The 72,089-nt window shown below is 38.5% G+C and overlaps 2 protein-coding genes across 2 annotated transcripts in view; both read left to right on the plus strand.

Moving 5' to 3' along the window:
• The first annotated feature begins 1,909 nt into the window (after positions 1–1,909).
• TM9SF3 (transmembrane 9 superfamily member 3) lies at positions 1,910–33,067 on the plus strand. Its single transcript, XM_075216541.1, has 15 exons — positions 1,910–2,180; positions 14,590–14,785; positions 15,633–15,755; positions 17,132–17,292; positions 19,432–19,509; positions 19,846–19,977; positions 20,913–21,079; positions 23,589–23,683; positions 24,310–24,440; positions 27,400–27,539; positions 27,782–27,850; positions 28,072–28,218; positions 29,112–29,195; positions 30,340–30,416; positions 31,402–33,067. Exons 1-15 carry the CDS (start codon positions 2,109–2,111, stop codon positions 31,467–31,469), a joined length of 1,740 nt encoding a protein of 579 aa, XP_075072642.1. The 5' UTR covers positions 1,910–2,108; the 3' UTR covers positions 31,470–33,067.
• Positions 33,068–65,517: 32,450 nt separating this feature from the next.
• TLL2 (tolloid like 2) overlaps positions 65,518–72,089 on the plus strand; it is a 141,275-nt gene continuing 134,703 nt past the window's right edge. The window contains exon 1 of the mRNA XM_075216543.1: positions 65,518–65,972. Coding sequence (XP_075072644.1) covers positions 65,807–65,972 — 166 coding nt within the window. The 5' untranslated portion in view covers positions 65,518–65,806. The remainder of the gene's footprint in view (positions 65,973–72,089) is intronic.

Consider the following 72,089-nt stretch of genomic DNA (forward strand, 5'->3'; position numbering starts at 1 on the left):
ATAAGTAGATTAAAGCTTGCATTCAATCAAGAAGACAAAAAAGACTGTGCAACTCAATGAATTCAGATATATATTTAAAAATATACATAATAGATGTCTAAATAAAATATAATTAATATACCACAAATACTAACACATTAATAAGATAACAATATCTGAAATGCACCTATGTGGTGAAACTAGTTACAATGTGTAGAAAGAACTTCAAAAAGCGCCTCAATATAACTTTTGCAAAATCGCAACTATCACTGAAGTCATGCATTGTTGTAACCACTTAATATAGTAACATACCCAATTAGCAATTCAACGGCAAAGAGATATGCTAAAATGTTATGTATTGGGATACAGCACAGTCCACTTTAAAGCCGCAAATGAGAAAAACAGCTGCATGGAGCAAGTTAGTAAATTTAAAATTTCTACTAAAATACTATCTGGTTTAATTTCAATTATGGATTAAATTACTGAATAAATTAGAGGACATCTGGACAGTATTTATTACCTGCCAATTTTGTAGGTTTGAAGCTTTTTATTACATTGGTCAAATAGCACCTGGAACCGCCTTTCATGTATTAATGCAACAAGAGGTTCAGGAACTGACCTATAAATGCCACCCCTCCTCCCATTTAAATAATCCTAGCCCACAAAATTAAATTTAGCTTTTGTATGTTGGTGGTATAGTAGGCGCACTCATGTGTCATATCCTTACTCCCTAAGGAATGCACCTAATCTGCCCAACTCCTCCAAGCAATTAGTATCAACTTTTGCACCTTTGATTATGTCGCCATCTTGTCCCACGAGTCAATGTGCTTCCTCGCACAAGCGTAGGTGCATGATTTGACATACATTATTTAAGCATAACATCTTGCTTGATTTTTCTTGGTGCCTATTACAACTACTATATTGACAAAGCTTATTCCTGGTTATCAGTTGCATTAGGGTTGTTTAAAAACTAAAGATCTGTCGTGCTGATAAATGGAACCACACCTGGTAAACTGAACAGTAATTTTAGGTAATCCCCTATATTTGTGGTAATTAACATAAATCCTTTTAGCTTGTGTGAGCTTGTATTCTGCTATGTATTATTTAAAACTAAAGTTTTTTTAGTTATAGTTCAACTATCACATTTATCGAAGGACTTTATGAAAATTGCTGGTTTGTAATGCTGGGTACACACTACAGAAATTTCAACCAACTTTTTATGCCGAGTGATTTTACATGCGATCGATGGTCCCATCGCTCGGTCCATGGACTGCATACACACTAGCCTTGTTTAGGACGATAAAGGGAAGAGCGGACGTCCCTTTAGCGACTTTTTACAGCCATGTTGTCGTGAGCAATGACTGTAATTTCGTACTCACTGTTGTGGATCGGTCGGAAGTTTATACACACTGCACAACGGAAACGAGATTGGAACGAAAATATTAAACGGCACGACCAACCAAATGAGGCGATAATTGTCCATTTGGGCAGACTTTCGACCATCGTGTCACTGCACACACTGAACCGACTTTTGAACGAGTGGTCGTATGTCGGCTGATTGAGCCGATTATTGGATGAAAACTGTGTAGTGTGTACCCAGCTTAATTAAGCCAGAAGAATCCTATTGGAGAGGCTACTGTAAACTAGGCCTAAGTAGCAGAACAATAAGAAACATTATAATTTTCTCATCTCATAGAAAATGACAAAAGACCCAGATTATTCAGGCAGATAGCAATGTATGCTGATAAGATGCAATAATAAGTGTAACAGATAAGATTTGTTGAAAAACAAAATACTACACCATATACATACAATGCAAGAGTCCAGTACATAACAGTACAGCTCCAGAGTGACACGTGACACTGGTGCTAGAGGGCTCTGCAGTGTAGGTGCCAGGACAGGTAACCCCGCCCCCAGCACGCGCACCGTGCACTTCCGGGATGCTGGCAGGAGGTGAGGCACTTCCGGTTGTGAGCTCCGTGGCCGGATGACGTGGCTGAGCGGCCGCTGAGGAGGCGGCGGGTGACGGAACAGGGGCAGCATCTGCAGCGGGAGGCGGACCAGGAGGACGGATCACAGAGGGAGCCCCCGACACATAATCGCCGTGTGCACCGAGCCGCCAGGACAGGATGAGGCCCCTCAGGCTGGTGTTGTTTTGTGTGTCCGTGCTGTGTGCCTGGGCGGATGAACATGAACACACGGTGAGGACCCCGGGGACAGTGTGCGATGGAGGGGTGGGTGCTGGGGGAAGCCCGTCACGGTAGTCCGGAGCCCGGGGCTGTGTAGGCCTAAGGCCAATGCATTGCTGTGTTCTTCCTTGTATAGGCCTCAGAGCCGCTGTCAGTCTCAGGCCTGGGTGTAATCACACAGTGCCGGGTGTCTGCTCCTCTCAGATCCGTGGCTTATTGTGTGTTGTACCAGCATAGGCCTCACACTGCTCCTGTGTCAGCTCTGATCGGGAAATGCGATTTGCATTTTGCCCTTCACAAAATCTATCACTACTGCAAATGGCAACACATACAGTGCAACGTAGGGACAGATAAATACGTTCCCTTGACGAGCATTTATTAAATCTTAGTTTAAACTAAGCAGAAATTAGTTAGCAGTTGATCTGTTAGGCATATAACGTCTGTTATATCTTTTTCCTGTTATGCTATCTGTATGTACCTGGCTTGGTTGCTGACAACCCTTACAAACAGGATACAATTGTTTTTTTGTCCAATATACCAACATGTCATGTTTTTTTCTTATTATGATTCATTGTAGATCCCATGGTAAGTATTACCTGTCATTTTACAATTAACACAGTAACTTGTTTTTAAGTACCGGTACTCCCCCCAACAGTATTGGCAATAGAATCTATTTACATACCCACTGACAGATACGGTACAAGTAATGGTTGAGAAGTGGTTGGCGTATTTTGTGGGACGTCACCTTGCTGTAATGTTGGTAGTGTTAACTGTTCTGCTCCCCACATTCTTTCAATCAAAATATTTTTTTTTATCATATCTAGTCTTACAGTATCCCCACATTATTGTAAAATTACCCCTGTATCTTGTGCAATACTTATATTGTACAGATTTTTTTATGTGATTACACCACATATTTATGTGATTGTATCATGAGACATAATTTCCAACTCCTCTATTAGTTTTGTGCAATTGATCTTCTTTTTCTGATTGTGTCCCCTAATTGTACAAGTGGATAGCAATGTGTTGGGCGCACCTTTCAGAAATCAGTGATTTGAACTTTGGAGTATTCCTATAGTATATACACTGTTCAGATGTTTATGGCCAACGTATAGGGCAGTGAAACATAGTTTAGAGATTTGAGTGGTGGCTGTTGGGTGATTTTTTTTTCATAGTGTAAGTGTTTGTTATAGATGGATAATTCAACTGAATGTGTTTCCTAATTTGACATATAGGTACTTGTTCAATCAATAGCTAAGATGATCATATGCTTTTATAGCAGACTTGGGTAAATCAGAATGGATGTAGGGCTGTGGGTTGTTCACACATGATGTCAGCATTTTATGGATCGCTTTTCTGTGGTATTTTGTTTTTCTTGCAGGTGAATGTATAATTGTATGCAGTATTCTTTTAACCATAGGATGGACTAATGTACAATATCTTAAAGTGAAAAGCTAAATGTCATACCAGTGCATGTATTATTTAGACTGATCATTGTTGTATCACCCTTAGAGTAAAAAGTTTCAGCCTATTTCGTCTACATGACTGCACTGTCACCTCCCTGTACACACCTGAGCTGGCGAGCTCTACACTTCCTGGTTTAGAGTAAAAGGAACTGCCACATGGACAAGTTGATTGTTAATTTTTATTGTTTGCTGTAACTGTGACTTATAAGTGGTTATATTTAGATCTGTTTAAGCTTTTTTTTTTCCTACTAAAATCTTATTAATCTTTTGCTTACTTAACTATGAATATTTGCAAGACGCAGTTACATTTTGGAATATGAAATTTAATTTTCTAATGTATTTCCAGTTTGTTTCTTTTCCTCTAACGCTAGCAACATGCCACAATGCCCTTAAAGCAGAGGTGTACTTTAAGTGTATAAACAAGTAGTTTACCTTGGGAAATGAGGGGAGTTGTGGCCAATCAGGTAACAGGACAGTACATCCCTCCATGGGCTACCTAAGCAGGTTTTATTCAATTAGTGTTTCAGAATTGTTTGTTGACTCTTAAGTACTGAATAAATGAGGCTTTGGATTAGGATGCAGTTAGTTTGAGACTAGTATTTAAAATGTAACGTTTAATTTAAAATATAGGCAACTTTGGCACCTTTTTTTTAGGAAGTGAAACTGGGGCTCTGACTTGCTTATTCCAGACTGCAGCAGTTAAAAATGTGTTATTTCTTTGAACGCTCTAACTATGTTGTATGGACAATTCATTTAATCTGCTTGTATAGTGCTTTCAAATTATTTTATGGAGTGTGTTATAGTTTCAGACAACAGGGCTGAATAACTGCACCTTTTCCCTGACTGTTTTAAGCCAAAACTGATTCAACAATATTTTCTTCCTGAAGTAGAACATGCCCTACTCTTCTGCAGGTAGCAGGTATGTAGGAGTCCTACTTTGGGACCTGCTTAATATGCAGATTTTGTAGGACAGAAGCATTAGAGTAATTCAAGTGGATTTTGAAAATGGATACCATGGTTGTCCCATTGGGGTCTCTTCAGTTTATTTGATTTTCTCTACTTAGTTCCAGTATTTCAGAGCCTGCAGTGCTTGGAAAATGTTAGATACTGTGTTAATTGTTCGGTAAAGATGGGTTATTGCGCTGGATCCATATACTATTTCAGCCTAGTGTCGTTAGGAAGGAGACATTTTCTTGAGTGGGTTGAAAAGACCAGGGAGCCTAATATTCTACATGATTTATCCACTCCACTTATACTACAAGTATATTTGAAAAAATATGATGCAAAAAAAAAAAATCACTAGGCAAACCATGTAATTAATGCTATTAGGTATAGAGATTGGGTGGCCACTTGGAACTGTTGGTCTAGCTGCTCTAGCATGTATGCATTAATTAGTTTTAAATATTTATGAATATATTTGTTTGCAGATTTCACATTATCCCAAATCTAATTCAGCTCTGACTGGTCTGGCTTTGCCACCACTGTGAAGCTATAAGATTGCTACTGTGTTAGATTTATTCAGCTATGTTGAAAATCGGTGACATACATGATGTAAGTAATTGCTGGACCATAGTTTCTATTGTGGAAATTACATTAGGAATACAGCCAATCAAATTTAACTACACACATATATAGTGACAGACTTGTTTGACTCACCAAGTAGATCAATATTTCACCTTTTTCCATTAGACAGTTGAAACCCCTCCCCCATTTACAACCTTTAATCTTTATATTTAATATCTATCTTGTCAAATAGTGGCTTTGCTAGCTCTTTAAACATATAATAGACTTGTTTAGAAAATACTAGTAATATCTTTTAGATCTTTGGACTCTGTAACCATTCACTACAGACTGGTGCAGAGCTCTTGAATGATTAAAATGCACAATTTTCAGCATTGAAAAGCACAATGATATATCAGTTTCTATATAAATAAACCCTTCTTGGTACACACGTTATGTTGCTAATCGCCATGGCAGGCGTTAGGCAGAATTAAAGTGAAATTCAATCCATTGTGTGCACCTTTAGGTCGCATTCATACCTCTCAAATGTATAAAAATGAGTGCTCTGTAGTATGGATTCTTCCAGTGCTCATGTAAGAGACTGTACAGAAGAGCCTCCAGAAATCTGACATTTCAGTAGTCACAGAAGGACACAGGAGCTTTTGTGAGATCTCGGTGTTGTCTCCTCTCATGTATTTTCTCTAAATACCATCAAATCTTGCAACCATGGACAGAAATTAGTTGTTCATTATTAGTATGATTTGTCTTTTAACAGAAAATTGTTACATATGCTTTTTTGTCTGTATTAGTCAGTACATAGTAAAGTTGGTTTTATTCAGGTTTTTCTTCAGTGACTTCACTAGCACTCTATTAATTTTTATGTTAATAGCATTGCAGCATTTAAATAACATTTAATTTCATAAGAAACGCAATACAAAATAAATAACTTTGTTTTGTCACAGAAGCCATTAATCTACCTGCATGTGTTGGTGTCATAGGCTGATTCACATGCAAACACATAGAGAACATACAAACTTCACTCATGTGGCAACAGTTGGAGTTGCACCCATACCTGTAGTGCTGCAAGACAGCAGTAACAAAACATTGTGCCCGTATACAGCCTGTTACCCTGTTCACTTGTCAGTTTAAATATTGGTCAAATTTATGGGAATCATATTTTTTTTTTAATTAATAGCTGATTGCTTAACTAGTGAAGTGTTTAGCACCTGAGAAGGCATTGCGTTGATTGTGAGCTGGAGAAAGTTCCACTTGATTGGTAGCTGCAACTTGCAACTAATTGGATGCCTATCTCTCTAGAACTAAATGCTTTCTTCTCATCAATCACTGCAAAGGACAGCCATTGGAATTTAATGCACATTTAATAATGTAGGCAAAAATGTAACCTAAATTGTGAAGCAAATAATTCATTACACATGAACAAACTCAAAAATTATTCTTGAACTTTGTTTATGTCACAATAAATATTACCTTTTTGCGCCTATGTTTTGTGCTCTGATTTGAGCATTGGGAAGCATATATTCACTCTGAAACTGGTTGTGTTACAGGTGATATTTTGCCTCTTTATATTGAAGTTTGACATTTTACAATTCTGAATGAGCAGACCATTATATAATTGCTATTCCGATGACCTAAGCAGTCAAAACATTTAAACTGGCGACCCCTGATTAATTTAACTCTGCATTATGGCAAAAAACAAAAATACTATATCCTATCACAAAACCTTAACGGCTTATACCTTTTGCTTGTAAGTGACCAGTCACTTTCTAGATAGATGGCTGTACCCAATAGGATAGGTGATCTGTAACTAGCTTGTCCTTGGCCTGTTTTTGTTTGGTTTTTAATCTAATTTGTATCAGTCCAGGGGGTTAATGTATTAAGCAGCGGATTCTGCAAGTCGTCAATATTAATATCTGTGACTTGCAGAATCCGCTGCTTAATACATTTACCCCCTGGAGTTTGTGAAGTAGTGATGCTTTTTGATGATTTTTCTTGAGCATTTTTTATTGAGTATGGAGAAGATTTCTTGTGGTTTGTTCATTTGTTCCCTACTTCTCCCTTGTGTGAAAGGAGCACACATCTTGAGTGCTCGCGGCCATCTATTGGACAACTGTTATTTAGTATATAGTAAAGTTGCCAAAAGAACAGTTGAAGCGCTGTCACATGTGTGCAGCAGACTGCTGATACTCCTGGTGTCCGACATTAGTTGCTTGGTTCGTGCTTGGCCCGTAAGTCTGCAAATTCAAATGGCCTCTATCTTGTTCCTCTCACTCTGCTGCTTTTAGGTTCTAGATACTTATGTTGGTATTTTACATGAAACATTAATCACTTCTTTTCAGAGGTGGAATTTGTTTATCACCTGTGGATTTAATTAGGTTTTATTATAAATGTAGTTTGAGCGTAAACAATATACAACTAACAAAAGATTATCGCCGCTAGCAATCTCTAACAGTACAGAGATGAAAGAATAATAATTGTACAAGGCGGTAGTCTTTGATTAAATATTGACAGTGCACAGCAGGAGTGAGATGAAATTTATGTTAGATCATTTTGAAATTTCTTTGCTAACTTGTCTCTTCTTAGACTATTCATACATTAATAAAAGTGTTAACTTTTTTTTTTCCAAGTATTCCTCCACAAGCAAATCCTTGGTGGTGCCATCCGAGGGAGCAGTACAATTTTTGAACTTAGACCTATGTTTTTTTTTAAAAAAATCGTATGCACTTAATGCCTGGAAAAGGGCAGGGCCGAGATAAGAGGAGCGATTAGTGTGCAGATTGTGACGGTCGCTCAATATGGAGATTGACAGTAACGAAGATGAGTAGTGTAGGTGGGAGTAAAGCTGGGTACACACTACAGAATTTTCCACCAACTTTTTATGCTGATTGATTTTACATGCGATCGATGGTCCGATCGCTCGCTCCATGGACTGCATACACACTAGCCTTGTTTTAGAAGATAAAGGGAAGAGCGGACATCCCTTTAGCGACTTTTTACAGCCATGTTATCGTGAACAATGATTGCAGCTTCGTACACATCGGTCGGAAGTTTATACACACTACACAACGGAAACAAGATTGGAACGAACATATTAAACGGTACGACCAACCAAATGAGGCGACAATCATCCATTTGGGCAGACTTTCGACCATCGTGTCACTGCACACACTGACCCGACTTTTGAACGAGCAGTCGTATGTCGGCTGATTGAGCCGATATTGGACGAAACCCGTGTAGTGTGTACCCAGCTTTAGGTAGTCTCTAGTCATGGGAGGATGTAAAGAACTAAAGCTGGAGAGAGTCTAATCAGGTGAGGTAAGGATTTTGATAGGTGGCTAATGGCATGGAATAATTGCTATAGGTAAGTGTGAGATGTGAATATCAGGGAGGAGTAAAGTGCATGCCAGTGGCAGATTTAAGTGGGTGTGAGAGACTAGCTAAGATGTATGACTAGGTGGCGCTGAGGGTTTTGCAGATGATGGTGAGTTATTTGAATTGTATCCTGGAGGTATGTGCAGCCAGTGTAGTGATTTGCATAGTGGGTCAGTGGAAATAGAGATCTGCAAGAGTAAGATCAGTCCTGCCACAACATTTAGGATGGATTGGAGCAAGGACAGATGGCAGAGGGAGATACCCGACAGGAAGGGGTTGTAGTAGTCGAAGCTGGAGATGAGATAAGTATTTTAGTTGGGACTTGGGTAAGAACATGGTGTTTTCTAGCAATATTTTGAAGATTGTCAGGAATCAAGGCTGAGCAAATGAGGAGTCTGAGGAAATTGTGGCATTGATAGTGAAGGATAGTTGAAGAAGTCAAGTAGTTGATTGGGAGGAGTGAAGATAAGTTCTGTTTTTGACATGTTGCACTTTAGATAGCATTCACGTAACCATGTGCAAATAGCAGAGAGACAGTTGGTCACATAATATACTAGAGAAGAGAAAGGTCAAGATGGGTGGAAGTAGATTTAGGTGTCATCAGTGTACAGTGATTTGACAATGAATTAGGATTTTTTTACTTTCTGGTAAAATGTTGATAAAGTAATGGCAAATACACATATTTAATACTTTATATAAAACTTATTTTTTTTATTTATTGCCCCATGCTAGGCTTTTTCCCCCCCGCATTGCTGGTGTTCAGCTTCGGTTTCTTGACTGGTCAACAAGCTCTAAACCCAAACTCTGCAGGTTGCCTCCGAAAAGTTTTTAAAGAAATGTTAGCTGTTGCTTCCATCCACATCATCATCATCGCACTTTTTCATGGCCATTTTCTTGAGTAGTCTGTCCTGTCAAGAAGGTGATTTAGCAAGGTTGGGCTTCCACCTAGTGGAACAATTTGACAACTGCTTAAATAAAACTATTATGTTGTATGATTACATCATAGACTATAAATCAGAACATATTTACTATATATTCACTATTTTTGAGGCACACACTTTAAAGTTTAAAAATTCCTTGACATTGTCCAAGCACTGTAGAGGTGGTACAAGACCTAATAAGAAAATTGGCTCACCAAGGGAAGAGGTGTACTGTGAAAAAAATCAGTGGGAAGAAGATAGCCTTGTGGGATTGGAGAGCAAGATGTGCCAGAGAAGGTGACACTAAAGTAGCCATTGGATAGGTAAAAAGTGAACCATGATAAAACTGTCATGATGGCGGCCAATGGAATCAAAGGCTGTGGAGAAGAAAAAGGTGATCAGTGGTGTAGATGGATGGCTTTTTTCCAATGGGATCTGGGAGTAAATGTATGAACATGCGGGTTCTTCAACACCCGCGTGTTCAGCGATTAAATTTCAATCGGCAAAGGGAAACTTCCCTTTGCAATGCAGCGCTGCTTGAAATTTAATCGCTGAACACGCTGATGTTGAAGAACCCGCATGTTCATACATTTACCCCCTGGTGTGAAATGATCACCTCTCCTATTCCCTATTGGCAATAGCAACCACCTTATCCAGTAACCTGCATTACCAAGAACAAAAATTGTGGATCTGTAGGTTTTGAAATAGTGATGCAAAATAAGTGATATCTTTCTATTGATGAGCAGCAAAGGAATCTGTAGCAGTCTATTTAAAAAACAAAGCAAAAACATACGGCTGTGTTGGGCATACTCTCTACTTTGCTTTTTGTATTCAATGACTTTTCTGTGGTTAATTTTTATGCAGTGTTCTAAAAATGGTTAGGATTGATTTTAAACTCTGAACTTTTAGGTTTGCACCATTATCTCAGTGAGTTTTCCTCTTAGTGCTGATGACAGCTGCAGAGGTATGTGTGCTCTTATATAAAGGGTTGTAATCAATGACCTGTTACTTACAAGTAGTGTCACTGTCCAATCAGAGGTGGAGGTCCACTTAGTGTTTACAGATGGACAAACCCTTTAAACTATGGTACGTGGCTTTTATTTTTTACCCTATACATCTTGATAAAGATCATTTAGACAATTATAATTCATAAAATCATCTGGGTGAAATCCAATCGAATAATTAATGCAGTTGGTAAATATCTCTGTACTGTCTTTGTTGGTAATGTTGACCTGTCAGTGTTAAGTTATCACTGTTTACTTGACAGGGTGTGTACCTTGGTGATTACTTGTATTTGTGTCTTGAAGCACAGGAAAATAGGTTTAAGAAATGATTTGCACTCATTGTCACATGATGATTAATCAGTAAAAGTTAACTGTGTTACTATGAGTTACCCATTAACTGGTTCGTTGTGTGAAGATGTCTTAAACCCTGTAACTCCTGCTTTGAAAATATATTATTTCTCCTTAATGATTATAATGACATTTTCAGTCTTTCTCATGAGTTTAGGGTATAGTTACACATAATGAGCAGCATTTATAATGTTAATAATAATTTATGGATTAAAATAGTGAAATTAAAATTTCAAATATTGCCTTGTATCTGCCAAAAGGTAAAAAAATATTTTAACCAATGTATCACATTCCAGCTTCCTGTGGTTTGTTAAAGGGTTTATGTAAGTAAGAAAACAAAATTGTCCTGCACTGATTTAAGCTGACTTACTACACTGTGAATGTAACTTGTATAGATTAAAGATCATTGACTTCCCATTGTGAATATGTACTCAAGTACTAGGTACTCTTAAAATAGAACATGCAGCAATTCAGGTCTGTCCAGAAAAGCATGTGTTAGGATGTATAACATACATTCCCGACCTCTAAAAGCCACTCGAGCCGCATATGCTAGTGTGAGCCATGGTATGTATTTATCAATAGCATGGTAGTGTCTAGTGTATCACTTTTTTTTTTTTTCCCCCATAAATGAACCTCACTTGTAGCTGCCATGTAAATCAAGGGAGTTTTGAGATAACAAATGGCAAAATGGCATTATGATTTTTTATTTTTTTTTACTGGCTGGTCAGACAGCTGTTACAACGGCAAAAACGCTAATGGTAATTTATTGTGCCCTTCACAGTGGGTGAGTACGGCTCACATTTACCTCCAGCAAAACCATTCAGTAGGTCAGAGGGCATTATTTTGCTGATTGCCTAATCTCTGTGCAAATTGCTGTGTTCAATTTTCAAAGCCATCCAAGTTCATCAAAATAATAAAACTTTGGCTGGTATGGTCATAAGTAAAGCAAAATAATTGAGAAAGCATTTTCCGTCACAAAGCAATTGTCAATAAGCAAATAAGCACATTCCCCCTTTGTTTTGTCCACTTTGAAAAAAAGTTAAGAGTTATAACAAGATGTGAGCACTAGATTTCAAAACTAGAGACCTGAGACTGTGCGTCATTTTGTAATGAACATGCATCGTGGTTTGTTTTAAAAGTGTGAATAGATATGTTTAGAAACATTCACTGTTTTTTTATTCCTGTTAAATGCAGTGCCTAAGTGGCACACAGAGCTTATGTCATGCAATATGATCCGGTGTTGTAAGTGTAACACATTACTTTTTGTAGTACTGCAAACGTCTCCAGTCATTTTCAGCGCATTTATGCACGTACATTGTATTAACGTACTAAAAGTCACGTCACCTTTCCTTTATGTCCTCATAAACGTGTTTCTGGGCTCCCTTACCAGACACCCAATCCTGTCCTCTTGGAGTACAATTGAAGAGATGGGGCTTCCATACAGTACACTTCTGTGCTCTCTGCTGTACACATCCCTGCAGATTCGTCATTCTTCCTAGTTGTTGCCATTGCTTCACTCTTGCGTAATTAGATTTACTATGAAGGGACTTTAAAATCAAATTATGCATATATGAGCAAGCGCATGAATTCGCTCTGCTTTTCCCATATCTACACTGGTTCCTTCCCCTTGTTACCCCTTCAGAAGCAGAAGAGGGAATACCACCATAAAGGTAATGTGGCTGACACCACATTATTTGTAAAGACAAGCATGAAATTTTCCTTAATCTCATTTAGCTTTGTATGTTTACTTTACAAATCCATTGTTGGCTACTGTTTTGTTGTGTAAGTGCAAATTTATCCTGCAACAATCACGGAAGTTAATATCTATATCTAACACAAAAGGGCATATCCAAATTGGTTTATTTTTATCTTAAAGAAGCTGTAGAGGATTTTTCACCCCTCTTGCTGTTTCTATTCTGATTGTTAGTATGGGCAGGGGGGCTTATGGTGGGATGGTGCCATAATGTAAGGAGGGAAACGAATGAAAGCGTGCCTTGCAAGTTACATTATGGGAGTAACAGGGTTCGCCAACAAAGACTGAGGTGAGGATTAAGTGTGTGTGAGAAATTCTCTGTGTCTCTGTCTCTCTGTGTCTCTCTTGTATATGCATATATATATTTTACACACACACACACTTTGTAAATCTTAATCTGTAAATCAATAGACTCACAAAAACTACTTTTAGGACCTGTTTTTTGTGTAATCACTTAAGTAGTTTTTCAAAGCAGAATTTATAGGACAGTCCAACGTTTCCACTCCTTTAGTGTACATTTTATATTCTGCTTGCGATGTTCTCTAGCTGACTCAGTGACACATTTTCAAATGTTGGGTGCGCCTTGAGAAAACATAGCAGTGCTTACTGCAGTACGTTTTATAGTGGCACTGTTGCCTACCCCTGTGCCAGTTCCATATTTTATGTTCATGGAAATAAATAAATACATAACCATTTACGGAATCATGAGAATATTTGCATTAATCTTCTATTTACATTTTGTTTTATATTTCAACAGAGCTACATGCTTTGGTTTGCAAATCATGTAGTTTATATCATCTATGTGCTTGAATAATTTATGATTTGCCAGTGCTCACTGTACAGATGAAAAGAATATTTTATGAACCTAGAAGAGTTTTAGGTATGTCATTTTTGCATTTTGCTACAGGTCCTACATAATTCACCCAACCCTGTGCAAAACAATACGGATATGGCTCTAGAGGCTTATTATTACTAATATAGGCTTTTAAATATACTTTCTCATGATTACCAGTTTCTTTTCTGATATTAAACGTCAAAGCTTTACTGGTGTTCTTTAATTTGCTATGGGCATTGCTCTCTATTTTGCATGGGTGTCTGTTATATGTTCAGCACTACAACTTTTGATACTTAAATGAACTTGAACAGACAATATTAGACCAATGACAAGTTATAAAAATAGTGAGTAACAAATGTTTCAGTCCTGGCTTCGCACGTCCCTTAGGAAAAGTACCATGGTAGTACTTACAAAGAAGAATAGGTTTGTGTGAGACACCTAGCCTGGCATGACACACACATGTGTGCTGATATGCTGGTTGTGAATCACAGCCCTAACATTTGTCTCTTCCTCAAAGTTTAGTTCAGTTTAACAAAGTAAAGCTGTAACATATACTGATTGTAGGCAATGTTATGCTAAATATATGCACCTTTTTGTAAAAAGCATGACTGACCCTCTACGTAACCTATGCTCATTTCTTAAATCCATGTCTGTCAATTTTTATGTATAAAAACAGATGGTCGTTTATACTCCTAATAAGTCTGTTCCCTGTGTCACTGTTAGCGACTGCTTTGTTACACGCGTTCAGTTGGATGAATGCAACAGCTTTGATGACAAGTAGGCAATATAAAGGATTTACTCTCAAGACCTGGTGATCTCAGTAGTTTTCAGAAGTAATTTTGTTTAGTAAAGGCTCAGGTGGAAATTAATCAATTACATCCAGTTCTGGATGTTATGGTTTAAACAAGACACCTGTAATATGCTGCTTGTCACTTTAGCCACCAAGATCTACCAGGCAGACTGACAGCACATCCAAAAGACATCTACCTCTATCCAGTTATGGGTTACAGTAATGGTGCTCTTGTATGTAACAATTGCTTGTTTGTGTTGAAATTAAAACAAAATGTTTGCTTGTTTTCTAATTGTGTTCTTACGTGCTTATTCTGAAATCAATGAAACATACAATTAAAATCTGTTTACCATTTGCGTGTTTATGTATGTTTGTGGATGTATAGTTTATTAAGTATTTTTCTTTTTTCTTTTAGTATAATGATAAGGAAGAAGTGGTTTTATGGATGAACACAGTAGGACCTTACCACAATAGGCAAGAGACATACAAGTATTTCTCCTTGCCATTTTGTGTTGGAACAAAGAAAAGTATTAGCCACTATCATGAAACCTTAGGAGAAGCTCTTCAAGGAGTTGAGTTAGAGTTTAGCGGCTTAGATATTAAATTTAAAGGTGAGTGTTGAAATCGGTTTTCATACATGTTAATCTTTTATGTTGCAATTTATTGTGCCTTTCTAGTACCATGAAATCTTTGTGTATAATGTATTTCACTTACTGCAAATTTGGACGAATTATTCAAACGTTAGGGGCCAGCAGTGTTATGTTTATAAACTTGAAAGTAACTTTTTCAAATTTTTGCCTTTTCCCTCCAAATAATAACATTAATAAATGTAAAGCCTATTTATTATATATATTCTATCAAAAGAAACCCTTTGTCTGTCTGAAAAATAACAAAATCAATTGGGTAATCTAAGAAATGAAAGGGCAATTGTCAGCCAAACAGGCATATCACAGAAACCTGAAAATGTCCCATTAAAAAAAAAAGTAATTTGTGCCATTTTTTATATTTCCATAAATATGCTTATGCTATATACAAGCAGCAATTTCAGGTTAAGCCGAAACAAAAATTACTGTTGTGATCTATTTTTATGGTGCTTCCCATTTAACTATGGCGCTTTGGCACCTTGGCATAGATTGACCCAGAATAAAGAAGACAATGATACAGTGTATGCCATTCAAAAATATATTCTAATAATGTTCTAAGTCGGTTGAACTTATCTATCACTCCTTTAACTATGCCAACATGTGTGATGAAGTCTCAGAATTAACATTGTAAGCAATCTTGTGTTTACCACATTACTTTGCTAATGGTGATGTCTTAAGGTATCTTTTTAGGTATGTTTTTTGTCTTTTTTGTGTTCTTAAGACAAATTCACTTGTGTAATGTCACTGATTATGACATGATTCCATAATGTGCTACTTATGATAAGGTAATGACATTTATTTTTCATTTATACAGATGATGTCATGCAGGCTTCTTACTGTGACATTGAATTGGACAAAGCAAAGAGAGATGCATTTGTTTACGCAATAAAGAATCATTACTGGTACCAGATGTACATTGATGATTTGCCAATCTGGGGTAAGACATTGATTTCTTAAACATAAAAATAGGGCTTCAAACTAATTTAATGATGCTGTCCTATCAGATCCATATTTATAAAATCAATTATATTTAAATAAGGTAATGCTACATCCATTATTACTAAAATACTTGCCTTGATTTGTATACAAATCAATTTAAGAACATTAGGGATACAACTTAATGATTTAATTGCCCTTAACTAAAACCTAATGATATATAGTTAGGTTTATTATTGCAAAAGTGTTTTTGTACTTATATTTAGCATCAGGCAAAGAAAATCACATTTTAATGTGAATTACATATTGCATGAATATTGTATTACATTATTATAGAATTATAATGTCATGGACTCCCATGCAAAAATCTTAATATACTTTTATATAGAATAATCCTGCAAAAACTTGGATACAAAATTCTAATTAAAAAAAGTTTACTTATATCAGGGTTTGTAATCTAAAGAACTAGTAGCATAAACGAATATGCGTGTGATCCCAATAAAATGTCTCTGGCAGAAACAGTGTTGCAGCCATAACATCTCCCAAGTGGCTTTTCATAGACACGCACTCGCTCATTTACACTATTCTGATGGAGATCCCACTACTCTGTGCTGTATGATGTATAGTTCTACCTGATGTAGGGTCACAGCTGTGCCTTGCACCTGTATTCAGTCTACAACTATCAGATCACCCAGTACCACCGTCTGTACTACACCACCCCATGGCTTGTCAGGGCAATCCAAACTATCAATGTGAAGTGCTATTGAAATTGATGTGGTCTATAAGGCAAGAAGGTTGACTTAAGCTTAGGCAGCTACAAGTGCCTCATCTGTCCATGTATCTTTAAAAGTATGGGGGTGGGGGTGTTAGAAGTGTTATTTAAATTGTAAATACTATAGTAGAAATAGCAAGCTGTGTTTTTAATTGTTCCTTTTTAACACGTTGCTGTATTTTTACAGTATATTGCAGAGTTTGCACACATTTTTATATGTCCTGTGTATATTGGTGCATAAAGTGAGCTCCTGCACTTTGGTTTGTATTTAACATACAAAGTCCTAGCAGTGTAGCACATTTTTATACATTTGATGAGCTCCCTGTTTTTATATAAGAATTTAAACGGCATTGAAAACTTAGCTACGTTGTTAGTATTCTGTGCTTTCTGCTTTCACACACAGCCTCCTTTTCTAAACATTGTCTTCATGAGTCACTTGAGTAATATTTCCCTAAGGTCATGTTGATGTTATTGGTCTGTAAAAACGTAATCAAACAAATTAGGAGATATATCTAAGGATTAATCTATTTTTGTGCAATTTATTTCTTTTGTTTCTCTTAAAGCTGCTATTACAGATCTTGCCTTTTTATGTATGTTAAATGCAGGTATTGTTGGTGAAGCTGATGAAAATGGAGAGGATTACTTTCTTTGGACATACAAAAAGCTTGAAATTGGATATAATGGGAACCGCATTGTGGATGTAAATCTTACGAGTGAAGGAAAAGTCAAGCTTGTCCCAAACACCAAGGTTCCAATGTCCTATTCAGTAAGTAGATAGAAGTCATGCAGCTGTGGATACTTGGTACTGAATTGTACTTTTTTATGTTTATATTGAATTAAAGCTACAGAGACTGCTTGTTTGCTTTAGCTTGGACCAGAGCTTGATGTATGACCACTGTGTTTCACATACTGCCAGTAGTTGCAACAGGTTGCTCACGGTGGTGTTCAGACATTTTAGGCTGAATTTCTGAATCATCTTTGCCATGTCTTTTTGTTTGTTTTTTTCACTTTACTTTAGGACCAAGTTTAAGCACTGAGCAGGGTGCCACTGATTGTATTCACTTTATCTCCAACTAGCAATACCTTGGGGAAAATGCAAGCTTTTAGCTTAAGCTGGGTACACACTACAGAAATTTCGACCAACTTCTTATGCAGAACGATTTTACATGCGATCGATGTTCCGATCGCTCGGTCCATGGACTGCATACACACTAGCCTTGTTTAGGACGATAAAGGGAAGAGCGGATGTTCCTTTAGCGACTTTTTACAGCCATGTTGTCGTGAGCAATGACTGTAATTTCGTACTCAGTGTTGTGGATCGGTCGGAAGTTTATACACACTACACAGCGGAAACGAGATTGGAACGAAAATATTAAACGGTACGACCAACCAAATGAGGCGATAATTGTCCATTTGGGCAGACTTTCGACCATCGTGTCACTGCACACACTGACCCGACTTTTGAACGAGCGGTCGTATGTCGGCTGATTGAGCCGATTATTGGACAAAAACAGTGTAGTGTGTACCCAGCTTAACTCAGTGTATTTATATTTGGATAAACATGGGTAAAACAATAGCATAATCAGAGCATGTACTGGAAGACTTTCACATTAGGAGAATAAGGATTAGAAAGATATGTACTTGCATGTGGCTTAGCGACAACATTGTCCATTGCCTTTTGAAATTCCCTGCCCCACTGGTGCTTACGTTTTAAATCCCTACCACATTCACAGGTAGGCCCCTATCACTGTGCCACCGTGCTTAAGCTGTGTTTTTATTTTGTTAAATATACAATGGTCAGATGGTAAGCCACCCAAGAGACCATACTTTTAAAAGTTTGACTTGGTGATTTAAAGCTGCACTCCCATATAGCTATGGGAGTGATCACTGTTCACTACTTTTAAATGGCTGCAGGAGGGAATGTGAGTATGAGAAACAATTACATGCAGTAATATCATGGAAATTGTGGCTTCTGATTGGTCCTTGTGCTCTCACACCCCTCTACAGCATTACACAGCTTTTACTCTTTTCACCCTACCTTGGATTGCTGCTTTAACGGTGTCTGGCTAATGTCAACATGTATTTTGACATGATTATTGCAATCATTATTATATGTAAATACATGAAATAGTCATGGATTGCTCAGTTGAATTTCCTCAAGGCAATCAGAAGCTGTCCTTGTTCACCAAATCCAACAGATTCCTTCTCTTTAATTATACTGGTACCAATTGCTAAAATAATTTAGACATGGACAGGATTTCAGACAACATGCATGCTTTGTGTAGTGCCATTTAAGCACCTAAAAGGCTGCCTCATACATTTTTTCAAATCCTAAAATTCAAGAAGGGGTTGAGTCACCTATTAATCTTTAAAAAATAAAAAGACCCTCTAAGTATCCTGCACCTCAAGCATTGTGTAGCTTTTTTTGTATAAACTTAGATGTCCCTACAGATCTTAACCTGCAGATCACAAATATCCTGAGCACTGAGATTGTTTATGTAAATAACTTAAATGGTGGAGAGTGTAGAGCTCTGCACAGAAGCTCTGATTTACATGTTTGGCCCTCTGTTGCGTAGCTTGACCTTGGCCATTGGAGCAAGAAAAGATTATTGAACATAAATCATGTTGTTGTGCAACATGTGCATGAGTTTATATAATGATAAATATGTCTCCTGCTGTATGTAATGTAAAGTGCTTTTTAAAATAGTAAATTAATATTTAATGCTTTTAAATATATTGAACTGGAAAAACGATGGAGTTCTCATATCAAAGGCAGTGATTTGTACTAGACTGTTTTACAAATGTGATTTCACCTGGATGTCGCCTCGGGCTCCATTCTAATGGGTTTAATGCTCATGAAATGATTATTCAGAATATTTATCATCGTGTTTCATGTCTCCTGTAGGTTAAATGGAAAAAATCTGATGTCCGGTTTGAAGATCGGTTTGATAAGTACCTTGACCCTTCATTTTTCCAACACAGAGTAGGTATCTCTGAAACAGACACATATCTTGTGTGCTTGCGCTCAGGATGGAAGATATTGACTGTTGATAGATATGTCTACTGTAAAACGTACTCTTTCCTAATAGGAAATTTAAGAATATAATGCCATTAATAATTTTATTCATTCTATTTTTCTTTTCTGTGTACGTTTTATATGTAAAAACTTAATTTGTGTTTACCCATTTCAAAAACAATGGTGCAGTTGTAGCTATGATATACTCATTACATGTTACCAGGGTATTGAATATTTTGAATTTTATAACCATATACATTAACACCTGGAATTTTTTTTTAATTTTTTTTCTGCATTTCCTAGATACACTGGTTTTCAATCTTCAATTCCTTCATGATGGTTATTTTTTTGGTGGGATTGGTGTCCATGATCTTAATGAGGACCTTAAGGAAAGATTATGCCCGGTATAGCAAGGAAGAGGAAATGGATGATATGGTATGACTTTTACATTGCTATTGACGTAAGAGTACAAATGTAAAGAAACACATAGAGAGCATTCACCAGTTACAGTATCCATAAAGCAACATTTTTATTTGTATATGTTCATCTCCCACATCAGCACTCTACTGGTACAACTACAACAGACAGGGTAACAGTGCAAAGCATAACCAATGAGTGTCCCTCGTTTATTTTCTCACTCTGGGCTGACTTGTTTTATTCTTGTGCTAATTGTACGGTGCACCCAGGGGGGGTTGTTTTCTGGCTTTGAAATAAAATATGTACTCTTTATTTAATTGTTGTAATATGTGTATTTACTCATTAATGCTGTCCCACACTTGTACTCCATATATTATCCAAATGCATTATGCCAGTTCTGCTCATTGTAAAATCAGCCATCTGCTGACTGTTCTGTCTACTGGTAATGGAGCAGATTTTGAGTGCACATGAGACTACCATTGTTTTGTTTTCTTCAGTAGGATGCTATCTGCAGTTTGGCAAGAAAAATATTGTAATTAGAGTCCACCTGTCAAGTGTAGGCAGACTTTTTTTTTTTTTTCTCTTTAGTTGGACCAATATATTTATCACCATTGTTCATGAGGCATATATATATATATATATATCCTATTTTTTATTTCTCCCACCAAGTTTAATCTTTCCTCATATGGCAGTTAGCATTACTCTACTGATTTTACAAATATGAGGGAATTAAATTGATTTTTTTTTTTTTTTTTTTTTTTTTTCCCCTCACACCAAGTAGACATGCTAAGGAAAATACATAATGTTCAGGTGCTGTAGTACCCGGAACTTAGCTGGACTTTTACGTGATCATCTATTTGAATTCTCCCATAGTGGTTACTTATCAAACACTAAATATCCTAGTCCTGGTGTAATGAAGGATGTAAATGGTGAGTTTTTGTTTCTTAATGCAGGATCGGGATCTAGGAGATGAATATGGTTGGAAACAGGTCCATGGAGACGTTTTCAGACCGTCCAGTCACCCATTGATGTTTTCATCACTCATTGGATCAGGATGTCAGATCTTTGCCGTTTCTCTTATTGTAATTATTGTAGCCATGGTTGAGGATTTATATACAGAGTAAGTATGTTTATATGCTGCCCTGTGCTTTGTATACTTGCTTTCTACTTTGATTTGCTGTAGATTTACCCCAACACTAATGTAAATGTTTCTAGAGCTATAAGAACGGGTTATATTTGAGCTAGTTTTGTGATGGAGGGGAGGGATAACTTCCTAGACCCATTGCTGTCAGTAAGCCCATTGAATGACAGTGTAGACAGTGATATTTAGATGCCTTTTACTGAAATGAACATCTAACGTTATTTCATAGTATCAGAAGTTATACATATATATTTGTTATTACTTTCTCATATAAATGTGTTGTAGGTTTTGTGGTACTTTTTAGCAGGTCACATTGGTAAGTCAGAAATTGTGCAAAAGATTAGTGTATACAGTCTATACCTAGATATGGGGAAGCAATCTGAACATATTTCTGTTCACCTGGGGTGAGGTCTTCACAAATAGGAGATGAATCTTGCAGAAGTCAGTGCAATTTTTATCACAAACAGCACATATAAAGGTCAACTGTACGCAAAAATGCTAAAAGTGTAAATCCTGAAATAAAGGCAAACTGGAAGTTGTGTACATATAAGGTAAATATAGCAGAGATAAGTAATAATGCCACTGTATGCAAGGTAAATGTTGCAGAAAGAAAGACAATGCCACTATATTGGTCTTTAGTACGGCCTCATCTAGGTTACTGTGTTCATTACTGGAGCCTATATCTCCAGAAGGATATAAATGCATTAGAGGTTGGAACAAAGAAGGGAAAGGGCAGGAGATGTTGGAAACTTTCAAATATATCAAGGTGATTAACAAGGTACAGGAGGGAAACATTCTGTACAGGAAGAGCAATATGAGAACACGAGGACATGCACTGAAACTGGAGGGAAGTAGGTTCAGAGGAAATTTGAGGAAAAATGACTTGACAGAAAGGGTAGTAGATAAGTGGAATAGCCTCCCATCAGAGGTGGCAGAGGTTAATACAGTAGAGCAATTTAAACATGCATGGGATATCTTTACAAAGAACGAAGGATCAGATTGGGTTGAAGGCTACCATAGGTTAAAAAATGGTCAGACAAACTGGGCCAAGTGGTTCTTATCTAGCGTCAAATTCTATTCTATAAAGCACAATAAACCATTTGCAGAGCGGAAACAAAACGATGTACAAAAACAGATAGTTGGTTTAAATGGTAACAAGAAACAAACCTGATACAATGTTGTTAGTTCATTATTCTATAGACTGGTATGTTCACACAGAGAAAGAGATCAAATACTAGAGACAGTGGATACATCCTGTTGAGTAAATAAATCATAATGTTAGAGGCCCTTAGGTCATTGTGTATTAAGCTGATGTATCCAGTATAGTTCACAATGTTTGAGCATTACATTACATTCTTGTTTCCCCTCTAGTATGGCTCTTACCCCTGCTTGGGTTATACCCACTGCAATGGCATGATAAATAGCTAGTTCATTTATTCATCCACATTTAGAAAAGATATAGGATGATTGACATAGATGCTACTCCTTATTATTGTTATTTATTTGATCCGTATAGCCTGGTGTATATTGTGGAAACTACCCATTATTGAAAGACCACATTGAGCAACATACATTTCCTATACCTGTAAATTGTACCCATGCACCAAAACCCAGTAGATGGGGAGGCAAGACTTCAATTTTCAGACAGCGCAAAGTGTACTGAAAACATCAACTTAATGCATGCTGGCCTGAGGGCCTTACGTTATACGTGTTTTGCTTATTATCTGACAGAATATATCTGTCTCTTAGGGGCATATTCAATTGACGGCGGGATCGCCGAAAATCCTGCGCTCCAAAAATATTACCGTATATATCTCGCTGGGCTGAGCTGCGAGCTGAAATCCAGCGAGTAAATTACTGTATTAACGGTTTTTACGCGCAGGATTACCGTATTAACGGTAATATTTTTGGAGCGCGGGATTTTCGGCGATCCCGCCGTCAATTGAATATGCCCCTTAATGTTTGCTCATCCTGTGTCTAACCGAAGTATTCTGTGGACATACCAATCTAGAGAATTAGTGAAGAACATTGTAGCAGATTTGAGTTTTTATTTGTTACAGTTTAACTCAACTGTATTGTTGCTGTGAAGATTTTTTGTATTGTTTACATATACGCCACTTCTGGTTCATTGTTTAATAATGGATCTTTGCTACATTGTTACTCCTCCTCTTTGGACTTAACAAAGCAGGGATTTCTTGGAACTGTTACCTTGTGTATGCATGGTTATAAAAATGTGATGCAACCTCATTGAATTTCTCCTTAAATTGAAGCTGTTGGAAGTATCAATCCTGCTTGCACCATATGGAACTTTTTGAATGCTGTCTACCCTCCTAATAGTCTTATTTTATATAAAAAAAAAAAATTAGATTACCTCAAATTTGCATGACCTATAATCTTGTGTATAAAAATAGAATAAACCATTTACTGTACATAACTATTATGGATCTGTGTATGTGCTCTAAGTTAGATGTTTCTCTATGTATTCCAGGAGAGGCTCCATGCTAAGCACTGCTATATTTGTCTATGCTGCAACATCACCAGTCAATGGCTACTTCGGAGGAAGTCTTTATGCCAGACAAGGAGGTAAGACCCATTTGCATGCTTGTGTATACTACTTTTGTTGCAAATAGTATTTGAATGAGTGACATTTTGCAGACAGCAAGGAATGTGTATAAATGTATGTTAAGATTAAATTAATGCAAAGGATCACAATCGGTCCACAGTTGTTAGGGTTTTCAGATCAGCCATTTAAACAGTGTTTGCACTGTATTGAGTTGCATTATGTATTTTTGCATGGTGACATTAAAGTCATTCTGCACATAATGCAGCCAGGTAGCCTATGTGCTCTGTAGTCTCACATGGTTCTCTCAGCTCAATGTAAAGTATTAATGCTTACTAAATTGCAAAAATGCATACAAATAGTATGTCATTACGGTTTTTGATTTTTTTTAATCTTCACATTATTTCAGTTATAGAAAGCTGAGCTATTGGAATGATACTGAAATGTGGGATGCAGCACATGTACGCTGTTTATTTCAAAGTCTTCCTGTTTTGAACACACAAAATGTCTTCCTGTCCGCTTTGCCGGAACTGCATTTCACCAGCAGAAACCAATTTATTTTTAACATTTTACCACCTGTAACTTTAATTAGCTGAGTTAATGGTTTCTTTTCACATAAAAATAACACCTGCTATTCAATCTTTTTTAGGCCGGCGGTGGATAAAGCAAATGTTCATTGGAGCTTTCCTAATCCCAGCAATGGTTTGTGGAACTGCATTCTTCATCAACTTCATTGCCATCTATTATCATGCTTCCAGAGCAATCCCATTTGGGACAATGGTAAGTCCACATTTCTTGAACTTGCTGTCATTGGGGTGTAAAACCAGGTTCATGCAGTGTAGACTGTTTCGTATATTTTCACAACTAGATCTATTTCTATATACTCTGTAACCTCTGTTTATTTTTTCTTTGCCTAATTGTGTCTCGTACAGGAGAAAGCATATTTTACACATAGTTGTATAGTATCTCTGTGTAGGTCATGCAGGCCATGGATGTCTCTCACCCCTTGCTGCTAGGCCATGTATTCTGACATTATCACACAAGAATAAGCCTGACAGGTCTTTGGAGATGAATAAAGGGATTATAAGAATGATGCTTCTTCATGAGTAAGATACATGGTTAGGAAAAGCATTATAAATTTATCTCAAAATATATCCCCCATTAGCCAAATACAAAGGAAATTTTAAAAATTGCCTCTAGTAATTACACTTTATACAACATTATATGCTACTTTTTGCTTGAAAAGCTTAGACATCTTTGGTAAATGGTGCAATTTTAGATTTTATTTAGTTTTGTATCTGTGGTTAAACAGCTATAAGACTACACACACAATGTTATGCTAAACATTTAATCTGCTTGGTTACAACACCCACTATGTATTCCAGTGAGACATGTGCCTGGGGTAGGAAAGTGAATGTAAAGGTGTCTGCTATAAGTGTGGTTCATTTGCTGCCATTTGTATTGCCTCCACTTTATATGTACTGGCATCACTTGGACAAGTATCATCAGTTATTTATATAGCGCCACTAATTCCGCAGCACTGTACAGAGAACTTGCTCACATGAGTCCCTGCCCCATTGGAGTTTAGTCTAAATTTCCTAACACACACACACATGTCAATTTCACACACAAATTAATTTTCAATCAACCTACTAGTATGTTTTTTGAGTGTGGGAGAAAACCCATGCAAACACGGGGAGAACATACAAACTCCATATACTGGGGTCATGTGTTAGATTCCATGGTCGGGAATTAAACTCATAACCCCAGTACTGTGAGGCAGAAGTTCTAACCACTAAGCCACCGTGCTGCCCCACAGTACACCTTTTGCTTGTCAAATTCATGGGCTTTTTTTCTTGTAACTTTTATCAGTTCAGGTTCAATGTTCTGCAATTTGAGCCAAATTAAGAAAAACGTTGTAAAATCTATATAAAATTGCGATTGGGCCTCAGCATTTTTAGACTTGCTGAGTTCTCGGGAATGTGTGTATTCTGGTGTATTGCCATTAGGTGACACCTCTGAGTAGATTATTTGTAGGTTTTAGCCATCAGATGGTGCTGTTGTATACATGATGCATTTTTGCATGTCCATAACATTTTTATCCATTCATGCATCCCCCACACATCTGTGAGCCCCTCTAGTAAAAGGCCTATTTGGTTGCTGCCATAAAAGCCTATTATTGGATAGGTATGAAATGTATGTGTTTGTTTGCTTGTGGGTTTTTTTTTTGTCTTTTTGTTTTTTACTCCTGGATAACGAACATTTTACATTTGTTATGTACTTTACAAGGCGCTCCACCCACCACAACCCCCTCCCTTATCTCCCTCATAAATGATCTCCCTTTATTCATACCTTCACTACCGAAGGACCTTTTTTTGTTTTTTTTGTACAGTACCGGCAGAAATATCTCCATACTGTCAGAAGAGTCTAAAGCTGATTTTTGACGTGCTGAACATGCATTTTACCAATATTCCATTCCTTGGTAGTAATCTGATTCACGGCTCAGGAATGCTGACAGCAGGACATTCCACCTGTATTAAAGATTACTTTTGGTTCTATGACTCTGCCTAATCCCTCTTTATTTAAGTACGCAATTTAAGGTTTAGCCTAGAGGGCCATACTTCATTTTGCATGTTAACTGGGGTCACCCAAGGATTTTTCTTTTCAAAGAAGAGCATAACTTAAGCTCTGCATTTTACACGTCTGGATGTCGTCCAAAGTAATTGTGTGCAGGAACTCTGCTTACAAATGAAGCTCGCTCTGACTAGTTGGATACAGTTTATATTCCAAACGTGGTGTTTGAACTTCAGCATCAAGTCAATTCTAGTGACTTAAATAGAATTGTTTCTTTTGTACGTTTATTTTGGTGTTGGCTGCTTTTTGTGTGGCCTTGCTGGTTTTAGTGCCACTTTAATGTGGATAGCCGTATATTCAATCCTTAAGCAATTCCATATACATGTGCCTAATAATAATTTGCTATGTGGCAATCAGACTGTTGCTTTTAAAATACAAATGTCAGCTTGCTATGGATTACAAAACTAGTTAATTAAATGAGCCCCACTATAATCATTTATTTATATAGCACCAGCAAATTCCGTAGCACTTTACAATTGGGAACAAACATAACAATAGACAATACTGGGTAATACAGACAAAGGTGAGAAGGCCCGGCTCGCAAGCTTACAATCTGTGGGATAAACAAAGTGCACTGTACAATAGGTGGGTGAGAACACAGAAAACACAGTACCTTCGCATATTACTTAGCAGCCTTTCCGCCCACATGTACAATACGATCAGACCCACCCATTTTTTAAACTGTTAATTTTGAAAGTTATGACAGACTCTTTGCTTATTTACACCTTCACCACACCAACTTTAGGGACTGTGTGTACCCAGGTTTTTTTTTTTTTTTTTTTTTGTGTAGTCCTTTTTTTCCAGCATTGTTTGATATGTAGCTGTGCAGGGCCAATTTTAGGAAGGAAATGGTGTAGTACGATCATTTCACTTTCTTGACCTGTTATGTGATGAAACATCTTTTTTTCCCCACAATACTGAGTGTGTAAGGGTAACGTCCTCAGACCTTACCTGTTTGTACATTGTTACACGGAGGGAACAGTGTAGTCTTAGTAAGGGTTTTGGTCCACGGGAAGGGTTCAGAATGCTCTCTGAAATAAATGTTTAAATCCTTAACTCTTCAGTGAATGTTTGTTTAGTAATTCATGTAACTCTGTTTTCCTAGGTTGCTGTGTGCTGCATTTGTTTCTTCGTGATCCTTCCATTAAATCTGGTGGGGACAATACTTGGTCGAAATTTGGCAGGACAGCCCAACTTCCCCTGTCGGGTTAATGCAGTTCCGCGGCCCATCCCGGAGAAAAAATGGTAAGGTTTCTTTACAGAGTACACACAGAAACACAGTATTATAAACACCACTAACTTGACAGATTGTACCAGTGAGCACAAGTGCCCTTTAGATCACAGGCTGGATTGCAGCAATAACATGTCTAGGTTTATTAAAGCCTTTGTGAAAAAATGAAAGTCTATTTAAGTGGAAAAAACAAAAATGTTTGTTCAGTGCTATGCTCAGCCCAGTGTATAAAATTTAGTGTATATGGTGTTCACAGGTTCATGGAGCCGGCTGTCATTGTGTGCCTGGGTGGAATACTGCCGTTTGGATCAATTTTTATTGAAATGTAAGTGTTTCATTTGTTTGTGTGGGGGAAAAAAAACAGGTTTCAGGGGAGGTTTATAATTTCCGCTGGGTGCAGAATATACTCTTAATAACACAAAATAACAATTGGGTTAATCTGCGTGTTCAAGAGAAGATGGATTTGATTATATTAGAATTTTGAGAAATAGCTGAAGATTTTTTGTTTTTCTTTTTATAACATTATGCCCTTTGATTTATATCCAGGTATTTCATTTTTACTTCGTTCTGGGCGTACAAGATCTACTATGTGTATGGCTTTATGATGTTGGTTCTGGTGATCCTCTGCATTGTGACTGTCTGTGTAACCATTGTATGTACATACTTCCTACTAAATGCTGAAGATTACAGGTGGTAAGTGACTTTATAAAAAATTTAATTTTCACTGCCAGAGTGTGGTTTTAAAGTGTTATTATCTGAATGGACCTAAGGGCTCATGTACCATTGTGTTTTGCTGTAAATGAATGCTGGTTTGTGCCATCTGTTTTTCCATTCAGCAACCTGCTTCATTATCCGTTACCTAATGAATGGACCAAATCGTCAGACTTGCATTCATCTACAGCAGGGGGATATCAACGGAGGGCAAAAGTGCCATTAGGTCACTGTTGCATTTCTGCCTTGCATTGCAACTGAAGTACATGGGGTTTTTTTTGTTTTGTTTTTTTGGAGTGAAAGTTACCTAATAGTGATGATAATCCCAATCTGATCTCTGTAACTATGAGACGAGATTATTTCTAGTTGCTGTTATAGCCAAAGCCAATTTATAAAGACTCGTTTAAACACCTTCCTTATAAGACATTGTACTGCTACAGTATGCATCCATAAAATTGATTTCTCAATCTTTCTTTACTTAAACATTTTTTTTTACTCCTGTAATTACACCACTAAACAATGCAAAAGACAAAATGTCTCTTGTTCACAATAACTACGTATCATAATATTTTCAGGTGAGATTTTGCCCATGAGCAAGATGTAGCCAAACCAGAGATGAATTGATGATCTAGCTGATCCTTTCTAGTGTCCAGAGAAGTTGTGCACACATTGATCTGTAGAAATCCCTGCTAACATTATGGCACATGAACACTGTAGTGCTGCCACATATCTACTTGACATATAAGTGACATGACTTTGGACACTGCTTCATGGAGTTAAAATACTTTTCTTATATAGATACATGCACATTACATTTTCAGATGTTTGCAATATACACATGGCTTTGTTTACTATTTTTCTGTTTGTTCTTTCAGGCAATGGACAAGTTTCCTCTCTGCTGCATCTACTGCAATCTATGTTTACATGTACTCATTTTACTATTACTTTTTCAAGACAAAGTAAGTGTCTCCTTACTATGCATTTTCTCTAGACTGTCTGACTTATATTTAAACTATTGAACAAACACATTCTAATTATAAATAGTGGTGTAATATGAGGTTGAATTATTCTTTAGCACTACTAATATGTGTCCATAAAGGAACGGTGTATAGGTTACAATATTTTAAGAGGTCTATATGTGTTCATTGTAATATATGCCAATCTGCCTCTACAGAGGAATCTTGTTAAAGACTTTTGTACAAGTTATGTGGGTTCATTTTTTACTAAAATGAGAAGTGTACTGGCCACTAGTAAATTGTATCTAGATGTTTTACTGTTCATTTAAAGAAGTCCTCCCAAAACGTAATTTTGTATTTTGCAGCCATGTGAGCATCCATCCAAAACTATAGTTTAACTTCTGGCCCAGAGATCCTGTGAGATGGCAGGTCCTTCCGAAGGCTGGAGCTGTTCAGCTCTGCACTCTCTAGAGCAGGCTTTTTTTTTACAACACTGAGCCTTTGGGAATATAACAGGCAAAACCTCTGTGTATTTAAAAATGCCCATCATTGTAGCAGAGAGCAGGACTTGATGATGTAACTTGTTGTTCTGTCGAGTCACAGGTTTACTGCATCATTGGTAGGTCCAGCATTTATTTTATAATCTGGCGAGCTGCTCCCAACTAATAACTGAGTGATAGGTTTCTTGGTTGGAGTTCTGCTTTGACTGAAATTATCTAAATAAGGTTAACTAAATTTTAAATATTGGGCAGAGTAGTTCTTTGAAAGTTTAAAAGATAATTGCATTTTAATTTGTTTAATGTTTTTGCTAAATTAATATTTCACATGTATGTTTAATTCTATTGGTGCGATGGCTCTAGTCTGTAAGTTCCCCTGATATTTTCATATGTCAATGGAAGAGTCCTAATTCCTGCTGGCAGTGTGACAAGTGTACTCCAATGTCTGAAAATTCTTGTCAGATGCAAGGAGATTGTTCCAGGGTTATGGCAGTTTTGAGTGGACTTTAGCCTTTACTATGTTCAAAACACTTTACGTTGGTGCACTGTTATTTTGGTGTTTTTCTTTGAGGAAAATGTTGCTTCATATAGTAAATCTGTGTTAGTCATTGGCAAATAAACATTTTTCTTCTCATGTTTCTTCACACCAGAATGTATGGATTGTTTCAAACATCATTTTACTTTGGATATATGGCAGTATTTAGCACAGCCTTGGGAATTATGTGCGGTAAGTTTTTATGACTTGTTTCATTTTGTTCTACAGACTTTATATTAAGGTACAGTTTAGGTACAACACTTTCTTTTAATAAAAAATGATTTTGATAATACAAGCAGAATGTTTTGAAGCTGACTGTAGTTGACATATTTTATAGCATATTCTGGGCTAGATTTAAAATATACTGTTCCCTTCACTGAATGCCTTATTGGTAGCATGTCAATTTTATTGCTGGTCCTAGTGGATTGATACGGTGCATGATTATGAATATGGATTCAGGCAACACAGTGGCTGCAAGCGAGGAGTACATTGTAATTAGCCCTATATTGAGCTAAGATATTTTAAATGTAGTCTCTCTTTTTAAATTCCTTGACACATTACATGTCTTTTTGGTAAAAATATAACATAATGCCTTCTGCATGTGTTCTATTATTCACCATATGCTTTAGATGACCTATTTAAAAACTTTAAAACCATGGACAGTCAATATAGCTCATCAAGTGATTACACCTGTATGCTACTGGCTGCATTACACACTGACACTGCTTTGAAATCTGCCAAGTCCACATTCACACTTTTTTTTTTTTTTTGAAGCAGATAAAAATTAATTTCAAGGGAGTTTAAGTGTAGATTTATCAGGAATGAAGTTAAGTTCAGTCTCCTGTTTTCCCACACAGTGTTCAGAGGAGCCACTGGTTTAATGAAAAAATAAATACTGCGCAATGTTGGATATTTTTGAGAATGAAGTTGCAGATGTGCTTGTTTCCACCTAAAATACCCAACAATATACAGTGTACACACTGTATATGTGTATTTGTTAGTATGTGTAATTCAGTACTTGTGAACCATCTGAAATATTTATTATATCCATTTGTGAATTTTTAGCTTTCTCTAATTAGTAATTGGAGACATTTGAACTTTAATCTATTTTTTTGAACTATGCCTGTTTTACTTCATGTGTTTTTTTGTTTTGTTTTAATTTTTTTTATTTTTCTAGGAGCAATCGGTTACATGGGAACAAGTGCCTTTGTTCGGAAAATTTACACTAATGTGAAAATTGACTGAGGGATCCAGCGGGAATGGGAACTGTGGATCAGTTACTACTTTTGTTTTTCTGGGGTTGGGAGTGAAACATGCACATTAGTGCCAGAAGAGATTGGGTTTTAACACTGGGTACTGTGTTGGTCTCCGTTCTGTGGATGGCTTAAAATGGCATCTATTTAATTGATCCTAGTTTTCTTACAGACTGCTTTTTTTCCAACCGGTCACAGCAAATGCTTGGATTATATGCAGTAAGCATTGCTACAGTACATGGCTAATCTTCCCAAAAAACTAGCTCATAAAAGATGAATAGACTAGCTCTCTTCAGTGAAGAGGACTCACAGTTTATTTAATGCATTTGTTCCATTCAATAAATACGAGTGAAACTTGGCTGCTCAAACTAGTTGATTAGTAGTCCTCTTGGTACCTTCTAAAACACACTCTAAGATTGCTGTTCCAGGAAACCTCCTTTTCTCTAATTTCTGTTGCCTCTTAAGAAATGTATGTTTATATTTTCATTGTGGGTGTTTTGATGGTTTGCTGTGTCCAATTCACCTGCACCCATTTTATTTTCTTTAAAAATAAAATAAAGAAAAGAAAAAAAAAAAACAGGTAAAATCTGCATGTAATATAGGCTTTCTATATATTTGGACCAACTTCCAACGTATTTATCTCTGAAAGAATAAAATGAAACTGCATTTTAAGAATCCATCCAAAGAGGGCTGAAAACAACTGTTCTCAGCACTGCAATTCACTGTAAAGTGCAAAAATGAATGGAATATTTGTTTTTATGATCCATTTTAACAGAAATCCTATAGTAACTCCTTTCTTTCCAATGTTGATCTTTTGTTTTCTTGTTTAGATTTTTTTATTTTATTTTTTTCTGTTGGGGTTTCAATGAAGGCTTTACTTACAATATGAAAGGGGAAATGTGTATATAACATTAAATAATGTAACTTAGGATTAGATCCCAATTGTATTTTGATGTACAGGTTTATTACAAAGTTTTTTTTGTTTTTTTTCTCTGATATTTCGATGTACAAAATCTGTGGCGTCAGGTGGCTTTTCACATCTTGCCTGCCATTGCATGATACATTATTTTTTTTTTATTTTTTTTTTTCCTTCCCTTTTGTGTGTGTATGTCAAGCTTTTTTGTTCCCTTTCTTTCTGAAGCTCTTACACACAATTTGTAATTTAGAACATTTAAATTTTTTTGTTAATCTTGTCTGGACACTTGTGTAACATCTGAAGCATCGTGATGGCTTTAGAGTGTTCAGAAAACTGAAATAAAATTTCCAGAGAAAAACCGTTCTGGATCTAATCCTTGTTTTTATTTTCAAGTTTCATTTCAGCCTTGGAAACAGCCAGATTCTATTGCAATCGTCCTCACCGCACAATGACTGCACTTTACAGTGCAGCACTGTATGTTCTAGTGAACAAAAGGTGGCATTCTTAGAACACATACTGCTTATGTTTTTTTTTATGTCGGACTTGTTTGCACTGATGTATTCAAAATAATAACAATGCTGAAACCTTTGTTTTAATCTTTTATGTATAGTTGATTGCGTACCATATAAGGATATGTGCAGATGAGGAAATAAAGTTGATATTATGCCAGTGAATTAAGTGTGCAGTTTCAGACCCTAACCCTCTTTTTGGTGTGTATAGTTTATAATGAAATGTGTATAATTGTATTTTATGTTTAATCCCCTCTACTGATTTTAAGGGACCACTAATCCTTAAATTAAATTCTTTATATTTAAAAAGCACTATTAGTATTCAGATTGTCTGGTCAAGTTCCTAAAACTTTTACAAATACCCTTTCAGATACTCCTAGCTTTGTCTTCCAAGCAACATGCGACCGTGCACAGCAAGTATGCTGCTGTTAAAGCACTGCCAGCTAGGGATCTAGAGCTCACCATGCACTGCTGTTTGCAGGATGAAATATGCAAGCATGAATATAACCGAGAAATAATGCAGCCACCGCTCTTGTGGGGTCGCATTGCTGCCACTAAGGACAGTACATGTGGCATTGCAATGGGGGTTAATAGATCACTAGCTGGCTGTATGTTAATGGCATTTTACTTAAGTGAGTCATTTCTGAATGGTTGCTCATGCTAAAGATTTTTTTTAAATAATGCTTTATTAGTGGGTGCTGCTTACTTTTTTTTTTTTTTTTTATATATATAATCTGCACCATCTCTTACTGGACAAGTATACAAGTAGTACACAGTAAAGCCAATTTCACAACTCCAAGCTCTGGCAGGTTATGACAACATTTATACATACGTATGCAAATGTTTTTTATTAACTTTTCTGCAGAGCTAGCATTCTCCACAGGGCTTTACAATTAGGAACACACAAGACTGGGTACTAACACATTACAGGTAAAAGGACCCTGCTTGCAATCTGTAGGAAAACAGGAGTTTGAAACATGATGTTAAATGCCACTGATTGCATTTGGGAAAAGTGCTGCAAGATGCCTTATATTGGATCAGCTTGTATGTGGATTTAGAAGATTATAAATATTAACATTGCACATTAATTGTGTAAGGGAAAGTGATTTAAATATAATTAGGTATTTTTGTCATATATATTGCAGTTTTTATCTTTCTGAGAATTTTCTAATTTTTTTTAAATATATTGTTACCTTTTTAATCAATGTTCTGTAAACATAGGAATTTCAATTCTGTAAAAAAGAAATAATGACTTCAGGGCACTTGTCTGACAATTTCCTGTGTGTCACAGCAGGCTAAGTCCTATTACATATGGAGACTATTATTACTGCCCAGTGGAGATGCACCTAAGCTGCTCTCTAGAATAAAATAATGATCACATTTCCAACACATGATTTCGGGATCAAACAGAAGATTACTGCAGAGGTTTTGTCTGACAATGAACTCCTAAATCAGTGCAGAATGTACAGCCCAATTGGTTTCCATAAAAGACTTACATGGGACAATACATGAGAAACCTGTGACAAGAGGAATATATCACTTATACCTGTTCCAACTGTATTTTATTTTTTTAAAATAATGTCCAAAACTGTACTTTGCTATTTAACACTTAGGGGGGTATTCAATTGTAGCTCCGGACCGCAAAAAAACGAGCGCATTAAAACTATTACCGTTTATACGGTAAACTTGCGCGTAAAAACCGTTAATACGTTCAGCGAGTAATTACTGTATTAACGGTAATAGTTTTAACGCGCTCGTTCTTCTGGCGGCCGGAGCAACAATTGAATACCCCCCTTAAACTTGCATATTATGTTTATATGTCAGTCTAGAGCATCTTCATTGCTAACATTGGAAACAATGCAGCATCAATAATATTTAAAAAAAATCAAAACTTTTCATATACTTTGTACAGCAACATATACACCTAGACATTTGAGCCCATTAAAACAATACAATTGTAACTGATTTAGAATGCCTGTACAAAAAGTGTGCGTGTATTATGATGCGTACAAATTAAAGCAGGGGTTACATTCACAGAATTTCATAGCTTTATGCAAACACCCTGTGTATGGATAGTAGGATTTCAATGATCAGCCAAAAAAATACCCTGTAGTGCTTTGACCTGCCCTATGTTCACCTTACGTTGAAAATATTTAGAGAAGTCAATAAAAAGGTAAATTACCATACAGTAGACGCGCTGACAATAACTGACATATTTCCAAATGCTTTACGCACCATAAGCGCTTCAGCTTCTGTTATGGTGCGTTAAGTATCTGAATAAGTAGCGTAAACTGACAGTTTATTTTCCTAAAAGCAAAAAAAAACCTCCATCTTTGCAGTCAACCAAGCATGCCAATACATGGTAGACGTCTGGATAAACGCCAGCATGTTTCTACCCCTTATATTTGCCAAAATATTAATATCTGCCACTGACTTTTCAGACCTACAAACTAAAGCCTGTTACATGTTCTTGGTTTTAATCTTTTCACTCTTCGCTCAGTTGACAACGGCCACTTCGTGCTTTATAGCACAGAGAAATGGGACTAGCTAGAGAGGGCCCTGGAAATGCCAACTTACAGATTTATTTATTGCAATAATAAAATGATAAACATTTTGATTTTTGTGTCCTATAAATCTAGTTTTTCTTTGTTGTAACGAAATATGTTTGATGCATCATTTTGATTGTTTTGGTTTAATTAGTATGTAACTCCCACTTCTGGAGAGGAGACTCTTCACAATCTGAGGTGATTTTTTTTTTTTTTTTTTTGCTCGTGATTTGGTTTACAGAACTGTTATAATTTGCACTGTTAGACTTTTATGAACTGTTATTTAGAGAATGTTGTGAATGTTTGTTAAAAAATATTACCGATCTTAGACTTTTACTGTTTTGTCACATACCCTTTCTGCTTGGAAGTATCCAGGTGCTCTGATTTCCTCTAATTCTAAGGCTTTTAAACTAAACATTCATTATGAAAAGGGGTTTAATTGAGCTTTTTGCTTAATAAAACAAGTGTTGGTGAATGTCTGAGATGCTTTGTTCAAAATCAAAAGTTCTTAATAAAGGCAAACAAGTATTGTACCATGTGCTGTTCTAATTTAGCTATGAGGGATAATGTTCAGTTTCAGACTTGCTTTTTTGTCACCAAAATCCCAGATCAGACACAGGATAATGAACAGGTTGAACCCGTGCTGCAACCTTTCCCAACACACTTTGGGCCTGGATATATCCCGGGTCACTGACTTTCACACTGGACCCGTGTTTGTCCTGCATTTTTAGGTTGAGCTCCTCCAATGAGCTGCTTTTAACTGAATTTGGGTCGAATAACCTGGGAACACATTTAGGACCGCAACGCATCCGGCTGCGACCAGGATCGTGGACCCGAGTCGTACTGACACATGACCTGGGTTATTCCCGGTCCTTGCCTCTGTGTAAAAAGGGTAATACTGATATTGAGATTTCAGTAAACTTAACACTTTTTTTTTTTTTTTTTGTATACTGACTTATGTTTTACAATGTCTGCTTTAACTGATTTGTAGCTACTTAGGCTATACATTGCGCTTTATCCTAACAGCAAGTTAAATAGTATAAATAGATCTACTGCAGCAAACAGTACTTCTAAAAGTGAGGTTTCTAATGATTAAAGTTTGATTAGGGATATCAGATGGACTTTAATAGAAATGTGGCCGTATGTCGGGAAGCATATTTGAATGATTCTTAACCAGAGCTATTCTGTCACTGCCCACCAAAAGGTGGAATTATTCTTGAACAATCGGGCCTCCATTTAGAGTAAGTCTTAACCATAGACCAATGTTGGACTGTCTTACTCCCCTCATATCACTATATTTGCTGACAAAGTAACGTCCTCAGTCAGTACTGTGGACAAAGGCAGAGCCAATGTTGGGCTTAGGCTGTAAGCACGGCCCTTAAGTGTTCTCTGTAAGAACTTTATTTCTTCAGGGTTACCTCTATAACACAGTGGATTGAAAGACCTAAGGGGGGTAAGGTAGGGGGCAGCCGGTGGGTTTTAGTTTGTATTCTTTTCCATCCAAAAGACTGAATTGTCCTAAAAGACAAACTAAATATTGCCAAGATTTCCCCTTATTGTAAGTGTTTTATTCCCTTCCATTGTAGTATTTTATACTAGTAATATGAAAACTAGTAACTAGGTAATAAAAGATTCTGACTTTATTTTAAACAAATCTAAATCTCAATAGTATTCCAAGAATAATAGGTGATTTATGTCATTCATTTTAATGGAGTAGATGAAACAAGCTCTGCATTAAACAAGGTTCAAACATTTTACAATGGTAGTAACAGCGGTGGAGTTGGAAACATTACAACAGGAAACTGCCTAACCTGGCATTGAGAAAAAGATAGTAAATGTTTTATTGGGCTATGTTTAAGCATACCTTGTTAAATTCCAGGGCCAATTGACTAGCCACCTGAAGACTATTAAGATGAGTCAATAAAACATGCCCTGGAATGCTTTACAATAATTATAAGATATTGTGTTTCCTCGTCTACTTTGAATTTTACTGAATTGTTCGCCTACTTGATATTTTTGTGCTGTAAATACATTTAATTTGTGTTGGTGAGTTTCAGAGCTATGGTATGGCAATATACAGTGCAGAATCCTGGAATTTACATGAATAACCTAGCTAATGGTCTTTTGTTAGAGATATGCTCATTGCTGTCCAAGATTCCCCAGGGAAAGATAGTGTATGTATATATGTGTGTATGTGTATGTATGTGTATATATATATATATTATATATACACGCACACACGACTTTAAGTTGTCTAAATCTATTGGACAATAATTCCTTGGCCATAAAACATATTGAATAGCTTCTTAAAAGCTTTTACCATCAAAAACCATTCTTCCTTGTTCAATAAATAAAACAGCATTTAAACAAACAAAAATAAATTTGTTTAACAGGAATCCATTCAACGGCATGAAGGCCAACACCTTTAGTTTGTATATTTAGAATTTACATAATTTAAAGTTTACTGGGAAAAAAATCTACTCCAAATCCATAAAAATATACATCCATTTGTTATTCTTATAAACTTTAGAAGCAGAAAAAGAAAACTTAGGAATTTAATGTAGTGGTTAAACTAGGTGTGTGAAAGTAACCAATGGTCTAAAATTACAGAAGTGTCTCCTACACCCCCTTTTTTCTCTGGTGTTTTTTTTCTTTCCCCTAAGTATTAAAGATGTTTGATTGTGGTACCAAAAGCTCTATCCATGCCTAAAAAGAAACAAACTCAAATGCAAACAACCACATCCTAAAATGTCTTAATACTGTAATTAGTTTTTTTTTATTAGAATTTTATTAAGTGTTCACCCTCCTTGTTTTAGTAATTGCCATTATTCAACAGTATTTTGGGGAAGTGTCTGTCAGCGTTGAAAATCTAGGTACTGCAATGTTCACCCATACTTGTAGGATGAAGACCACTGGTGAACAGCAGTTTGCATTTCATTCCACATTTTCCTCTTTAGACTGAGTTCTGGGCTTTGAGCCATTGTAGGACCATTTTTTTTATTTATTTATTTTTTCTGTAATTAAGCCACTGGGATATGAATCTTGCTGTATGTTTTAGGTCATCTTGCTGATAGATAGATAGTTTCCCTATTCTTAGCTCTTACAGACTGCCGCATGTTTATCTCCAAGATTTGTCATCATATTTCATCTTGCCCTACATTTTGAAAGGTTTTCCAGTTTCTGAAGCAGATAAACATCCCCTTAGCGTAATGCTCCCGCCACCATGCTTAATGGTACGGAAAGTGGTTTTGGGAGGATGCATAGTCTTAGGCTTGTGCCAAATATTGTGCCTAGCATGGAGGCAAGCAAGGTCAATTGTGGTCATATCAAACCATAAAATCTACCTCCACTTAGTATATTGGTTGTCACAAATCCAAATGCTATTTAGTGGATCCCTTGTACCTGCCAAAGGGTAGAACTCATTCAAGGGCGCAGAGTCTAAAGGGTAGGTGGTTTTTCGCCAGTGACCCCCGCAAGAGGGTATGGACTTGGCTGCTCCTATCCCGCAGGTCGCGGTTCCCTGAATGAGTGTTGGCAGAGTAAATAGTGGAGCTTGATACAGCGGAGTGGTGACGGACAGTCGGAGAGACACTGAAGGTAATGACTATAAGATCAGTCTCGCAGGAATGCAGAGTAATGATGGTATAGCGGGAGTGGCAAAACTAAGCAGTAACTAGAAGTAACAGCAGGAGAGTCCTTGGTTCAGCAATAGTACAAATGGAAGCAATGCTGAAATAGAATGGCTAAGATGTAGATGGATACTGATACAGAGGCGGTTGAATGAGAGCAATAGCGGAGTAGAACTAGCTGATCCGTAGTTGGTAACTCAGAGCAACAGCAGGTGAATTACTGGTACAGCAACAGTTCCAATAGAAGCGATGATGAAGTAGAACTAGCTGATCCGCAAGTGGTAACTCAGATGAATTACTGCTACAGCGGCAGTTCAAACAGGCAGTTATGGAATAGAACTTAGCTGATCTGTAGATGGTGATTCAGAGCAACGTGTGAGTTACTGGTACAGTGGCAGTTCAAATATAGAAGCAGTAGTGGAGTAGAACTTAGCTGATCTGTAGATGGTGATTCAGAGCACCAGATGAGTTACTGGTACAGTGGCAGTTCAAATATAGAAGCAGTAGGGGAGTAGAACGTAGTTGATCTGTAGATGGTGATTCAGAGCAACAATGAGTTACTGGTACAGTGGCAGTTCAAATATAGAAGCAGTAGTGGAGTAGAACTTAGCTGATCTGTAGATGGTGATTCAGAGCAACGTGAGTTACTGGTACATTGGCAGTTCAAATATAGAAGCAGTAGGGGAGTAGAACGTAGTTGATCTGTAGATGGTGATTCAGCAGCAGCAGGTGAGTACAGGTGCAGCAAGCAATTCTATTAGCGGCAGCGGCAGAGAGGAGTTCAGCTGATCCAGGACGTTCGTACAAGGCAACAACAGGTGAGTCAAACCGAAGGAAGCGAGAACCTTACTGAGAGTGAGTAACTCGAAGAACAGGAGGAAATGGGAGGTTTAAATAGTGCTCCAAAATGCTGGAACCAATGGGAACAGGTAGGAGGTCATAAGAGTGATTGGTAACACATGCGCAGATCAAGAGACTAGATGGTGGATGTTGATCCGATAATGAAGTTGGTACACCCTGATCACCGCTTACAGGAGGAAGGCAACAACGACGGTACCCATCCGTGGGGTCGGCGTCATGTGACATTGGTCTTCAACATGCGTTTTGTTTTTGTTTTGTTTTTTGCTAAACTGTAGGCTGAATTTCATGTAAGTTTTCATTACCAGTGGTTTTATTTTTGCTACCATCGTCTCAAGTGCTGATTTGCAAAATGACTGGGCTATAGTCCCATGGGCAGTTTTTCCTATCTCTGCCATAGAAGACTATAACTCTGTTAGCTCTTGGTTTCTTCCCTAACAAGTGCCCTTCCCGCACAGTTATGGCAGATGGCTTCTTTTAGGCAAATTTACAGTTGGCATATTCTCTCATGTTTTTATAATGGATTTGGCAGTGCTCCAGCGAAAATTATGTTTTGAAATCTTCCCCAACTGTTGCTTTTCAATAGCGCTTACTTTCTTTACTTCTTTGGAAATGCACACACTAGCTGGGAGTTACCAACAGGTGCTTGTATTTTGAAATGGATTGAAACACTTTAATTATACAAAGGTGGACTCCAATTATGTGGTCTCTGTGGAAAACTGTATACCTAGCAAAGGGAGTGAATATAGTTTAAATTTAATTAAGAAACCACTTTAGATTTTTAATTTGAAATTAGAGTATTTTGTGTTTAATCATTTGTAAGTTTTCCTGATAAAGGTGAATACAGGAAAATATGAAACATGCTAAAGAGGTGAACACTAGCCCCATATGTGTGTGGGTGGGTGTGTATATCTACACATAAACAGTACATGGCCAAAAGTATGTGAACACCCCTTCTAATTAGTGTGTTTGACCATTTCAGCCACGCACATTGCGAGCAGGTGCATTAAACCGTACAGTCTCAATAGTCAAACATTAGCAGTAGGATGGGTTGTACTGAAGAGCTCTGTGATGTTTAATTTGGCACAGTCATAGGATGACACCTTTCCAACAAGTTAGTTTGTTAAATTTCTGCCCTGCTAGAGGTGTCCTGCTCTCCTATAAGTGTTACTGTGAGGTGAAAACATGTAGGAACAACAGCTTAGCCACAAAACCGTACACCACAGAGTGTTATAGCAGCAAAGTGGCTCCATCTCTATTCATGTCCTTGGTTTTGGGATGAGATGTTCAACCAGGACATATGAATGTGATGTTTGGGTGTCCACTACTGAGAGAGTTATCCCTTTTATATGAAGCTATAGTTCAAAGAAAAAATCCTTTAGTGTCAAAATTGTTAGAGAATTGATGGATGGCATTCTCATGAAAAAGTTATCTACAAACTTGCCTCCAATGTGTGTAAAGTGAATTGATAGATTGTGTTCTGTATATTGGTTCAAGTTGGAGAACGAAGGCCATCATTTATAAATATGTGATTATCCTCAATCTAACAGTGCCTCTGGTAACCAAATTATGTGGAGTGACAGAATACTATTAGAAACTTGTTAAAATAAACTTAGATGAAATTGCATATTTAGGATTGTTACACTATGGTGTAGGTGTCCATTTGTACAAGGTCTGAAGTGGGTGATGTCAGAATATTTGAACTGTGCGTGTGTAGGGTTTTTATGCGTTAACCGCATCAATGCACTTTTTATTTCAGTGGTTTGTTCAGAACATCAAAACCGTGTAAGAAGTGCATTTAAAGAGTGTGCACTTTTGGCATGCTTTTCGTGCGTTCAGTAGGACTCCAGTTCAATAGTCATGTCGAATGCATAAAAATCGTATGGACATGTACACACAGGCACTTTCCTTGCTCCCATGGTACTCTTGATCTGAGTTGCGTTTACCAACAGCCAATGGCAAATATTTTGAACACTATGAAAAAAAGTGCCATGAGTACAACTTATTAGGAATGCGTGTGCTTTGTTATCTATCTGTGTGTGTAGGTCTGGTTCCTATAACATTTATCACTGTCTGACTACTGATATCTTCTGGGCATGTGTGAAGTTCTGACAGTAATTTGAGAAATCATTGCACAGTGATCAGAGTGGAAGAAAACTATAAGTTGAAAATGCATTTCCTTTCCCAACTCCATGGCAGCCCTTACAATGGGTTAATACCCTGATCAGCTTAGCGTAGACAGGAAAAATACGTCCCCCCTGAACCCTATTTAAGGTAGCTCCTGCTCTTCCTCAGTGTCTTTTCTTCCTGTCTCAGCATGTGTATGACAGTAGTGCAGAGTGGCATTTTTTTTTTTCTAGAGGGCTTACCTGAGGTTTTGGCTTTCCTCATAAGGCTGGCAGTGGGTGTGCAGTTCAGCAGGGCATGTGCTGGGACCGGACCGCTCTCCTCAGCGTGGACTGTTTGGACTCATAAGGCTCTGCCTAGGCGCCGGGAGCGGGACGTGCACATTGGATGATAAGAGACGTGCGCGCGCAGTACACAGGACGAATATCCATGGAGAGCTGACTCCTGTTATCATACCACCTGTCAGGAGGAAGACAGGTGGAAATCATTACCCTGCTATGGACACACTTTGATGTCAGGGAGACACCTTCTTAAGCAACTGACACCATTATATGAGGCTCATTGATGGCTATAGGTGAAAGTATGCTGCAGGACCTAGCAGCTGGATACAGTGCACTATGGACCAGGAGCCTACCCCAAAAAGCTAAAGGACAGCCCAAGGTAAGCCCTTAAGAGTCGGCATTTGTGTACTTACAATACTTTACTTAGTATCTTTTGTTCTATTGTTTACAGTACCCCTGTGGACCTTGTGCAGGGAAAACAAACATGTAAGGTTAAGAATCGGGTGTGTGCAGCTTGTGATTGCCGATTGCGTTGGACCATTGTCATGCACCCCTGAAACGATAGAAGAGCCTGGCCCCCCAAACCAATTCAAACCGTTCTTTTTGTGGATGGTGAAGGCGATGCAGGTTTTTCAGGTCCCAGAGCAGGGAGCAAAAAGGGGCAGGACTCCAACAGCAGAAGATATGGAGGACGTGAGGACAGGGCCAACCTCTGAAACATTCAGTTCCCTTCAGGAGTGGGATTCCAAGTCAGATAGTGAGGCTGATGTGAAAGAGGATCCCAGAATGTTTAATTTGGATACTGAGAATATTATACTCAAGCATATTAACAAATCGCTAGGCATTGAGGAACCGACAGTTCCGGTCAAACCACAGGATGCACTGTTTTCGGAACACCAAGTGAAATCTAATGTTCCATACTCATAAGGTGATAAAAGACTTAGGGGTATATTTACTAAACTGCGGGTTTGAAAAAGTGGAGATGTTGCCTATAGCAACCAATCAGATTCTAGATGTCATTTTGTAGAGTGTACTAAATAAATGATAGCTAGAATCTGATTGGTTGCTATAGGCAACATCTCCACTTTTTCAAACCCGCAGTTTAGTAAATCTAGCTCTTAATCTCTAAAGAGGGGCAAGTCTTAGACAAAAGTCATCCTAACATGGGGAGGCTAAACTGCATGTACCCCTTCCAGGATGAAGATATGCTGAGACGGTGTTCGGTACCTAAGGTGGATTCAGCCATATCCGGTTTATGCTCAAAGACCACTCTCCCATGGGATGATGGAGGACCATTGAATGGATAGGAGAATGGAGACTTCATTCAGGAAATTACACATCTCAGGCATAACTATAAAATCTGGGGTAGCCATGGCTTCGGTAGCTAGAGCCCTTAGGTTGTGGGCCAGCACGTTGCATACAGATATTGACGATAGAATAAATAGATTGTACCTTCTAAAGTCCTTAGAAGTTATGCAGAAAAACATTGATTTCTTGGGGAGAAACTGGATAATCTGATGCAGAGGCTAGCAAGTGATAGTGCTAATCATCTACCACAAGACAAAAAAGGGAGACGTTTCCTCACTTATTCTCCAAGGCAGCAGCTTAAAGAAGCCCGTGCCTATAGGCCTGGGAGTCAGTATCCCAGACACCAAGATAATATGACAAGACAGTCCTTTCGGCCCTTTAGATCAAAAAGGGGGAAACAAGGACAGCAAAGAACCCAATGACTATCTGCAGATCCAGTCTCCACTAACTCCTGTGGGCGGCAGGATATCACACTTTGCAGAAATTTGGAATCCGACCACACAAGACAAATGGGTCCAGGAGATAGTTACATGGGGATATGCCATAGAATTTCATACCTGGCCAAAAGGAAACAGATTTGTCCAGTCAAGAAGTCCCAGGTCCTTCTTAGAACAGCAAGCATTGGAGGAAAGTCTAAAAGTCTGGTGACAAGAAAAGCTATTGTGGCGGTACCAACAAATCAGGAAAACATGGGGTTCTATTCCAAACTGTTCCTTGTTCAGAAAGCATCAGGTGCCTTCAGATTAGTACTAGATTTACGTGCTCTAAATTGCTATGTGCATGAAAACCACTTTTGGATGGAGTCTATCACGGTCCATCACCAGCAATTCCTAAGGTTCTGCATTAAATTATGCCACTTCCAATTTTCTTGTCTTGCGTTTGGCCTTTCCACGTCCCCAAGAACATTAACCAAGTCCTTATAGTCCTCATAACGGCACTCAGTGAGAGAGGAGTAGCTTTGTGGCCATATCTGGACAATATTCTGATTTTGGCAAAGTCAGAAGAAGCGGCCTTAGAGGTTACATCCCGAGAAATCCGGTTTCTGCAACGGCATGGTTGGTTAATCAATGTATCAAAAAGCCATCTGATACCCTCGCAATAGCTTGTATTTCTAGGAGTGCAATTGAATACAAAAACGGACAAGGTCTGTCTCTCTCAGGAAAGATTGGACAAAATCCAGTTGCTGGTGCATTAAGTCCAGATTCAACATCGAATTTCAGCACAAACCTGTCTTCACCTCCTAGGAATGTTTTCCTCTACAATAGAAATCCTTCCATGGGCAAGATGGCATATGAGAGATCTTCAATCAAACCGCTTTGCAGAATGGGATTGTACAGTGGGGTCTCTAGATTCCAAAATCAACCTCTCAAGGTCTGCAAGACAGTCCCTGGATTGGTGGCAGCTCCAAGGCTTGAGAAAGCAAGGTGTCTCTCTCGATACCAGACTGGTGTGTTCTTACCACAGACACAAGTACTTCTCCAGGGTAACATCTTAGAGATGAAAGTGGTCTGGTGCGCAGTCCAGTACTTCCAGTCCTATCTGCGAATATTCTCCGACAACAGGACTGTTGTAGCCTTTATAAACAAGCAGGGTGGTACCAAGAGCAGAGCAATGTTGGCCGAAATAACCACACTAATGGCATGGGCAGAGACAAATCTGAAATCTTTCTCAACCCTTCACGTGGCAGGCACAGACAATGTGGTGGCGGATTATTTAAGCAGACACCAAGTCCATCCAGGATAGTGGGAGTTGCACGAAGAGGTCTTTCAGCTTATACAACACAGGTTTGCCAGAAATAGACCTGATGGCCACAGGGAGCAATGCCAAGGTACCCCTCTTCTACTCCCGTCACAGACACAACAGGGCCCTAGGAATAGATGCCCTGTTAATGCAGTGGAACTTCAAACTGGGTTGCGTGTTTCCTCCCTTTCCAGTCATCCCTCAGGAACATAAGGAAGGAAAAGGTGGAGGTGATAGCAGTCCTCCCGGTGTGGCTGCATCGTCCTTGGCTCGCGGTAGCATGGAGGATGCTGCTGTAACATTCATGACCGTTGCCGGTCAGACCGGATCTCATATATCCGGGTCCGGTTCTGCATTTAAATCCGCACTTCTTTGGTTTGATGGAATGGAGACTGAGCGGCGACTATTGAAATCCGAAGGTGTCTCACGAGGTAATAGACATTATAATTCAGGCAGGGAAAAATAATTTCTCTATAATTTATTACAGAATTTGGAGAAAATTCATTTGTTGGGCAGGGAACATGGCGATGGATCCCATGTCTGCCAGTGTTCCAGATGTGTTAGTTTCTTAAGCGTGGTTTCGTTAAAGGACTAGCACCATCTACATTAAAGGTGCAAATATCAGCTCTTTACAGCTTGGTATCAAGAAGGATTATTTTAGGATCTCGTCTTCCAATTCTTTCAGGCGCTGAAGAGGTTAATGCCAAGAGTGAAACCATTCTTATCCCCTTGGGAACTTAGAATTGTCCTGGACGCCTTAACCGCTGATCCCTTCGAACCATTGCAGGATTTTTCTCTCAAATGGCTCACTCTGAAAGTGCTCTTTCTAGTGGCAATCACTTTGGCTCGTTGTATAGGGGACATACATTCGTTATGGTGAGAAGAACCCTTCCTGAATAAAGTGGATAAAGTGATTTTAAGGACGAACCCGGAGTATCTACCTAAGGTTGTCTCTTCCTTCCACATCAATCAAGAATTTGTACTACCGTCTCTTTACCCTCATCCCACTAAGAGTGAGGAGAGACAACTCCATACTCTGGATGTAGTGAGAGCTATATCTACTTACATTGTCAAGATGGAAAATCTTAGGAAGACAAAGCAACTATTTGTACTTCATAAAGGTCCTTGCAAAGGACATGCCCCATCCAAACCCACATTGGTGAAATGGGTTAGAGACGTGATTGCACAGGCCTACAGGGGGAAAGGGCATGAGGTACCCAAGATACTGAAGGCGCATTCAACTAGGGCGGTAGCGACCTCCTGGGTGCAGTGAGCCCATGCATCGGTAACCGACATCTGTAAGGCAGCTGGATGGTCGTCGATGCACACTTTTTCTAAGCATTATCTGCTTGATGTTTAAGCCTCTACAGAGACACAGTTTGGGAGAAAGATTCTCCAGCAATAATGTGAATAGTTTTTTTTGTTTGACTGTTATTAAGGTGTTGGTTTTTTTTTTTATTGTCCTTCTGCCTATTGTACTGCTTTGGTATATCCATTGTAAGGGCTGCCATGGAGTTGGGAAAAGAAAATTAAGAATTATACTCACTGTTAATTTCTTTTCCTTGATATACTCCATGGCGGCCCTATATTTTCCCACCCTTTTTCTAATAGTTGTTATAGGACAGCTTGGGAAGTTACAAAAGACACTGAGGAAGAGGAGGAGCTACCTTATATAGGGTTCAGGTGGGGCAAATTTTTCCTGTCTACACTAAGCTGATCAGGGTATTTACCCATTGTAAGGGCTGCCATGGAGAATGTCAAGGAAAATAAGTTAACGGTGAGTTTAGTGCTCAATTTTCACCAAGAGTATGTTTGAAAGATGTACAACACTGCTGCAGGCATCCGCTTTGTAAAATTAGCAGGCTCTGAAAATTATGCCACATGAAAGTTTGCAATGGAAATGCAGCTTAAGAAGGAAAAGCTATGGAAGGTCAACATTGGTTTAACTGCGCAGCAGCATGTATATTCTGTCTTTAGTGGAAAGGCATCAGCGTATGAAATGTGGACAGCTCTGCAAAAGGCTTATGAGGACAGAGGACTAATGAGGCAAATAAATCTAAGGAGGATGTGTATATGCAGCAACATTGAATGCGTGTAAGGATATGAATGAGTACACTGACAAAATGAGATCTATAACAACTGACTGTAATCAGAGTTAAAATAGATGAGGTAGCAATTGCGATGCTGCAAATTTGATTTTGGAAATTGATTTTCCAGTTGCTGTAAAGTCATGTGTGACCAAAGTTACAATGGAAATTGTCTGAACCAAATTACTACAGTTTCAGGAGCGCATACCCATAGAGACAGTTGTGGATAGTTCTGCCTTATTCACCAATGGTGTAAAACCCAAGAAAATAAAATTCAAGTGTGCCAAACCAGGAGACACAGCCTTAGAATATAAAGTGAAAGAACAAAGTTCAATTGATGGTATGAGCGAAAGAACGAGTTCATACTGAATGAGTGTAGGAGATTTTCAAAGCAAAAATTGCAGGGACATGGACGCGGGTGCGACGAAGCATTTCAGCATCAATATGTTATGAATCCCAGTGCATTCACGAAGAGCAACGGAAGTGTAAAGCAAAGTGTCTTTATTCAGGTAAATACACAAACAAAGATAACTCAGACCCACGAATAAGAACAGGTTCCTAATGAGACTGTATAGTAAAAATGACAGGAACAGGTATTATAAGTTTTACCCCAGTCCAGAAGGCACAATGCTGTCCAGGAGAGCAGACAGAGGTCAGACAAACAAATCCAAATAGCCAGGCAGAGATCAAGCGAATAAGCGAGGTCCAGAAGTCAGGCCAAAAGATTAGGGCATCAGGCAAAACAGTGTGGTCCAAGGTACAGGCAAATGAATCAGGGTCTCAGGCAAGCAGGCAAGGTCCAAGGTACAGGCAGGGGTCATACACAGAAGTTCAATCCAGAAGGTAAATACCGAACAGAACAGGAGCAGGTTAACAGCAGCCAGGAACAAATGGATGAACTGCACAGAGCACAGCTTGAGGCAGGTGCAGTTCTAATTAGCATCAGACAAGGAGATTAACTCCTTCAGGCATGTTGCAGAGTTCAGGAGCAGGGCAGCAGAACCTCTGATGGATTATAGGTACTGCTGCCAGATACAAAACAAAGGAAGTCATAACACAATAGAGGTTAGTTTAAGTAGCTGAAAGTTTGTTGCCCTCTGACAGAGGGTTAGAGAATAAGACTTGCCACAGACATCGGAACAGTAAATGTTTAACTAAGAATTAAAGAAAACACAGTAGTCACTGACTTTGACGATGTTCTGTACGTGCCAGACTTGGGGACAAATCTGATAGCTGTGAGCGTACTGGGGAAGTATGGATTCAGAGTGCAATTTGCAAGAGGACAGTGTACTGTGCAAAATGGTAGAGGGACTGCGATAGCTATGGCAACCTGTTGCCATCAATTGTATATCCTGGACACGGAAACATTGCAATGGCTGCCTCTGATGAGGAAACTTCCATGGCGCTATGGTGCACAACATTAGGTCACATGGGATATGATAACGTACAAAAGTTACTGGATTGCTGGATGGTGACGGGAATATCTGTGAAAAGTCATGAGACCAGTGTGTGAAAGTTGCATAAGGGGGAAACGGACACACTGTTCATTCCCCAACACAGCGAGCAGTGCTGAGCAGCCACTGGCATTGGTACACACAGATGGTTGTGTGGGTCAATGGTAGGGGAGCCCTGCAGTGAGTTCAGATATTTTGTCACCCTGATTGATGAGGCAACACATATACACTATTAAGAATAAAAGTGTAGTGACTGGCAAAATTATCAAATATAACAATTTGGTAGAAAGTGAATCTGGTTCCAAGTTAAAAATCCTCAGATCAGCTAATGGAGGAGAGTTCCAAAGAAAGGGTCCAACGGCTTTTTTTTTAATGAAGCATGGCCCCAAGAATCAAGTGCCCATTGCATACGCTCCTGAGCAAATGGTGTTATTGAGAGCACCGACAGGGTTATTGTTGAGAGAGCACGAACAATGATGGATGATGCAGCTTTAGATAAAAGATTCTGGTGCTCATTTTAGTCTTGCAGTCCCTTTCAGGTATGCATTTACCAGCAATCCAATGTAGATTCCCTAAATTTGTTGCAAACTGGCTGACACGGCTTACAACATGCATAATATCTAGGCGTGTATCAATAGCCACATACATTAATGCAGTGCTTTTATTGTAAGAAAAAAGGTGACGGAACTCAAATTACGTAGTCAATCACTGTACACACACTACACGTCAGTTGTGTAATGAAACATAACGGTCACCGTCCGCAGTAAGCACTCAGCGTGCGACACCACGACCAATCAAATATCAGCTTAGTGATCCCAGAGACCCTGAGCTACTGGTCCCTGCGGCTGGTGACCATGACTAGAGCCTTTGCAGTAACTGGTTTATTAGTAACCCCTTATAGGGATAGGTTATTTGGTGCAAAGATGATCAATGACTACCTCCAATTATAGTTGCTACATCTGAGCAAATTCTACCCCTCTCTCACTGCCCAGCGAGTTTCCATCTATGGCAACAAAACTACAAATCTGTAATGGACAATTCCTTTGTTCATATACCAACTATTCAGCCAGTATGACACTACAGTAGTCTATTCCCAATCAGATCTGCAGCCATCCATTCACATGCCAAACACTATATCCACGTTTGGTTCATTTTGCCAGATCTTTCAATGGAATGTCTAGTGTTGGCCTCTGCTCAGTACATAATTTCATATAGTTGTACATTCCCGCTATGTGAGACACAGTTCATACATCCAACTTCTTTAATTAGCAAGCACAACATCCAGTATGTTAGAAATGCTAATCAATCAGTAGAACATACTTCAAGTGTTTTGTCAGGATGAGACCGAGGCATGTGTATGTGTTTTATGTTTAACCATATTTAATGGATAGCTCCCTCTAGAGATGGAATTTCCCAGCAGTTTATTTGTCTAATTTATTTTAGCAATTTAGTTTTTTTTAGAATGGAAATTGTAATACATTTCCTGACTATTAAAACAAAGTTACATATAATAAAAAAATGTTACTGGATTAGGAATATATTCTCTTTTGGGAAAAAAACCCGTAAAACCTTTCAATTAAATTATTATATAAGTAGAGCCCCTGCTCCCCTTGGCGTCTTGTCTGCTCCCACCTTGTCCAGCTGTGCATCCTTGTATAACTTCATGTGCATGTTCTGTGCAACACTTGACGTATATCTTACCTATTATGTTATATGTACGTTATTATGCCCAATATTCCCCTAAGATTGGATTTATGCTTCATGAATGTTTTGTATTTTGACTGTTGGTCCTCTACATAGTTGTAATATGCTCTACTACACCACTGTATGGCACTGCAGATGTTTTGTGGAATGTTAAAAATAAAAAATAATACCAATGTTTAACTTCTGGACATAAATGGAGTAAGATTTGTTTTTGTGCACTATAGTCAATACTCAGCATAGGGTGGGGTAAGGGGTTAATTATATAGAATTAGATGTTTTCTTAACTGTCACTTGGTGGAACCAATATGACCGTACCCTAAACTTAGCTGCACTACCATATACACCAATCAGCCACAATATTAAAACCACTGACAAGTTAAGTGAAGAACATGGATTACCTTGTTAACAATGGCACCTGTCAAGGGGGTGAGATATATTAGGTATCAAGTAAACAGTCAGTTCTTGAAGTTTATGTGTTGGAAACAGGTAAAATGGACAAAGGCAAAGATCTGAGCGACTTTGACAAGGACCAAATTGTGATGACTGGACGGTTGGATCAGAGCATCCCCAAAACGGCAGGTGGTGTGGGGTGTCCCCATTATGCAGGGGTTAGTACCTACCAAAAGTGGTCCATGGAAGTACAACCAGTGAACTGGCAAAAGAGTCATTGGCACCCATAGCTCGATGATGTGCGTGGGGAGCAAAGGCTAGCATGTCTGGTCCAATCCCTCAGAAGAGCTACTGTAGCACAATTTGCATAAAAAGTTAATGCTGACTATGATAGGTGTTAGAACACACAGTCCGTCATAGCTTTCTGTGTAGCTGCAGACTGGTCAGAGTGCCCATGCTGATCCATGTCAACCACATAAAGCACCTACAATAGGCATGTGAGCACCAGAACTGGGCCATGGAGCAAAGGAAGGGTGTGGCCTGGTCTGATTAATAATGTTTTCTTTTACATCATGTGGAGCTGCTGGGTGCATGTGCATCACTTACCTGGAGAAGAGATGGCACCAGGATGCTCTATGGGAAGAATGCAAGCTGGCGGAGGTAGTGTGATGCTCTGGCCAATGTTCTGCTTGGAAACCTTAGATCCTGGCATTCATATGGATGTTACTTTGACACATACCACCTACCTAAACATTGTTGAAAACTAAGTACACCCCTTCAAGGATCTGTTCCTAACGTCTTGGTTCCAGATACGACAGGACACCTTCAGAGATCTTGTGGTTTCATACCTTGATGGTTCAGAGTTGTATTGGTGGTACGAGAGGGACCTACACAATATTAAGCAGGTGGTTTTAATGTTGTGTGCTGATGGTGTATATCAGATTACAGGTTCATGTGTATAGGTCTGTGATGCATGTATTTCTTAACAAACAAACTTCAGCTAAACTATAGGATTCTTGCAACACAAAAGTGAAAATATCCCCAAACAATGGATGTGCATCTTTAGAAAAAATTATTCTTACACGTAATCAGTTACCATGGTCTTATGTAAAAAATGGCAGACATATAGTTAAAACAAACAATGCTTCCTTTGGATGGAACAATGAGTGTCCTTGATTCTAACCTCTTTGGCTTTGGGCTCCTGCTCACATCAGAACATTAAATTGTGTAAGCGTCCTTGTAAATAGCTTGAAAATGCTTAACAGAATTCATAATATGTTGTTCAGCAAAACAACGATAAATTAAAGGCTAGATGTTTCTGTCTCTTACAGGCGATGTTCTCATCACATAGTGTAGTTTGTGCACTTCATACATTTATTACAAATAAATAAATTGGTAAAGACAAAAGTGAAATTCTTTTGGGTTTGATGTCATTTATTCCTTGTGTAACTAGTCACATGCCTGTGTATATGGCTACTTATGCTCATATTCATCTTTGATGTGGCTAAGACTACATAGAAGTCAATAGCTTGCTTCTATAGAAAAAATGTAGATGTCACTTTACAGCCCAGAAAGGCAAAGCAGAGAAAGGGGTGGATACAAATTTAGAATAACAAATACTCCCCAAAATGTGCAATATCATACATTGAAAATTGTTTAAATAGCCCTTCCCACAATGGGACATCTCTTTTTTTTTTTTTAATTGGGAAATTTTGGTTGCATCTGGAAGCTCCTCCCATAAGTAGGAAAAAAGATTTGAACCCCTGTAGTTGATGCCATCTTGATGTGCCAAGTTGTACTTATTCATTTAAATAGGCTGAAAAAGTAGGAGTATAATGTCATAACATGTAATTTATACTTCAGGCCCACATTTCTGCCGCTTCTAAAACACCTTTTTAGGTCTCATTAACGTACACAAAAAGCTGCAAACATTAGCAGCAATGCCAACCTGAGCTTGCAGGGATGTAATGGCTTGCAGGCTCATCTTCCAGACCATTCACTCATTGCCAAATGACCTTATTGCTTGTGTTGTACTAGAGGCTCTGTGATGACAAGCTGAAATTTAAGGTCATTGGGCCACAAGCTGTTGTCTATTGCTCCATTTTTATTTATTTTATACAAAAGTTTTACATTGCTGCATTAAGTCTGTCCGCCCTTTAATCTTACTGGACTGTCTAGTTATGTGAGATCCGTGGCAGATATCAGGACTATGTAGCTGCAGAAATACTTCTTCAAATTTGAGCTGAAGTGTTGCAGTACCTTTCTGATACCAACTTCCTTCATGGTTCAATAAGAAGACTGTCAGCTTTCTCTGCAACGTTCTTTAGCATTACTCCCAGAAGCCTTTAAATCTTGTCCCATGAGCCCTGCTTTGATGGACAGCTATTACATTAAGAAGCTAAGTAGAGCTGCCCTGGTGTGGTTAGATTTCCACCTTTTACTAGGTGGATGAAGGACAGACTTTGTTCCATACTTTATTACGCATATGTTATCAGCATGATATTAATAACAGTAATCACTCAGCAAAGAGGTGGCACAATCAATTCCTATCCTCCTAAGGACACAAGGATATGATGAGTCAGCCCAGCATAATAATTGCAGCGGGGCACACCTCGTCTGAACACATAATGTGTTATGCTCAATTCTTCTAACTGTACAATATAGGTTTTATTAGACAAACATGTCTTTATTACACAACATTATGTTAATGTCCTTTTGGCATACTTAGTGCTCATTAATTGTTAATATTTTAAACATAGTGAAGTATTTCATTTTGTTTATCATAGAAAACTTTTAAGTTGAATTATTTGGGGCTTTATTGTGTTATATTTATTACTGCACATTTTAAAGACTCTTTATCTTCCTAGAGTGATAAACGTGCTTTTCCAAGATATATTATTATACATAAAGGGAAAGGTGTAAAATTAATTACAGTGTTCCTTTAATTGCTGTTCTAGTGGGCAGGCAAGTGTTTAATTGCTCATCCTCTTCCAGCTTCCTGTTGCACAAACTCCCTGGTGTGTGTTCCTGCAGGGGTCATGCAAGTTATCTTGGGGCATTAATTGAAAAAAAAAATCAAACTGGTAGAGGCCCATACTTCACTTTAATTAGCTCACGGTGTTGCATTACGTAATTAAACAATACATTATTTCCTGTATGCTGGACAGTGTATTTCTGTACTTTAACATTGGAATCAATCATTTAGTACATAACAAATTGGAGGATCATTTCTATCACACAAAAAATATGTAAACACATTTCTGTTAAATTAGCAAGGGCAATCTCAGGAATTGATCACCAAAATATTCATATTACAAGTATAGGTACATTGTAGAAATTCCACATCCATTATATAGTGCAAAAATGATATTGATCCTGTCCTGCTCTGGAAAAGTCTGCAGATCGCACTGTCCTGCAACAATTAGTTGATGCACGTGTTTCTAGCACTACAACAGCTTTACAAATATAGTGCAGAATAATATTCCATGGAAAGGAAACGGCAAAGTGGAACAAATGTATAGTAACACTGGAGTTATGCGCCACTGCAAAATGGTTCTGCTGTAAAACTCTGAAATTTAGTCAGGATCTCACTCATCTTCATACATTAGATGTTAAGACAATCCTTGCTCTGAGTGGACTCTCGTTCTCACCGTGTTTTCCTTGACTGCTTTCACTTTCATAGTTGTGCACTTAACTTCCACAGTGAAGGTACCAAGAAGAACTTGTCTGATGGAATTAAAAAATATTTATACAAATCTAACGGAACAGGTATTACAGCAAACATTGAAAATACCCCTCTGGAATTCATGCATTTGCCACTGACATGGTATGGTAATAACATACTAGCCAACTTTGAATTTTTGATGTCCAGAAGATCCTGGAGGGGGGTGTGGTGGGAGGGTGGAAGGGGGAGGGGCAAGGCCAAAGGCATCTTTTTGGCCCTACCCCCTGCAACAAAATGTTCTTTGTGTGGTTTCAAACCTGCCACTTATTATTAACTTTTATTTATAGAATGCCTACATATTACACAGAGCTAAATAGAGTATATTTTCTGCAGTCCCTTCCCCTATGGAGCTCAAAGTGTAAATTCTCTACCACACACACCCACACAGTTTTTGTCAGAAGCCAATGGCAATGGGCCTACCAATATGTTTTTGGACTGTAGGAGGAAACCGGAGCAGCCAAAGGAACTCTGTGTACATAGGGAGAATATACAAACTCCACACTTATAGTGCCCTGGATGATTTGGAACACACAGATCCAGTACAATTATACAAGAAAAATGTTCAAAATACATACACTATATGGACATAAGTATTTGGCCACACCTGTTAATTATTGAATTGAGGTGTTTCAATCAGAACCATTGCCAGAGGTGTATAAAATCAGGCACCTAGCCATGCAGTCTCCATTTGCAAACATTTGTGATACAAAATTTTTCATTCTAAAGAGTTTAGTGACTTCAAGCGTGGTACTGTGATAGGATGTAGCCTATGCTATCAGACGGTTCGTGAAATTTCACCCCTGCTGGAAATTCCATGGTCAGTCGTAAGTGATATTATTAGAAAGTGGAATCATTTAGGAACAGCAACTCAGCCATTGAAGACCACGTAAAATCACAGAGTGGGGTCAACGATTGCATGGTGCGTACACTCTGCTGATTCCATGGCTGAAGCGTTTCGAAGTTCCACTGGCATTAATGTAAGTACAAAAACTGTGCGGTGGGAGCTTAATGGAATAGGTTTCCATGGCTAAGCAGCTGCCTGCAAGCCTCACATCACCAAGACCAATGCCAAGAGTCGGATGGAGTGGTGTAAAGCACACTGACACTGGACTGTGGAGCAGTGGAAACATGTTCTGTGGAGTGACAAATCACGCTTCTCTGTTTGGCAGTCAAATGGGTGAGTCTGGGTTTGGTGGATGCCAGGAGAACATTACCTGCCTAACTGCATTATGCCAACAGTTTGGGAAAGGCCCTTTTCATTTCCAACATGACTGTGCCCTAATGCACAAAGCAAGGACTACAAAGACATGGTTTGATGAGTTTGGTGTGGAAGAACTTGACTGGCCTGCCCAGAGTCCTAACCTCAACCCCATCGAACACCTTTGGGATGAACTGGAATGGAAATTGCGAGCCAGGCATTCTCGTCAATCATCAGTGCCTGACCTCATAAATGCTCTACAGAATGAATAGGCACAAATTCCCACAGAAAGACTCCAACATCTTGTGGAAAGCCTTCCAAGAAGAGTGGAAGCTGTTATCCCTGCAAAAGAGGGACCAACCAAATATATGTATTTGAATAAAATGTCATTACAGTCCCTGTTGGCGTAATGGTCAAGTGTCCGAATACTTTTGTCCATATAGTGTAAGTAAAGTCTGGATTGAATGGATAATAGATGTAGAATAAATATTGATTCTGCATCATTTTCTACATACACAAACTTTCATAGACAAGAAAGGCCTATTAAACATATGAACTTATGCTAGAAAAAAAATGCTGTGAAAAGTGGGATAAAGGTTAGGCTGTATATAGATATTTACTTAATCGCCAACTATCTAGTATATGTATTACACAGAATCACTAGCCAGATTTGGTAATTAACTGATTCTTATGTAACTTAAAAAAAATCAAACTTTAAGGAAATAAACTGACCCTTAAATAAAGAGAATTGAAATGATCCAGAACGAAGTGGAAAGTGGGGCTATCACCTTATTTGAACCAAGCTTTGGCTGTGAGAATTGCAGCTATTGAGGTTTTTTTTTTCTACTGTTCAAACAAATCGCTCTTTGTACTTTTTATGGTCTATTACTTGAGCCCTACTGGAGGAAACAACATGAAATGCATTGCGCTGGCTCACTGCCAGGATTAGGGTGGGGTACACTGCACTGCCTAAGGAGAGGGGATTGTCATCCTTTCTTCCCCATCCCAGGATGTATAATAAAAAAGGGGAGGTGAAGAACAGTTAGATTGTAGGACTAACCCACACCTTGGTTAGTTATGATTCAGCCATGTTTGATGAGGCAATGGAGAGCACAATTACAGAGAAAGGGAACATGTTGGATTTAATATCCAACTAGAATTATAGGCTTTATTTATTGCATTTGGATTTAAATGTCAGACTAAGCAACACAAAATCAAGCTTTTTTTTTACAGCACTTTATGAGGAACATAGGCATTAGCAGGTGTTTTTCAAAATAGTTATCTGTTGCAATCATTTATCTGTCTACCAGTCCATATATGCTTGAGAGGGTTTACGTACTTGAATAACGTTACCAGTTTATAATGTGTTTATTGAGATAAGCATCTCTAAAGGTTTGTCTCGTAATGGCCCCCATCAGATGAAATGTCTCCATTCCACTCTTCAGCTTTTACATTCATACTTCTGCTTCCTAGGGCTTAAATAAATGGGGCAGAAAATCTGGTGTGACAAGTCACTTAGAAAATTCATGCAACCTGTTGAATGTATAGAGCAGTGTTGACAAGTCCCAGCATGCTTTGCCAATATATAGCAGCTTATTACTGGAAGGGTATGCTGGGACTTGTAGTTTCACAACACCTGGAGTGTCACAGGTTAGCCAACACTGGTATAGAGCACTCTTCAGCATCTCCAGAGGAGGGGAAAAAATCCAGGGAGTTAAGGCCTGTATCCCCCCTCCTGACAAATAGGGAAGCTCATCCTGCACAATGAAAGATTATTTTAACATATGGCTGTAAAACTAGGCAAAATCATGCGCTTTATTCCCACGGAGCAAGGAAGGCCCCCAAATCCAGATGCAGTTGACAGCAATGTGTCGCCAGACATCACTGCAATGTTTGGCTGTGCACATTGCCGGCCAATATGGTAGGGAATCTCCCCTCAAGGTGAGCAGAGATTCCAGCTAGAACATCAGCTCGATGTGTCTTTGTGGACGTTCCGGAGATACATTGCGCTGAATTGAATCTCCCCCTTAGAGGATGTAAATGTTTGCACCCATACAGATGCTGCCATGTTGGCCCGCAGATCGTTACCCATACAAATGGGTGCATCTGTGCAAAAGTAGGCACATGATATTTGTAAACTAGTCTAAATTACACCTTGAATTCAGCAACTCATACACCACCATTTTCCTTCAGAACCCTTTCTGAATCAGTTTATCTTTCTCCTCAGAATGAGTACCCCAATTCTCAGGGCGTTACTACAATCCTGAAGACCTCTCTGCAGTGAATTAATACATGAGCAGTGGGCCAAGCACTATACTTAAAATGAAGATGCAAACAAATTAAATTTTGTGTAGCATTGTGGAACAGGTAACAGGTGTAGATCATAGTGTTTACCACGAGCAGTGGAACAGGCATGCAGAGATTGAAGAAATCCAGCAAACAGCAGCAACGATCACACAACAGCGATGAATACAGCAGCTTTACCACGGATTGCGTAACAGGTAACAGGTGTAGATCATAGCGTTTACCACGAGCAGTGGATCAGGCATGCAAACAGAGACATCAGAGTAACAGATATGACTTGAAGAACCAGCAATGCAAGAAAAGAAGGAAGGCCATAATAAAGGGAGGATGACCAATAGAAATACTGACCAGCACACAGGTGTAATGATCACAGATGCAGGCCATGACCAATAGTCTGCACTGGCAACAGAAATTAAAGTGACAGTCAGTATTTAGAGGCTCGGGTAGAAGTACCTGGAGTGCGGAATGTGACACACAACTGAGAAGCAGAAAAAGAGATCAGGGTATTCAATGTAAACCTGTCATCTACATACAATAGAGGCAGCCATTTTGTGGACATGTAGCTTGCCAGCTGACTAAGAACAACATAAATATTAGTCAGGCAGTGCCTCAGTAATGTCACTGGTTCCTGGCAGACCACAAAATGGATGGCTCTGTGTGTAGCTTTCGGGTCCTCTGTAAGTGGACGTGCAGCTACACAACATCACTAGTGTGTCACGGTCGTCTGAATTTCTTGATCCGATTCGGGAACCTTGGGACTAGCTGGAGCAGGAGTGAAACAGAACTTAGCAGCCTGGATGAACTTCTTGCTCATGTTCTTGCTGATTGTAGAATATAGCAGGGGAATTAGCAGTCTGGAAATGTAGACAGGAACAGTGCACTAGTAATGGAGACAGGAACACTGCACTTGTAATGCAGTCAGGATTACTGCACTTGTAATGCAGTCAGGATTATTGCACTTGTAATGCAGTCAGGATTACTGCACTTGTAATGCAGTCAGGAACACTGCACTTAGGAATGCAGACAGGAACACTGGAGCCAAGAACTATCCTCTGGAGAGAAGTGTGTTGTTCTGGCAATGAACAGATCACAGCAGCAGGTTTAAATAGGGTGTCCCAAACAACTATTGGCTGATCAGTTCATGTGATCACAGCTGCAGAATCTGGTTGGTCTGGAATGATCACCTGACTGCATCCAAGATGGCCGCGCCCATGCAGCAGAACAAACAGTATGTGTTTGTTTACAAACAGAGGTGTGGATGATGGGAATGCTGCAGACGGCCAGAAGGGACCCAGGTAGCCGTGATATGACAGCGGCGGATGTGGTAAGTGCGGCTAAGATCCCGATTTGTGACATAGTGTTTATATTAATAAAGGAAAGTTGTTCTTCATGTCATTAAATAAAATATCAACTACACAAAGTCTCTCCTTAGTATCATCGATTTTTGTAGTCATTGGTATTGTTGTTACTCCTATCTACTAGGGACTGATGCCTCCATAAGCTTCTTCTCTACTTGCATATTAAACCACTTACCATAGTTTGTTCAGACTGTTGGTAGAATTTACATACTTGAAGATGTTAATTTATTCACATAAAAATATTTATTGAAACATATGGTACCTGAAAAATCTTGTGTCAAAGGAGAAAACTTTTCAAATATAGCAGCTGCACATGAAAGTAGCTTTCATATACTCAGAGGCTTAAAATACATGTGCATGAGTCCACTGTAGAACCAACTTAGCAGTGCTGTGAGAGAGAGTTAAACATAAAGGTATTTTATTTATGCCTTGACAATGATAATACCATAATACAAAGCTCTATTACCTCAAAATCCTTGGAATGTGCATAGATACAATTTAAATCACTTGTGAGCCCTGGCCAAAGATCACGCTAGTGGGCTCTCAAATGTTTGCAATATGGTAGAGATAACCATGTTTTTACAAGATAATGATACAAATAAAAAAATACACATTGAAATAATGCTGTATCAGGAAAGCTTGGACAGCACAGTTAATTCTTAATATTTTATATCACAATAAGGTTGTTTTTTTATTCTTCTTAAACAAAACCATCTTTGACCACCAATTGAAGGGTTTGGAGTGGTCTACTGGTAAGAGACCTGGACAGACTAGAGGGACCTGCTGCCCCTCACTGTGGTCCTTGGGCCCCCGTACCCTGGCCAACAGGAGACCCTAAGCAAAGTAGCGCCTCCCCTGGACTATTGAGGTATCTCTTTAGTTCCCTGCCTCCCTGGTTTTGTTGCCAGTGGCAGGACACAGAAGAAGTAGCTGATAGGCTCAGCTCAGAGCGCCATACATACTGACAGTGTACCCCCTACAGAAGACTACTCCAACCTGCAAGTTGAACCAAAATATTTAATATTATAGTGTTCCCCTCAACTGCTCATTGTTCATAGTAGCTATAAGTTGTAGTTTGTATAAATTGTATAAATTTGTTTATTATTTACAGAATATACGTTTAATGTTTTACACATTTGCAGTAAGTTGTTGCTACTGCAAGGTTTGACTCTTGAATTAGTTAGTTGCACTTTCTTATAACTGTTTATTCTTGCCTGATTTCTAAGCAAAACACACGTTTGTTATATTGGTACTGAAAACGTCATTCTCTCTGGATTAATGGATTTGGGATACTTCTGTAGTCCAACAATGTCATATGTGAAACCAAGGCTGGAATCAACATTTTAATTGAGTGCCTACCAGTGCTTCATTATCCAATAGGCTGACTAGGCTGCAACCTGGGGAGCAAGGCTTTTGGGGTGCAACATTTTTTGGGGTACAAAATTGTGACAGGAAGACGTATAGACTGAAATTAATTTTAAAATATAAGAAGAATAGTTATTTTCCAAAATAAAAAGAAAACATGAAAGAAAAATGTAGTAAGGTTTTAATCTTGACGTATTCCCATGGTAAAGGCTAGGGGTCATCCATGGTTGGGCACTTCAGGATAAGAGAGTAGGAGAGGCAAAAATGGCGACAGGTGCAGGTGTGACAGCCCCCTGCCCCTTCACATCTTCAGCCTCAGTAGCTCATGTCTCTTTTCTGCTATACAGTTCTGATTTTAAGGAAAATAAAGTGAGTGACAAAGATTGCTGTGACCCTTTTAAAAAAACAAGTGCAGTTGAGTTTCGAAACAACAGGAACATAAACATTGTTGGGGGAGGGGTGGGTGAAGGGAGTTGGATTTTAAATTAAGGACGGGTTTATTTTATCTACCGCGTTTTAGTCTGATGTGGAAGGTGTGGGAGCGCTACAAGTGTATTAGAGAAGGGCAGCCTGAACCCTTAATCAGGCCCTGGAACCCACCCATTTGGATATGTATGTATGGGCAATATATATATATATATATATATATATATATATATATATATATATATATATATATGTTTGAAGCTATATATAAATAATGAACTATTAAAATCTTCTGTACATGCTAGTTACCAATCTCCCAATTTCTATTTGAGGGAAATTGACTGCAAATTACAGCCATAAATTGAAGGGGTGAGATACAGGGACAAAGTAAAATGTCGGTTTGGGGGGTAAAGCAAGGAATTGCTTCATTTAGAATGATGTACCACTGTGCTGCCGTCCTGGCAGAACTTGTAATTACGTAACTACTTCTTCCCTAACTTGCTGGGGTTTAAATTTTGGCACAATCCAATAATCTGTTCCATTTGGAATGGTAGTGTCAATAAACAAGCATCATTCACCTTATCCATAGAACACAAGATAATTATATCATCACAGATTGTCCTTTAAATCAGATAAACAATAGCACAGTTTGCATTCATTTTAGTTTTATGCTTAGACATTTTTTGAACAATTTATCTGCCAAATGAATGACTTGTTTTATGGATTATTTTTTTTTATTTATCCTGGACCAGAGATCTCATCTCATTCTAGTAACTTGATGTATGTGAAGGACAGATGGAGTAATTAGTAATATGAGGGCATAAGCAGAGTTTCACATCCCCTGTTCAAGTCCAAACATTTTTTTTTAATTAACTAGCTGATGGGAATTGTATCAGTTTGTTTTTCCAACCCCCCCAAAATTTGAAACAAATATCCCAATGAACCATAAATTGGTATCCTCACCTGTGTAAGTGGCAGGTGAGGACCATCTTGATCCCTAAGCAGTGCTCTAGCAATGGTCCTCCCAGGGCCATATTTTCCATTGGGCACAATGGGCAGGTGCCCGGGGGCCCCACGGGAAAGGGGGGCCCCATAGGCAGGGCTTTTAATTAGAATAAATAATACTGCAAAAGAAAAAACCTGCAAAAAAAACCTTCAAGGGTCACTGAGCAAGTACATCTATCTATTTCTATCTCTATATATCTATATCTGTATCTGTATCTCTATACATCTATATCTATATATCTATCTATATATGTAGGGGCCCCGGTGCACTGCTTTGCCTGGGGGCCCATAATGTTGTTAAGATGGCCCTGGGTCCTCCGTCAGCTTTCTACACACATTATTTTTATTGTGTAACTTGCCTGGATACCTGCTGTCATGTCACCCACTGTCACGTGTCACCCATAGTGCAAATAATTCTTGTAGCAGCTTGTCTAGACAATTTCTTTGCTACAACAGTGTTGCTCTCAGCTGGTTCTTAGGCCCACTAATAGTGCATGTTTTCATCTATCAGGAGCACACTTATATTAATTAGTGACTAATTCACTGTAAAACATGTACTAAATATTTGTCCCTTGACTTTATTTGGATACCTGAAAATCATGAGTTGTAAGCAGTCCCTGAATACCTTGACAAACACAGAGACTAGATCCAGGGGCAGGCTGGACTAGGGGCCGGAGAGCATTTAATAGAGCACTGTTGTAGAGCTATGCATGGACTGAGATGTCCAATACCTAGAGCTGCGGCGCCAACCGGCTTTTCGTTCCAGTGAATTAGTTGACACTATTTGCTATATGTGAGGGAAAGGTTTAATTAAGAAGAGGTTGTCATCGCAACCCCTTTAATAAAGAAGAATCAGGTACAATTATTTAACAAAAAGTAATGAATGCATGTCACCTTACACATTAAAAAAACTAGAGCATGACATAAAATGGAGAGGTTTTGTTTTGAAAGTGCAGTTGATTATGGTCAGAGCACTTTTTTCTTCATGTTCATCTGGATGTCTCTAGTTTTCAGCTGGAATAGGATGCTCTGTAGTCAGGAAAAATAATTGGAATGTTCATAACAGTGCAGAGTGGAAGGAGAGTGTATAAATCTTGTGGAGATGTTTCTATCACAATGTTAGGCAGTCAAACTTCAATTTAGCAATGCTAATGTAGCCTAGCCATTGTCTAAGCAAGAGAGTTTCTGTCATGAGGCACACACCTTGCATACCGCACCAGACAGGACCAAAATTTTGAAAACTGTTCTGGAAAGTATTTGCCTCTTTCTGCATTTGACGTTTTTTCACGTTTCACCAGCAGAATTTGGCCTTATGTACTCCCAACCCTGTCCCAATCACAGCAGAATATTAGGGGTACGGGTGTAACTTTGAGTATCACTCTTTATTGGAAAAACAGTTAGTGTACCCTATCCCATAGGCGACCTTTGGTTACAGAGCTGCTGACAGAGAACATGTGATGATACTGCTGTAAATTTGCATGTGGCACACACCATGTGGTGGAACTATTGGGTGTCCATATAAAGAGACCACGTACTATAGCTGGCATCACTGGAGTTAGGGCCAGGAACCCCTGACTGGTTCCTAACTCTCTGTACACCATGCTGAGGGACTTTTGCATATAGGCGATTATTGCCTTATTTGGACAATATGGGGTTTTAATATCACGTATTTTGGCACCGCTGTGTGTTATCTGATATTACTGATATATATTTTATAATGTTGAACTCCAACTTACTAATCCATTAATTTAGCAAAATTAAATTTTATATATAATATATATGTTATTGTATCTTAGAACCAGGAACACAAAAGGAGCAGAAGCCAGGCTTCTTTGTCTATATTCATACTAAGCTTTTTCTGGTTGCCCTCTGTGTCAGCTGAAATATTAGTTGTCATCTTACATTCACACCATCTCCCCGTAGATCACACCTATTACTTTCATCCAGTTCTACTCATCATAAAGAGAACCTGAACATGTTGAGAGGTGAAATGAGTAGAGAAAAAAAAAAAGATTGGTTTCTTACTTTCCACATTATAACTCCTATTTTTGCTGCAGCATATTACAAGAGAGAAAATATAATAAATAATTGGATGCATTTAGATACATTGGGATTGTATAGTAAGCGAAAACATGATAATATGAAGTAAACCATTGTAGCTATAATTACTAATCATAGTAGTATTTACATATATGATAGTAATAATTATGTTTTGAAAATCTGAAAACCTTAACCCAACACTCATTCATATATACCAACAATGGCCATTATGGTTTTTTTACATCGGTTATTTAATTTGAGAAGAGAAAAATCAGAGTAGAACATTGTGTTTTGGATAAAAAAGGTCTTGTTGAGACTCATTCAGGTCACACACATTCGGGAGTCAATAATCCACAGTACATGTGTTGAGCACATACAAATAAACCGTAGTGGTCAATATTTAGGTTCGGGCAATTAACATCACATGGTGTTGGATACCGCACTTTTCCTCAGTTATTACAGTACCCAATTTTAATCAATTTCTCCTATTATATTTAAAATAATAAAATCAAACTTACCGTTTACATGTGGTGTTGGTAAGGTATAGATTATGCACTTGTGAAATAAATATATATATATCTTATAATACATGCTGTATTATCTTGCTATTAGTTACATATATACAGGGGTGTAGGAACCAGGGGGCAGTTGCCCCCCATTAAAATTTTCGTTCCTACACCCCTGCATATATATGTACATACACAGCGTATTGTGTGAGTGTATTTAGATAGATAGATAGATAGATAGATACATAGATAGATAGATAGATACTGTATAAATAGTGGGTGCTAGGAGCACAGCGGTGTATATATGTATATTTATTGGAAGTGTGTAAATGTTGCAGGGATGTGGGATGCCGACACCATACAGTAACGATGTTACTGGTGACTGAGCTGCTGGAGATGAAGTTGTGAGCAACAAATCCCTGTGATCCTCTGGTTAATGAGCAGTGTGTTTGCAGGGACCGGCCCCGAGTGCTGGAGATCAGCTGATTGGATAAAGCGGCCAGTGAGTAACACCCCGGGGAGAGAGTAAGACAGAGAGCGGGGCACTGACCAAAGAAACCATCTCTCAGAACACTGCACCGAGACCCTCGCAAACGCCGCCTCCGGGACCGCGCCCCCACCCAACACCACCCCCTGCACCCCTCAAACACCGCCTGCCGTCCCAATACCCCCATCTCTAGTTTGCAGACCCCGACACTGCGCTTCACCTCACAAACACCGCTTCTAAGAACCTGCAGCCTAAAAGATCACGGAACTCCGTGCAGGGAAACACACCACCTGCAGCACTAACCTCCCTCCCACTACAAAGACCATTCATTATTACTGCCTCCAAAGTTGTACTTTTCTCTCCAGCTATGAGCTGTGGATCCCATGTGAGGAGTCTCTGGGCACTGACATCTGTAGGACTGACCTTGCTATGGGTGACTCGCCTGGCTCTGGGGCAGGATTATAATTTTGGTTTTGAATACTTAATGGAAGATAACACAGATGAAACTGACTACAAGGATCCGTGCAAAGCTGGTAGGTGATTGCAGTAACTTGCTCTCTATTCAGAGGATCATTCTTATATGGGAAAGATCGGAAATCCCGTCCTATACAATATTGCCATTGATATGCAAATCGATCACAGCAGAGTGTGCATCTTTATTAATCCTTGTCCTCGGTTGTCTTGTAGCCTGGCAGCTCATTATTAAACAACACCGTCCCAATGATCTGCTATTAGTTGGGAATTATTTTGACAGTTAGATTTGAGGATAATGACACATTCACCAATCTTTTCACTTTTGGGTGCTTGTGTTGCAATCCGGCGTGGGCGTGATGTTAATCATTTTGTCAATCAGACCTCTATATTATAAGTGACATCTAAATAGGAGTTTGGATATTAGTTATCATGGGAGATGAATAGTTAAACCATCTATCTGACTGTCTATGACAGTTTTATTTTCTTCCATCGTTTAAATCATAGAGAATAGTGGGTATTTTTGTAGGTTTAAGTAGTTGGGACTTTTTTTAAATGTTGTTTGTGCCCACACACTAACTCTATTTGTTGAGCAGTGTAAAACTCACTGTTTAAAATTAAATTTTTGTGTGGTACTTTTAATTGCTTGCTAATACATTTCATGATATTGTTGTACTAATTGGTATTAATATACATAAACAAAGTATATGGACTAACAGGCCTTCTGGCAATGTGTTATTGTTGTAGATATGTACATCCATTACACCCTTTTTTGTGTACACTAGTTGGATGGATAGCAAACAGTCTATGCACTAATTGAGGTAAACTGGTGAAAGATAAATACCTTTTTAATTTGTGAATAATTAACTGCTTTAGTTTTCTAGGTGTGTCAGTTTTATTATTCCTCCTCCCCCCCAGAATGCATCATAAGTAGTGATAAACAAGTGTCATGCTGGTTATATCAAAGTAATGACTATTACATTTGGCCAATATTATTCTTTTCCTTTTTCATGTAGTAGATAACCCAAGCATGCTATAATGTTTGTCTTCAATGACAACTTTGCCTTGTCCCCAGGTTAGTTAATCACATTATAATTCTGTCACTCTAAATCTGCTCTTGACAGAGATGTGGGTAAAATTGGCAAGTGAAATAGGGACTCTTCTTGAATCGGCTCTGTAGTTTCATGCTTCCAGTACGTTCTGCACATTCAGAAAGTTTTCCAATGCCTGTATGTGTAAGCTTTAAACTGGAATATATATATATATATATATATATATATATATATATATATATATATATATATTCCAGTTTAAAGAAATTACAGTGGTCACCTGCATTTGGCTTTCAATCAAGCCCCTGGCAAAATACTCCCTGTAGAGAGAATGTTTAAAACTTTCAAATCAGCAGTATCACTGAGATCTGAGATGCTGCTTGATTCAGGATTAAAGCCTTTCTGGTTAATATTATTAGTTTCTTCTGCTTACTGACCCTCAAAATAAATGTGTACCCTATAAACTTCTCTTTGGCGGATAGCTTATCGTTTAGGCTCATAAGGTATTCTGTGAGAACTAGTTTGGACTATTGCACTTTTCTGTGTATTAGACAGTTCCAGGAAAAGCATGAAAGCAGATATACTATTACAACACAAAAACAAATTGGTATTTTTAAAACTTGAAACATTTGCCTGGTTGGCTGTGTTCAAAGCAATGTTTTGCTGCAGTCTTTTCATTCATCTCGCCAAAGGACAGTTTTTTGTTTTTTTTCTTACAAACCAGTGGAATGCCTAATGAATTTGTCTCCAAAGAGGAATACTTAGGTCTTGTAGATCTCTTTTAGCAGTCTGCTTTTCGATGAGATGTTTACTGTGGACCTTGCAGAAAATGTAATATTACCCAAAATATGAGGCTATTGTTTGACTGTCTATAGCTCCTTGGAATGCCTAGTTATGTATAATAGTTCTTTTATTATTCTCTTTAACTCTCCAGTTTTTATTGTAATAGTTTACTGTGTCCATTAAAGCAGCAATCCCAAGATTGCTGCTTTAATGGTGTCCTTTTTAACAAAAATCACTGTGGCAGGTTATGAGAACAAGCATGGTAATTATTATGTTCCTTTATTTGTTTCTACAAGCTGCTGTTAATGGTTTATAGGTTTGCACAGAGTCATGTGACTATCATGGCAACCACAGTCACATGGCACAAGATGTAGTGAGCAGAGAGGCATTGTAATGTCCCCCTGAACTCAGTCTGCACTGTAAAATTCCCCCCCCCCCTTGTCCTCCTTTCCACTTTACCATCCATGCTGAGGGTCTGTCAGTGTGATTGGCAGCCATGGTTGTCTACTCTCCAGAGAGATTTTTAAAAGGAGATCATAATTTGTAGAAGGACAGCCAGGGCCTGATTATCCAGTAGGCTAACTAGGCTGTAGCCTTCGGTGCAAAACTTTTGAGGGACACAGCAAATTGCGACAGGGTGAAGTATAAACTGAAATTAATTTTAAAATATGAGAATAGTTCTCCAAAGTAAAAATAAAACACAAAAGAAAAATGTAGCAAGGTTTTAATCTTGATGTACTCCTATGGTAAAGGCTGTAGGCAATGAGTCATCCTTGGGCGGGTGCTTGATGATAAGGGAGTAGGAGAGCTATGTATGGTGACAGGTGCAGGAATGACAGCCTCCTCTAACTTTACATCTTCATCCTCAATAGCGCTTGTTCATGCCTCCATTTTGCTATACAGTTAATTTTTTAATTAGGAAGAAATGAGTGACAAAAATTGCCATGACACTTTAAAAAGCCGAGTGGAGTTTCTAAAACACGGGAACATAAATATGTATTGTGAAGGAAGACTGATTTTAAATTAAGGATGAGTTCTTTTTACTTTCCGCATATTAGCTTGTCGTGGAAAGCAAGTGTGCACTATGAGCGTAGTGGTCTAGGGTGGCCTTAACCCTTAGTCAGGCCTTGAGGACAGCTAAGAAATGCATGATTAAAGGTACTTAACATGCTATTTAGAGAAAATGTCAATGTGGGATTGTTGCTTTAAAGGACTGCTCCATATAAAAAGACATTTCCTCATTTGGTCCCCTATTTTGTGACTTAGTAGAACCACTACTTTCCCAATCTGTGTCCTAATAACCACTCTTTACAGAGCCATGTATATATGACAGCCTGCAGGCTGCGAGCCTAGAGAATCATGGGAGATGAGGCACAATACTTTGTACTATAAGGGGCATATTCAATTGTCGGTGGAAACGCCGAAAATCTCGCGCTCCGCCCACTAGTGCGCGTAAAAAACGTTATTACGGTATCTTTCTCGCTGGATTTCAGCTCGCAGCTTCCTGAGCCGCGAGCTGAAACCTAGCTAACTCTTACCATAATAACGGTAATAGTAGTTTTAACACCACGGAAAACAACGACAATTGAATATACCCCTAAGGGTCCCAAACATTGAAAGTACACTGGTCTAATGTCAGGGTTATGGCATAACAACATATTTTCATTATTGTATTGTATTGTATTATATATATATATTTTTAGAATACTGAAAATATTGACTTTCTGAGAGATACAGAAATGAAATTATAGCTAAAGATGACCTATGTGGTGATGGGTGGCCGAGAAGGGCAGCCCGCTATGAGAGACTTGTGTAAGACTTGTGTAAGACTTAAGAAAGAATTCAGGCAACTTAGTTAAGGTATTGCCAGGGCCTGATTGTCCTGTAGGCTGACTAGGCTGCAGCCTAGGGTGCAAGGCTTCTGGATGGTGCAAGATTTTTGAGGGTGCAGGGAGAGGTATAAACTGAAAATTATTTTAAAATATAAGTGGATAGTTCTCCAAAGAAAACTTGATTGAAAAATGTAATAAGGTTTTAATCTTGACACATTCCAATGGTAAAGGCTGAAGACAATGAGTCATACTCAGGCAGGCGCTTATGGATAAGCAAGTTTGAGAGACAAGTAGAGTGACACCTCCCCCAAGCCCGGCGCTCCCATTAGGCAAGGTTAGGCAGTTGCCTGGGGCGCCGGGCTCTGGAGGGCGCCACAGAATTAAAATTTACTTTAAATTACTTTAAAACTGCGGTGACCACTGATCATACCTTTCACGGCCACCGCACAGCTTCAGATAAATCCACGGGGAGGGGGAAGGGGCTATGGATCACCACCGCCGCCTCTCTGCTCCCTCTCCTCCCCTCGCTGTCGGGCGTGACATCATCATCACGGCCCTACAGTGTCAGTGAGTGGAGGGGAGAAGACAGAGCAGAGAGGAGCAGCTTTATGGAGGCAAGTTAAGGTAAGGAAAGACGTGTGGGGGGGGGGGGGGGGCGGGGCGCATATTTTGAAAGTGTGCCTGGGGAGCCAAGTACCCTAGCACCGGCCCTGACCTCCCCACCCCCTCTACCTTCACATCCCTCAATGGTGCTCTTGCGCACCTCTGTTCTAAATAACATTGGTGGGATGATTGTGAAGGAAGTTGGATCTTAAATTAATGACAAGTTAATTTTTACCTTTATCCTGTCATGGAAGGCAAGGGGGCACTATGAGCGTATGTTCTGCTACCTTTATGTATCAATTGTTCCCCAGACCTCTTGGATTGTAAGCTCATTTGGACAGGGTTGTCTTTACCTTCTATTTTATGTAATTGCAGGTTACTTATTTGTATTATGATCCCCTCAATGTACTTTGCTATATACTATGTAGGATAATGCTGCAATTCACTATCCTGTGATGTCCATTTGACAGATTCTAATGTGAGTAAATATTTTGTTATCCAGAAATTATATAGTTAACCTTGTAAAATGGTTCAGATTTTTTTTCCCAATCACAAGATGACCTGATCCCCATTATTTTCACCAGTTGTTTCAGAGCTCACATATATATCTTGTCTATATCACACCTGAATGTGTGGGTGCTTCTATATGCCCACATTAACCCATATGCCCTAGTGAAGTCAAACCGAGCAACATCTCGTTGATCGACACAAGAGCATAATCAAATAGATGTGTGTGTATATATAATATATTAGTGGTTGAAGTATAAAATTAGAAGTGGTGGTATGGAATGATAGTTTTACAATCAAAGAGTAGAAGTGGCATTATGGCATACCATCGTATACCAGTCTATTTCGACCACTGTTCGTGTGTACATATAAAATATACTGCCAATCTAGTGGCTGCATTGAAGCAATGAAGAGAGTTTGCGAGACTTCTGAGAAACTCGCTCAATTTCGTTATGTTAATAAGTTATTCCATTGCATGAAGTCATTTGCATTTTAATTAAAAACGGGAATTAAAAAGTAAATATCTGGAACAAATATGCTTGCTTGGATAGGAAGTTGTTCTTGCTCCCCCCCCTCACAAGAGAGTAGTTTATGTGAATTTGGCTTTTGTTGGCTCGCCCCCAGGTCGGTTAAGTTGCCTTTAGATAAAACCTTTTCTTGAGGCGTATTTTTTTGTGGTCTTTCTCCAGGAACACATATGGATTAAAAAATATATATATTAGTAGGTTAATTGGCTATTATAAAAATTGACCCATGTCTGTGTGTGTGTTAGGCAATTTAGAGCTTCAATGGGCCAGGGACTGATGGGATTGAGTTCTCTGTACAGCGCTGCGGAATTAGTGGCGCAATATATATATAAATGGTGATGATGATTAACCTTCTGAGAACACCATAGGTTTTATGGGATGGCTGTCCCATACTTTATTGACTGCAGTGAAGAAGTTCAGTGAGCCAGGGACGGAACTTGGCTCTCATACAAGAAAAGATCAATAATCCTTCTGGTTGACCAGTCTTTTCCTGATCACATAAAAATAGTGATCTTTTAGACCACTGTTGTGTCCCGGAGCTGCTTCCTGTTTTTTTCTGGGGCAAGACTGGTAGTTCCCTGAGGGAGAGAGAACCTCTAGGCCAGTGTTGGCTAACCTGTGACACTCCAGGTGTTGTGAAACTACAAGTCCAGTTGTACAGCAGTTGTATCCATTGTAATGAAACTGTATGTGAATACTGCCTACTGGGACAAAACTATTATTGGCTGCTTGCTCCAGAAGTCAGGGATTATTGTCTATCTGTTTATTTGATTCCTGGGTGGTTAGATGTTATGGCCAATGTATTGTAGTTTACATGAGCATTCTAAGAGGTAAATGACCTGGTTACTGCTGCAGTGAATGTACATAAGAATAAA

Source organism: Mixophyes fleayi, chromosome 6 (genome assembly GCF_038048845.1).
Source record: "Mixophyes fleayi isolate aMixFle1 chromosome 6, aMixFle1.hap1, whole genome shotgun sequence".
NCBI classification, from domain to species: domain Eukaryota; kingdom Metazoa; phylum Chordata; class Amphibia; order Anura; family Limnodynastidae; genus Mixophyes; species Mixophyes fleayi.

What these genes read in the sequence shown, in the direction of transcription:
- TM9SF3 (XM_075216541.1), top strand. Translation starts at nt 2,109, where the DNA reads ATGAGGCCCCTCAGGCTGGTGTTGTTTTGTGTGTCCGTGCTGTGTGCC. An exon ending in CGGATGAACATGAACACACG is followed by an intron (nt 2,181 to 14,589) that starts GTGAGGACCCCG and finishes TTTTTCTTTTAG; the next exon opens with TATAATGATAAGGAAGAAGT. An exon ending in GTTGAGGATTTATATACAGA is followed by an intron (nt 21,080 to 23,588) that starts GTAAGTATGTTT and finishes TATGTATTCCAG; the next exon opens with GAGAGGCTCCATGCTAAGCA.